Source organism: Vespula pensylvanica, chromosome 8 (assembly GCF_014466175.1).
Source record: "Vespula pensylvanica isolate Volc-1 chromosome 8, ASM1446617v1, whole genome shotgun sequence".
Lineage (NCBI taxonomy): Eukaryota > Metazoa > Arthropoda > Insecta > Hymenoptera > Vespidae > Vespula > Vespula pensylvanica.
Window position 1 is genome coordinate 4,156,928 of NC_057692.1, and position 70,083 is coordinate 4,227,010.

Genomic DNA, 70,083 nt, shown 5'->3' on the forward strand with positions numbered 1-70,083 from the left:
AATATTTATAACAAAACAAAAAAGTAATACTTATAATAATATTTTAATGATTATTATATATAGACAAAAACAATAGGAGATGGTGGTCATAATTCATGGTGCCCATCATCAGAAGATGAAATGAGTGATGTTGAAATTATATCTGTAAATGAATCTTCAAACACTACAATTAATAAAGCAGGTAAGTCAGAATTTTGTTTTTTTAATCTAACTAAATTATTCATTTTATAAGCTAAAAATAATGTTTCTTGTTAGATATTTTAGAATTAGATGATGATAGTGAAGAGGAAATTATTGAAATAGTTGATAAAAAAGATATAATATAATACACATAGTAAAAACATGAATTTTATATAAAAAATATATCTTACAATTATTCAAGATTATAAAATTTAATCTTATTATATATAATGATATTAATAATCGTAGATTATAGTAAGGAATAATGAATTGTATGTTACTCGAAATCTAAATATAAAATACAAAAAATATGGAAAATCAAAAGGTATATTCACATTAATAGAGATTTGATATTATATAAATCTTTTTTATTTGAAAATGAAAGAAAATAAAAAACTTCACAAAAAATTGTAAATATAATTTCTTAATTTTAGATTAAGATACTTAATTTAAACATTTGTAAAATTTAGAGAAGACAAAACTACATATTATTATATAATTTTATACGAAATTTTGTAATACTAATACTGTAAGGTACTGCATATTACTTTGGTGCGTGTCTTGATCGCTTTTAATTGCTTAATATATTATAAAGAATGTAATAAATTTAAAAAAATAAATATTTTTCGATCTCCATGAAATGAAAGCATGTTAATTATATAAATTTTATGTCGAATTATTATCAACTTATGAGTATATTACCATGTATATATTTTTATTTACAAAATATATAGTTTTATTAATACTTAAAAAACAGATATAAATACATTTACATAACTATTAAATATTTAAAAAAAAATTTAATTTATACAAAGATTGCAAATTTTATATTCAAAAAAAATTAAATATACAGGTCATGTAACAAAAATAAAAGAAAAACGAATATTTTTTCCAAAGATAATTTTATACACAGTGTACACAACTCTTATAAAATACTTATTAACAAGTGAGAACTCACACATGTATGCTTTCCTTCTTACTAATATTACAGCGATGAATGATCATGAATATTCATCCTTAGCTACGTTGTATCATTACTTAAACCATTCTTTTGATCCAATTTATTTGCATTGGTTTTAACTGTAAAAATGAAAATACTTAAGGCATCTTTTTCATTTACAGGAATAGTCTTAAAATGTTTCATTAGAGTCTGCAATATAAAAGACAAATTATTTTACAATACATATCAAACTTAAAAATGTTATATACAACAAATAATTAGATAATATTGAAACATGCTGATATAACAATATTTTGATTATAATATAATTAAATAGCTAATCACATAAGAAAATGATATGATTTATAATACTTAAATATTTACATCAGCCAGTTGGGCTTTGTTGAGGCCTGGTCTAGTAGAGACTTTATAGTGTCGTTTATAGCGCCTTAAAGTACCAACTTGTAATTGGAATAAATCCACTTCTGGAAGATCATTATCAGTTTCACCTGAATCTTCTTCAGAGTCTTTTCGTCTACGTTGTTGCTGTTGTTTAGATCTTGCACATTGTATCACTTGTTTGTGATAATCACAAATATAGGTGTGACGTGCCTACATATAAAATATAACATGATTATACATAAAGAACTTTTTGTAATTAGTATTATTTAATGGAGTATATAAAGTGTATACTACATTATATTTACTACTACTTTCATTAATTGGTATATGTACCATACTCATAAAAAATACTTTGTTCAGCTGTAATGTTATAAATAATATATATATATATATATATATAGACCAGAACTGAGATTATGATGTTTTCCAAAGACCGTGTACCTGACTATAATATATATAATTTAAAAATTATAGTGCTAAAGAAAGGTTTGTTCGCATCTCATGTATTTTCTGCTCTGTTGTGTTTTTATTAAAAGCACATAGACAAAAAGTGCAATGCATTTATTTATTTCCTTTGTTTGAGGGTGCAAAAAATACAAGTAAGAAAATAACTGAACTGAATACATCAAGCTGATTAACTATTGTTTTTAAAAATTTTATGATTCTGGCAGAGAGATATGTAAAGCATGAAGATCGATATTAGTAATAAGAGATTCTACATATAAAATGTGCCTATATTGTAATTTTTATGACATTTAAATATATTTTATTAATTCTATTTGTTTTATCTTAAGATCTTTATGCCGAGCATGAGATCCCTCTCTATACTTTAATTCAGAAAGTGCATGCGACTCGGACAAACCTTGTGATTTCTGAGCAAAAAGTACCATTTGATCCAAATTAAGTTTGAGACGTCGCTGTGTTACAGTCTTTTGTATACGTTTGCTGTAAGAAGCATTGCCAGCTGGGCGAGAGCATCGTTCGCCTTCATCGACGAGACAACAAATTTGATCTGTAGCTCCCCTAGAATCTTCTTCACCTGTGCTAAATCCGTTCATCTTTAATTCTTGATATGAATACGTAGTGCATAAGATCAATTTTATGATATTGTCCTTGTAGCGTTTCAATGTTCAAAAAAAACAGTAATCTTAATTAAACATAAACGATGAAGAACACGTAATTTTATTTTTTCTTTCATTTGTGAAAAACATTCTTTATTTTGCACGAATTATTTTTATTATTTATTCTGAATAAATCTGTAAAACTTTTACTGTTCAACCACACGTATGCAATCCGTAAATCAATAAATTACAATTTGGTCTCTGTATAGACATAGTTTTTTGCACCGAATTGTATCACTTAAGTTTCTAATTTATTTAAAACAACACTGCCTACACTTCTCACCTTTCATAAAATTAAAATGCACCGAACTTTGCACGAATGTAAAATAAAAACAATCAGTTGCAATTACAGACAACTGCTATGATCGTGTCTAAGGAAGTAGAATGTCCGCTTCTACGCGACAACAAATTTACTTTCTTCCTTGGCGTTGCGTCTGAATATAATCAAGCAGAAGATAGAGTGGAAGCTTTCTTGAAACTGTGTGGAAACCTTGTTCCAGACTAAGCACAAAACACTTTAAGATAATATATTTTATATAGACCGTCTAATGGCATTACATAATTTCTCCGGCCACCTAGTGGCTCAAAGGGTATACTATAAAATCTCCCCACTTATTAAAATAGCGCCAAACTTCAAATCTTATACCAATTGAAACTAGACGAACGACAATCAGTGATTAACTTAAAAGTGGTGTTCATCTAATTACTACTAAAAAAAATTACTTGATAGAATTAATTAAATTAAGTACAATTAAAACAGAATATCTTATTTTACAAATCAAAAATGTATCTTGTAGAATCTCAATTGTATATATAGAAGTATATATATAAATTTAATAATTTTTAATATTAATACTTACCATTTTTTATATATTATACTGTATGTACATATATATCATGAGTTTCTATATATTTATTTCAATAAAAAGCAAATTATTCAATGTTCTATATTTAATAATTCGAATATAAAATGATGATAATTTTATTATGAACTAATGTAATTTGTTAAAGTTGATAAGATAACCCACTATACGATCTATATATTGAGTCCTATATGATTAGCAGATAATTAATATATTCATATGCCAATATATCACATAATACCTCTTCATGCGTGAAGGAATTCACGCAAATGAGATATTTTATCATCTATAATATTTCTTTATTATAGATACAGAAATATGCCAATTTAACAATGTGCACATATTTATGAAACAACATTTAGTTTTGAACGTTTGTGTATAACACGCACCTATATAATAAAACCAAAAAATTAATAATTTCCTCATATCAAGCATAATTATAAATTATAATTTTTTTTAATAAAGTAATATATACTTTTTCAGCTTATAACTATTTATTTTATTTAATTTTTCAGATGAATAAATAAAGACTTAATTACTTAAAAATAATTATAACAATATGTAGCCTCTTATAACTTGCATATATACTATGTAAACATGAATGGAATTGTTGCAAGTACATAGAATACACCTATATATATAGATATCATTATGTATACATATATATAATATGTATATATATAGATATAATTATGTATTTGTTATATAATATATAAGTGTATGTTACAACACAGTCACATACATGGGATCGTGCCACGCCACTCGTGTGAGTAAAGCACAATATTAAATCATAAAAGTTTTTAATATATAATTTAATAGATTCGTCCTCAGAACTTAACATAAAATTTAATTACAATGCTACAAGTAAGTCAATAATTCATTGTAAGTTATAAATAAGAAACAAAACGCTTTAATTTGATCTATATCAATGTGTATAGATCGGATTATACTTTTTTTTTATTATTATTTACAAGAATGAAGAAAAATGAGCCTGTGTGTATGTGTGTATGTGTGTGTGTGAATATATATATTACTTTTTTTTTTATATTAAAATACATTTTATCCCTGTTGACCCGAATTCAAATTAAAATTCTAAAATATTTAAATAAAACTGGAAATAAATTTTATTAAATGATAATATTATAATCATAAGTTATAATGAACATTTAAAATAATACATTTATGATTTACGATATAATCTGTAATATTTTTAAAAGAGATTTTATATACAAGTAACTGTTGACATAGAAAAAAAGAAAATTATGGAAAAATTCAATATATGTAAAATTAAATTAGTGTGGAATGTGTAAATATATTTGAAATTTACTTCTTTTTACCAAAATAAAATGATTATAAAATTAATGGTGTTACAAAAGATTACCATTAATTAAAATTGTATCTAATGTACTCATATTTCCATATATACAAAGTTTTATATAAACATTTTAATCGCAAAATAGTGTCTTTGGATCACAAACAAATGAAATTGTTATAAAAAGTAATATTTGACTTTTTTGTTGTATTATAATTTAAATTACGAACTTCCAGAATTTACATTTCCTGCGACAAATAATTATATATAACATGCAAGAAACGTAATTTTTGGTAAACTTTGGTTAAAATTTTAATATATAGTGAATAGTTCTGTAGAAATTTAAATTGCAGTCAGTCATTTAATTTATGCAGTTACGCATAATAATTTTTTTTTGTAAAATAAATATAATATTTTTATACTATAATATAAATTAATTGTGTACATTATCGAAAATTACAGTGTTATATGAATATTTAATATTTTTTCATTTTTTCTAAATTTATACTGGAATGGTTCAAAACATAAATACCTGCTTTTACAGCTAAAAACTTTGCACGTATATACATTATGTAAGTTTATTTATGTAAGTATTAGGAAATTATGTCAAAAATGTAATAAAACATTATAAATTATATGTAATATATTAGATGTAACAATGATATTATTTAAAGAAATGTAACTAAGCAGTATATGCTTTGAAAATCCTCAAATAAGGAAACTGTTAAGTTATATTTAATAATAATAAATAGATAGATATTAAATTATGTTTTTCATATTTCATAATTAATATGTATGAAGAAAATTAAGTAGAATATTTTTATTCATTTTAATTCCCCACTTTGAAAAATTTTGATGAAATGTTGATAGATAACAATTATAAATTTAGTTTTAAAATTAATGTGTAATGATGCAAATATGATGATAAAATCATATAAGAATTACTTCATATATTCTACAGTTACTTTGTGTGGTGCAATTTATATGCAAATACTTGTATTTATGATAATCTTCAATATTTAATTTATATTTAGAAGGCACAAAATGTGAAAAGTACAAAAGACACATAAAAAATCATTGCCAATGATATATGGTTCTGTAAATGTTATATGTAAAATTACATTACAAGCACTTTGCTATATTTTCATTCTATTTTGAAGATATATATACTTTCATATTTTTTTTTTGTTTTCATAAGTAACCAAGCCTTCTATTTATAGTAATATTTTGATCCCATAGATAATTATACTTTTAGTAAGATTTCAAGGCTAAAATTAATTCTTTATTTGTAATATTTGATTGGATATATTGCACAATTCATTATAAAATAACTTTTAATAAGTGATACCATAACAAATAAAAATAGCATCAGAGACTACAAGAAATCTAACAAATAGAAATGTTATTACACTAATTTTAACATAAAGAACTGTTTGATCTATTCAATGTACAATACAACATCTTACAGCTCATTTTTTTATATATGTATAATTGAATATTGGAACATTTCATAGTTTATATATCTTCTTCAATTTAAAAGATATGACATAATATATACTAATAATAATTAAACATTATTAAATATATGTGTGTACATGTGTACATATTTTTAAAACTGGAACAATAAATATAGGTATGCATATAATACATACATTACATGCATATACATATATATGTATCTATATGTAGATATATTTTCTTTATATATAAATAAACATTCGTTTCTTTATATATATTTATATATATGTGTATTTGTGTGTGTCTATATATATATGCATATGTATGTGTATACATATACACATATAGATATATACATATACACATATATATGTCATATAATATTATGTATATATATATAATCATTCATAACCATGTGTATATAAACTAATGGCCACATAGTAGCCTTTAAAAATTGCAATGTAGTGAGCTCAAAAGTCTATTCTTTAAAATCATGCTTTAGTGAACACTCTTCTATAAACAGCATTACATATGTGTAAAAATCATGTGGTGATTATAAAGAATAAACAACAGCCATATTGTTTACAGCTGTTTGTGAAGCTCAAACAACAGCTTTATGCATTAGCATATAGCAGATTTTAGTGCAAAAAGTCTCAAACCTTTATATAATAGGAGTTTTAGTTGCACTATTACTCTAATAAAGTCTTTGGTTAAATAGTTAATTACTACATAAAGTAACTGTTTCAGGTAACATACGGTCAACGATGTAACAAACATTAGCTGACTTAGCTAATTCCAATTGGCTCCATTATGCTGATGTATTCAAAAATCACATTAGACTGTCATCTATTGTTTACTTGAAATCTGAAATCTTTGTCCATCTCCTTTGACATGATGTTACATAAATCAACAACTACTTTTGGTTATTTTTCGACATTATTTGGTATTAATAGATTTGTCTCTGTACCATCCAAGTATTTGGCTAAATCCTGCGAAAATAAAAAAAAAATAATAATAATAATATATACATAGATATGATCATAGGAAAAAAATCATTACTTATAAATTTATTATAAAAAATGATACCTGAACAGCAATTTGTAAAGGTGTTAATTCACCTATAGAACAATCATTTCGCATACTAGTAGCTTGCAATAGTTTTGAACAAGGTTTGCCAGTAAAAAGTATGAAAAGTGCATGGATCGTTCTTCGCTGTGTCAATTCTAAGTGACGATGCTGATATCCAGCTAAATGTCGTCGATGACGAGATGTCGTTGGAAACCATTTTTCACATAGATTACAATATCTTTTATGCCTTATTGTTGACTATATAAATATAAAAATATTACATCTCATTATTTTTAAATACATATTTATATAATTAATAATAATAATATTTTTTTATATTTGAAATTATGCAATGATAAAATATATATTACCTTTTTATGATAAGCTAATCGCGTTACAATATCAGTTACAGTCATATCATATTCTTCTGCTATATATTTTTTGTTATCATCTTTGTTATCATTTGATGTTAATACTTCTTCTCCTTGCAAGCATTTTAGTACCTCATTTTGAGTAGTCACAATTTCTTGATTTGTTATAACAGGTGGTGATCTTGAACTATCTCTATCTGAACTTGCATCGAAACTAAAGGCAATTTCTGGTTCTAATACTGGCATCTTATCTTCTCTTTTTCTGGATTGATTACAATTTTTATCATCTTCAATTTGTACATCTTCATTATCTGATGTTATTTCAATTTTAGAGTAAGTTGTGTTTTGTTCAATTTTAACATCTTGAACTTTATCTTCTACTTGCTGAACATGACTACCTTGACATATTGATTGTTCATTCCCATCTTCCAATGTTTTACAATGTCCCATATTAGCAGACATGTTTTTATTTGGCACAGATTGACTGTATCGTTTAAGACTTTTTAATGATATGATAGGAGAATTTTGTGCAGAAATTAATGTACTTTGCACATTAACACCAATATGTTTAATATCTTTTTTCTCTGTACATTTGGTAATTTGTATAACTTTGTTTACTACTTCATTACAATTCTTTTTTTCTATTTTTTCCATACTTAATTCATTCATTGGTTTTTGCTGATTCACTTTACCTGTTTCACATGTATGATGAGAAGTAATAGTCTTAAGAAAAGTTTTTGTATGACTGCTGGAAGTAAGACAAGAATCTTGATTTTTTTCTACAAGTGATCTCAATTTTGATTTGTTTTTTAGAATAGTAGCATCTTTAGACATAGATAAACATTTTTTCAGCATTTCTTTAGCAGCCAATACTTCCTTCATAAGTAAATCATTACAACAAAGATTTTCACGAGACGTAATTGTCGTTTCCGTTGAATGATTCTGTGAACCATCATGTGTAAGAGCTGATATTGATAATGAAACATTTTGTTTAGTAGATATTTTATTTTCTTCAGGAACTTCAGAGTTTCGTTGATCATTATCTGTAAGTAAAATGTGTTGTTGATTGGTATAATTTTGAGGATAATTTTTTATATCATTCAAGTCCTGCACTTTCTGGTTTAATTGCCAGGTTCCATTAAAATGTTCAGAATTTAGCTCATGCCTTAGAGGTGGTACTTCCACAGAATCAATATTGCTATCTGTAACTTCTAATTCTAATTCAAATTGAGTAGGAATAGCATCTTCTGAATACAACTGTTCTCCTCCTTCATTATTAAGTCTGTTATTATGTTCTTCTATTCCAATTTGATTTATGTCTGGGGAAGCTGGTAAAATCTCTATTGTTGATTGACTTTCATCTGAGGAATCTAATTTTATAACTGAACAATCATTATCTGCAGAATCATCTGTAGTGATATCAGATTTCAAAAATTTTGATTCAGATTCATTATTTTCTCTAGGAAATTTGTTTTCACTATCATTATAATGAATGAAGTCTTTTTGCATTTTACTTACATTATTTGTACAATTAGAATTAAAAGTTATAGTACTGAGATCGTTATCAGTATTACTTTTTAAGGTAGTGTTATTTTTAATATTTGTAGTATCTGATTTTATCATCAAGTGGTCCATATTATCTTTATCACTTGAATATTTATATAAAGATTCATCTACAAAATCATTGGAAATATAAGATTCTTCTATGTATTTTTCTTCTATATTCCATGGATTCTTTTCAAATTTGTACTTGCTAATTGATTTTATAGAAAATTCTGTAGCTTCTGTATCAGATAATTTGTTATTACTATAACTATAATCTAATGTTCTACTTTCCTCATATTTAGTTGGACATAAATCAGATACAGAACTTGATCTAAATAATTTATTCGATTTGCTATGTCGTTTATCTCGAAATCTGTAACTTTTTATTAATTTTCGTGCTCTATGTGAAGAAATAATATCTATATATTTTCGAGTTATATATGCTTTAGATATATGGCAGTATTTTAGGTCCTTTACCATATTATCTAAAAGTCGAGATCTTTGTAATTTAACTTCTGGTTGCCATTTTGCACTATTAATAATTGTATTACTACCACCTTCACTAAATTCACATTTAAATTCTGCACTTGCAGAGGCACGTTTGATTATAACCTTTGGAATTTTTTCGGAAATACAGGGTAATAATTTATTCTTAATTTCACGTTCAGATACAAACGAATTATCCTTTTGTTTCAATGTCGATTTAATTATATCCTCATTTTTTTGATTAGATTTTATTTCATTTTTATCACTTTTATATTTTTTGACTGTTAAATCAATGGTTCTTAAATTTGTTCTCTTTCGAATGGATTCTGTAGGTAAAGTGATTTCTTGATGTTTTTTCAGTTTTAATTTAGGGATCTTCTCTCGTTTTTTTTCTTCATTAATCATTGATAATTTATCAGAACTTATCTCACTTGGTATATCAGGAGTTTTAACTTTCATTACTATTAATGAAGATTCTGTTTGGTCATTCTGTACAGTTGCTGCTTCAGTTTTAATCTTCTTTATTTTTACTTTAGGAACAATTTTTTTTGCATCTTTCCTTTTAACAGAAATTTCCATATTGTTATATTCAATATTTCTTTTTAACGATTTATCATTGAATTTTATTTTCATTTTTGGTACTCTACTATTATTTAAATCATATTTTTGTAAAGAAATTTCAGAATCACTGTCACTTCTTTCTTTGCTATCTTTTTCATTCTCAATTATAAAAGTAGAATGTTTAACTTTATTATGTACAGAAGAAGAATATTCTGATGATGTCTCTGATATTTCCCCTGCAACAGATGTAGAACAGAATCCAGTATTTCTGATTATCATCTTAGGTATTTTAGGTTGAGGTAACAGTTCAGGTTTGGATTTTGTATTTGTTTCATTTTCTTCAATAATGGATCCAGAAATCATTTGTGTATTTACATTGCAATCTAATGTAGATGAATAGTTTGTGTTAATATATGCAATAGTAGTTATATCTGGAGGGGATAAAGAACATTCTTCTTCTGCTTTATTGTTTATATCATTTGTTGTAATTTCATTAATTACATTTGTGTTTTTCTGTAAATTTACTTCTGATATATTCTCCGCGTCTGACACATTCTCCAATTCTCCAATTCTGCAAGCCTCAATGTTGCAACTTTTCAAATCTTGTGAAGATAAATATGAATCACTAATTTTATTTTCAATATAATACAAATTATCATTAAATTGTTTTTTTTGTGATTCTTTTTCTTTTGAGCTAAATGCTTCTAAACTATCTTGTTGTGATGTATTTATTAAATCTGATACATTATAATTTTGATATCTTGGAACATTAATATCTTGTTGTTTCAATAATGATCCTTTGACATTATCTATTTCATTAAAATTATTTAATGAAAAATCTTCATTGTTAATTATATTTTTAATTTTTGAGTTATTTATAGAATTTAATGAAGGAATTGTGTTTTCTATGTTTTTCTTCTCTATATTCTTATCACTTTTTATTTCTTCAATGACATCAGTGTCTTTGTTACAAATGACAGACTCTAACAGAACTACTTCATCCTTATTTTGACCTATGTATGTAGGTTCAGATTTAATTTCTTCTTCTAGAAAAGGAGTATCATATTTATGATCTGTTGTTATGAAAGTATTATTCTGACAATCACTATTACTTATTTCATTAAAAGAAGAGTCATCAGTTTCTAAAATAGTTTTTGACATTTTCGGTTTTTTCATTTGTGGCATATGTGTAGACTCTCCATGAATTATATTCACTTCATTGTCAAAATTATTGTGACTAATTATATCACTTTCCATAATTTCTATTTCATCATTTTTGAAGCAATTTGAAGGTAAACGTCTCCATCCTTTTTCAGAAATAGTACTATTATTATCATTATAGAAAATATTGGCTTCTGTAATTTGTTGATTGAAATTTTCGTCCTCATTATTACTTTTAGATACTTCGTTTTGTAATGAAAAATTCGTATTTTCTATTTCACCATTGCTTTCATCCTGATATTCTATTTTTGATTTTTGTTTAGTACTATCCAATTGTTTCAAGGAATCTGAACATTCTACATCTAATGTTGTTGTGAGAAGAACATCTTTTTTAGAGATTAGAATATTCTCTGTATTTGCATATTTCAAAATATCTCTTGTATTTTCAAATTCTGTTTCAAAGTTTTCAGTATTTTCATCTGAATCCATTTCACATTTCACCGGGAAATGTTCATAATGTCTCTTATATTTGGATATCTCAGAAGTAATTTGTGATTCTGGTTTTTTTGTAATATCTACACAGATATTTTCTGTTCCAATATGAATGACATTTGGATCAATCTTCTTTTCAGTAAAATAGTCTGAATCTTCAGGAAATGAATTATGTTTCATTATACTATTAGTGTAATATCTTTTGCCTTTAAAACGATTTTCTTCCAAACACAGTTCTGAAGATTTGAGTCGATCTAAATTAGGCTTAAGCCCTTTCTTTTCTAATTTCGTAATAGAATTTGATTTTTCATTTGTTAAATTATTACTTTGGTTTACAGAACATTCACTAACTGTCTGATCACATATTTCATAAGGCACAATTGACTCCTTAATTATATCGCAGTATTTCGATTTAATATCACAGGTTTCAGTTGAACTCATTTTTTCTACAAAGGTATCAGTAGACGTATGTGAAGAAAATGTATCATTATGACTACTTTTTTGGGTATAGTTATTATTTTTTGTATTGTGATACATAGTATTTGCTTCAGTTGTTCCTAGCATTTCTGTTTTCTTTATATTTTTTTCTTCTGAATGAATATTATTATCAAAGATATTTTTTAAATTCTTTTCATGACTTTCAGGTTCATCTATAACCACCTCATTTTTAAAACTATCTTTATGACTACTACGATTTTTCTCATTATCATGTTCTTTTTCTTCTTCACATTTAAAAGTAGAAAGACTTTTATTGTACTCTCTATGTACTTGATTATCAGTTATACTATTATATTGTTTTTCTATTTTATGATAATGTTTTAAACTCAGTGATCTTTGATGTTTCATGGACTGAACATTTTTTTGACTGTTATCATTCTCGTTAGAAAATTCAGAAAAACCTTTTTGAGTTGACTCACTCCAAGCAATTTTCGTATTATTAGATTCCAATGGTACCCTTTCCTTATAATTACTTATATCTTTCTCCTTTTTAACAGAAGTATACATTTTCAAATGATTATTATATTTATATGGTGAATATTCTTCTTTAGTACAATGAGCTCTTTCTTTATTTTCCAAAAATAAAGCTTTGGGATTAGGGCTATAAGTTATTTTCCCATCTTTAGTTCTATATATAGGAACTTCGTTTCTGTTATTTGATTCTTCTATATTAGTAAAAATAGGATTTACATAACCACTAGTACTTCCATATAAGTCACACTCTTCTAATGTCTGATTTACTATAGGAGTTATAGGACGTCTCCATTTTCCTGGGTCATTATCATTGCTCTTATTACTTTCATTAGAAAATAGGTCAAAATTTGTAAAATCAAGTTCTGCAAATTTTTCGTTGTTCATGTTGTCAGTTTTAACATGTATTGTTACAATATTTGGCATATCATCATTTTTATCAGATGAATTGTCATCTTCTTCATCTTTCCTATCTTTATATCTGTGTGAGACAGAAGATAGATCTTTCATTTTATTTTTCTGTGCATTATTCAATTTTGTTATCCGCTCAGTATTTGCACTATTTTGCATGTAATTTACATTACCAGATGTAGTACAACTGTAAATTATATTAGAGGGTTCATTTTCCTGATTGATGTTATTGAATAGATCATTAGTTTTAACATAGCATGTACTTTCATCTTTTAAATCATCAGGTTTATCAACAGAACTCAATGATGTATGTTGTTTCTTTCTTCCATTAGAAGTATTAGTGAATTTAGTTTCTTGAACAACTTCTATATAATTATTATCTCCTGTACAATTTCTAGATCTATTTAATATATCCTTTGACAATGTTTCATTTCCTTTTGAAAATTCTTGAGGTAGTGATTCTTCTTTATTTGCTTGTAATGTTTTATTTCGAACTATTAAACTAAGAGGCTCTTCCTGTTCCTTCATTGTATTTTCCACGTTTTCATAAGAAATAATATCTGTACTTTGACTTTGATCATGGTCAATGATTTCATCAATTTTGTTATTTCCTTTTTCTGTATCCAATTTTTCATGAGGTAATGTGTTGTATTCTTTTAAATTTGCTAAGCAAGTACTTTTGCTACTGTATACAGAATTGTTTGATTGATCCATAATTTCATTGTCCACATTTATAGGCTCTTGTTGCAATAACTTTTCTTTAGCGTTACGTTCTGCACACAATAGATTTATTTCAATTTTAATTCCATCAGAGCAATTATTCAAACTTTCTTGTTTCTTATCCCTCAAAGTGACTACTTCCTTGCATATATCATTATCTGTAAATTTTAAATTAACATTTGTAACTTGGATTTCAAAATCAGAATTTACGTTTTTTGTTGCAAAACTCTTGGAAACAGTGTATAGCTGTTCCTGTTCTGATTTTTCTGAAGTAATAGAACAGATAGTAGTCATAGAAGATGGTGTATGACCTGAATCTATTTTATTTTTTAAATTTGTATTTTTCTCTAATGCTTGGATATCTTCTATTGCAGAATAATGCTGTTGAAATTGAGTACCTGTTAATTGTGATGTAGGTCTTTTATTAAAATAATTATTTCCCAAATGGCTATTATTATCAATGCATTTTTCAAGATGCAACAAGTCATTGCTTGCTGACATGTATTCTTTAAAATCTTGTTTTTGTGTATTATTGATTACATTAACTTTGTCAATATTAAAATCCTCTTGTAATAGTTCAGATTTATTTTTCTCTAAAATTTTATTTCTGTTATGATTTCCCTGAGAAACATTTGAATTTATTTTACATGGTTCATCACTTTTTTGTGACTGATCATGTATCTTTTTAGAAATAGATACAGATTTTCCTTGTTTTACAAAAATAAGTTCACTATCATCTTCTTTTCTATTTATTGTATCATTTTTCATGTCACTATTGTTTTTACTATTAGAGACTGAGCATGTTTTATGAATTGTTACATGATCTGGTAAAATTTCTAAGTTAGATAAACCAGAATTGTCCATAGAAGATGATTGTATGTCAGAAGTCTTTGTAAGTTCTTGATTCTTAAACTTATTTTGAACATCTTTGGAGAAACTTTCTTTATCCTTTTCTTTACTTATACAAACATTTTGAGGACTTTTAGAATGTAATTTATTATTTGTTAACACATCTAGACACTTTTTTGGTATTGATACAGTATTCATATGTTGCAATTTGTCAGCACTAGATGTGTATATGTTTATATTTGGAATAGATACAATATTTTTAATATTTGATGAAGTGTTCTTTTCCACATACCGTACTAGTGTGTGTCCTTCCTCCACATTTTCCCCTGAAATCAATGATATTGTATTTTTATCATTAGAAGTGCTCTGCTGTAATTTAGTTACAAAGAGACACTTAGACTGTTTCTTTGTTTCAATATTAATTTCAGGATGTTTATCATTATTTTGAATAGTATTTATCATATGTTGCTGTTTATTTTCATTTAATTTATTTTTTAATGTAGATTTGGAAGTTTCAATCGGTATTGATACTTTATAATTTATAGGTTTTGAAGAATGTGTAGCACTTTGAAATCTATCATTATTGATTTTTTCAATGCTTGCATTTTTGGAATTTTGTATAGAATTTTTTTGTAGATCCATTGGCGCACTTTCTGATTCATACTCAGTTACTACTGAAGATTCACATACATCAGGAGCTTTTGCATTGAATTCTTTATTCTCTACTTTTTTCATATTTACTATAGCTGAATTTTTATTAGAACTAGTTTGTGATTTATTATTTTTGCATACTTCAATAACATCACTTTTGGATGCATTAACAGATTTATTAAAATTGTTAGAAGTTATAGTATTTTCAAATGCATTAATACTGTTATTATTAGATGGATTTACTTCTTCTAAATTAAATTGTAGTAAAGTATTTTCTTTAGAAATAACAGTATCATCTAAATGTTCATAAGATCCAATTTTAATTGGTGAATGAGTAAAGCTGATTATTGGACTATTTTGTATAATTTCTATAGGATTGGAAGATATAGATGACACACGTCCTGATGGTTCTTCACTATCTGAATGAATAGGTGTGTTCAGAGTAGTAGATATTGGAGTACACTCAGTTGTAGGCAAATCAGGTAGACTGATATCATCTGTGTTGTGTGATTCCTCACTTGCAAAACTATTTTGTTTCTGTAAGTTTGTGGTTTGCCTATCCAAATTAGTTTTTGATGCTGTCTCCAAAGCATTTAACTCTTGATTATTATTATTCTGGATTGAAGACTTTCTATCTTTCTCAGACAAAGTATCATTGCTAGTATACGTATCTTTGCTCAAAATTTCTATATTTGCAGAATCATTCTTCTTTTCATCACATGTTCTTATTTCTTCTTCTAGATTTACATTTTCTTCATAAAATGGTATTGGACCTTGATGTTCCAAAGTTTCTATAATCTGATCATTAGATACTTCCAAAATATTATTTATTTGTACATTATCAACTATATGTATTGTTGGAATGTCATCAGTGCCATTTGTTATACAATGTATAATATTTCCAGACTTTGTAATATCTTTATTTCTACATTCACTTAAATTTTTTATGGCCTCAGTACTATGAGGAGAAGAATCTAAAGATTGTGAATATTCTTGTGTTATTTTATCATGTTTTCTTGAACAAGTAATATTTTCTTTATTCACATTTACATCATGAGGTATTTTTGAAGTGCTATCAACACTTTCGTATTCTACAACCACCAATGGTGTTGAATTGCTTAAGACAACATCTGGCAAATTGGAATTTGAATCATCTTCATCTTCTGATGCATCCCAATTTGCTAAAAATTGTCGAACATCAAGATCTGGCTTATCAGCAAAGTCTTTTGATGTTTTTTGTTGTTCAGTTATAGTGTCAACATTACTTGAATTTATAGCATTGTCTGTACTTTTTTGTATTTTAAACTCAGTTTGTTCATTACATTTATGTATTAAAAGCTGATCTTGATTTGGGAAACCACTTGGATATAGGGGTGATGAATGTTCTTTTTGAGAATGATTAACTGATTGTTTAGAATGCAAATTATCTTCATTAGATAAATCGGATGCACATAGGTCTTGTTCTTTTCCCTGTTTTTCTAAATGTTTTGAATCTGAATTCAATGTATGTTGAGTTTTTGGAAAACCATCGGAATTTATTAAAACTCCATTTTGATCAAATTGTAAATTTATAGATGGAATAGCATTAACGGATGTTGGTGGAATTCTTAAAGGATGTTGAACTGCTGTTGGATATCCATGTGATTGTTGCAATTTTAATATTTCCCTATATCTAAGAACAGATTCTTTGTATTTTGGATGTGATTGATACCCAGGTATCCTTGCAAGTTCTCTGAGATGATTTTCCATAGAAAATCTTTGCATTGCAATTTTTTGCTGATAAGAATGGTATCGCGAAGAAGTGCTATGCACAGCTGTAGATTGTATTGCAGCAACTTGTTGTGAATTATCAAAAGCTTTTTGACAAGTATGTGGAAATTCTGTTGATACATTTCTTATAAATTGTGTAGTATAATAAGAATTCTGCGTGGGAGATGTAATATCAACACTGACATTTGAGGTGGGCACAGTCTTGGATAACACATTACCTGTTGCATATTGACCTTGCTTAGCATTGTACTTTTGTTGTGCAATATAATTTTGTTCTGGATGTTTAAAAACAGTTGCATCTTGTAAACCCATATTATTTGTCTTTGGATACTCTTTCATAGGATAAGCATATTTCTGGCACTCTGTTGGATAATTATAATTTTGAATTGGATAATTTTGTATCATCCCTGATGGAGCTGGACAACCTCTAGACATTGTAGGATCTTTATTATATTTATATTCTGGAAAGTTTCTTCTATGATCTGTATTAGGAATAATAGAGTTTAACATTTCCTTATTATCAAAATTATCTTTTCGAAAATTATGATCAGCATATTGTCTATTTTCTGCCTGATATCCAGGTAAACGCATATTTTCCCTATATGGTGTATTAGATTGGTAAGTTCCAAATTTATCCCATTGCTGATAGCCTATATTTGTATTTGGATTGCAACACAAAGCTTTACAAGGAACGAAAGATGAAGGTCCTTGTCTTACAGACGATGTTGCACACATACTATTATTTCGTGATCCTATAGATGTGGCAGGTGTATTTATATTTATATTGGAACCATTTAAATGAGAATTTTGTCCAGGAAGCGCCATATGACTATTTCTGTACCTATAGTCATCACTGAATGTATTCATTGATCCATTTCTCATATCAACTGGAGCTTTTACGTTATCCATAACAGAATTTCTATTAACCACAGGACCATATTGTCCAATATAACCTTGCATTTGTACCATTGATGGTATTGCAAAGTTATCGGTATTATTTGAGCCATTTGAAATATTGTTCATATGTGGAAAATGTCTTGAACTAAAGCTAGAATCATTTTGATATTTTTTATACCCCTCAGTATTAAGAGCATTTAATGAAGATGGACTACCATTAGACATAAATGCTAAGTGATTTGTATTCACATTATGATCAGTAGGTGTTACTTCATTTATATTTGTCTGCACTGAGTTATATTGATGCCAATCTGAAATATTTCCACCGTAGTTCATTGTACATTTTCTTTTTGCTGATATGTTATAAGGTTTTCATTCTATTTATATAAGTAGTTGTTTACAATTTCATACAGGAGCAACATCTGTAAATATAAATTAAATTTATACGTAATCAGTAAAAAATAATTATTGTTAGTTTTATTTTTTTTTAACAATAATATATGTAATATATAAAATAATTATATATTATATATAATATATAATATAATAATATAATAATATGTGTGTGTGTATATATGTATATATTAATACTTCAATTAATATTTGTGGTTATGAAAACAATAATGAGTTCAAATTCTCAGTATACTCATTATTAACAATTTATGGAATATTTCTTTGGAAGTTTTTTTTATATACAATACTTCTAAATATATATATAATATATTTGCTTCATGTGGATGTGTGTGTGTGTGTGTTCGCGCACGCGTATTATGTATGTAAGCACATTAACACTTATTTGCATATAGATGAAACATATGCATGCATAATATATATATGTATATATGTTAGCTCTTTTAAACTAAACTTATTTTACAATATACTTTACCATTCTATCCTCTATTTTAATTATTGAAACGTATAATTTAATGATTTATACAATTAAAAGTAATCTGTTTTCCTATATATTGTAACTGAATTTAAAGTATAAAAAAATTAAAGTAACAATCTACTACTAAATATAATTTTCATAACATGTTATATATTAAACTTTTATTTTTATTAACAAAATCTAACTATAATTACTTCACGAAAAATTATCATAATTTCGTAAATAAAAATGTCGTATACGCCAGTTGTTTACGTATAACGCAACTGCCTATAGAAATTCAATTCCCTATACAGACCTTGAAACTGTAATACTTGCGTAGTTCACATATTTCTTATACCGATAAACAATTGTAGTCGTTATAAATTTATATAAATGCACTTTAACGAGTCCTCATAATTGCATGCACTTCGTATTTCCTAAATATATAATAACTGTAGCTATTTACATTAAATTTAACTTAAAATTACCTGCATTAACTATCACACTCAACATGTTCGCCATATTGAACACGACTACATAAAAATTATAATTGTGCGCCCTCTGATGTCAGAAATTTATGTAAGCCATAAAAAAAATAATATATAGTAAGCAGCAGAGATAAGGAAATAACAATGGTGTGCATATGTGTATATATATACATTCTACAATTCAACTAAAATTTTACGTAAATCTTTTTATAATAAAATTTTTACATTATTATACACACACATACATACAACATACATTTATGTATGTTCTGAATGTAATCTAATTTTATAATAATATAATCGAGAAATATATATATTTTTTTAGATATAATTTGATGTTTTTGTTATTTTTGTAAATTAATTTTTTAATCAAATTTAAATTTCAAAATGGCTAATCTGTAATAGCCAATTATATACAATATGTATTATTTCCATCAACCAATCATATTACAAAGATCTACGTGAACACTGCTGAGTATTACTAACAAGTTTTATAATTTGTATTATTGCAATAATACTTATTAATTCATTTTTTTTAATAATACAATAAAGGTATTTCAATTTTCATGTAATACAATAACAATGATTATAAATTTATTTGATTTAATAAATAATCAGTCACCAATGTCAAGGATGATTGATCGATCTAGTAACAATTTTACGAACGAGTCTAGCTCTTTTATACGGAACCTTCAATCGGAGAAGGAACCTAAACTTTCTCTTGAATAAAATCCGAGAACATCTGATTTTAAATTGATACGAAATCATAATTATTGGTAAAATTGTGTTTATTTCTAAGTTTTGACTAGAATTTACGTAAAATTTTTTTCTACTTTATAATTTTATATGATAAAAAATATTTATATATACATTATGAAGAATGCGTTGTGAATTGACAATATTAAAAATGTTTTATCTTTAAATTATAATATAACATCTGTGAATAAAATAGGAGGAAATATATTATTTTAAATTAAATTTTTTATCAAATTGATGTTACTATTTTGAAAATGTATAAAGAAATATATGTATTGTTTATTTAGGTTAAAGATGGCTAAATCTTCTGAAAAGAAAGGAAAGAGTGCAATCAATGAAGTGGTAACTCGTGAATATACTGTACATCTTCATAAACGTCTTCATGGAGTTGGTTTTAAAAAACGTGCACCTAGAGCAATTAAAGAAATTCGAAAATTTGCTGAAAAACAAATGGGTACACCTGATGTAAGGATTGACACACGTCTCAACAAACAGTTATGGTCTAAAGGAATAAGGTAAATTTTTCTCTTTATATATTTTTCTTAAAAACATTGTTAAAGTTCATTTGTTCAATTTTACTTAATAGGGTGAATAATATTTTTTTCAATAAATATAGATTAAGGAAAATGTTTTTCTTTTGCAGGAATGTTCCTTTCAGAGTCCGTGTTCGATTAAGTAGAAGAAGGAATGACGATGAGGATTCAGCAAATAAATTATATACGCTTGTAACATATATTCCTGTAGCCTCTTTTAAAGGTCTTCAAACAGAAAATGTGGATGCAAGTCAAGATTAATATCTTTGTATTCAATAAATAAATTGAAACATTTTTTGGTATTAGTTATTACCTTTATTTAACCAATTATAACTATTATAAATAATATCTATTCAAAAACTTATCTGAGCATTAAGTTTGTTGTCAAATTAATGTCATAAACATAATAATATATAAGTACAAATTTTGATTATTGTATTAATAATATTGTGATAAATAGAAGGAAGAAAAATAACAAAATATATTAGATCAAACTAATACTGATTTAAAAAAATTTTAATATATCATACCTAGAGGAATATATTTTTATTTGATTTTTTATGAAAGATTTAGTACTCCATAAAATTTACAGATTCATATGCGAACCATTTCTTTTGTACAAATGTTTTAATAGAACACGTCTATGCATACTCATTCCATAGTGACCTAAATTAAGCGCGTAGGTTTGAACGTAGAACATCTCCCGAACGTTGTTGGATTGAATAACGTTCACAGCAAGCGCTTATAGGATCAACAACGGTATTACGGTGCGAGTTTTCTAAAGAAATATGGAGTTCGTAAGTGGGGGTCTAACATTGGTTAAGACATTAAGATTTGCTGATGTGGATGCTGGAGAGTTGTTCTACCGCATATAAAATCGTGCTTTATTAAAAAAACTCATATATCGTGTAATAAATAAGATCGATCATACCAAAATCTTTCAATATTTTCTTTTCAATATTAAAAACAATGCGAGAACTTATAGTTTTTCAAATTTTATTCGTTCTAACTATTTCGGCCACTGCAATTCCAAAACCAGAAGATGAGCCCAAACAACGTATATTGAATAAGGTAAATAAAAATTTAAATTATTTCTTTTAATGTTTAATTAATAATAAGAAATGAAAGTTTAATATAAATGTTCAAATAGCAACTGATTTATATCATAATTCTTAATAAAAATAATAAATTTGAAGTATGTAACCTCAGTTTATTTTTCTTTAAAAGATTTATTTCTAGATATTTATTTCATATCAAATATATAAAATAATATAAGAAATATTGGATTAAATTGTGAACTGAAAATTTCTATAAATATATATAGTTTGAATCTATAGATAAATATACACGATATTTGTTTTATTATAATATTATAGAAGAATGATATCTAATAAATATTTATATAAATCTATTATATATATATATATGTATGTGTGTAATATAATTATAGGATTTAAGTGATCAAGAGCATTACATTAACTCTCAGCATAATCCAAGTTATGATCATGAGGCTTTTCTCGGAGAAGATGCCAAAACATTTGATCAATTAAGTCCAGAGGAAAGTACAAGAAGACTAGGGATAATTGTTGATAAAATAGATAAAGACAAAGATGGATTTGTTACAAAGGAAGAACTTAAAGATTGGATATTATATACTCAGCGGCGATATATTCAAGATGATATTAATCGTCAATGGACATCTTATAATTTAGAAGAAAAAGATAATCTTCCATGGACAGATTATAAAATCAAACTTTATGGACATATTAATGAGCATGAAAGTAATGATCATGATAAATTAGAAGAAGAAACATTTCCTTATGAAGCAATGCTTAAAAGAGATCGCAGACGTTGGCAAGCAGCTGATCTTGATAATGACAATGCACTTACTAAAGAAGAATTTGCTGCATTCCTACATGCAGAAGAAGCAAATCATATGAAAGATATTGTAGTGTTAGAAACTATGGAGGATATTGATAAAGATGGAGATGGAAAAATATCAATAGCTGAATATATTGGTAACCGAAATAACTGTAAATTATGATATTAACAATTCATATATTGAAATGCATTATTAATTTCTTAGGAGACATGTATAGAGGTACAGAGGAGGAAGAAGAGCCTGAATGGGTCAAAAATGAGAAAGAACAATTTTCATCTTACAGAGATAAAGATCATAATGGTTATATGGATTTTGAAGAGGTTAGTAAACTATATAAAAATTTTATTGATTTGTTTCAATAAAAGTATGCTAATTCTGTTTGTCATGCTTTTAATAGGTAAGAAATTGGATTATTCCTGCTGATTTTGATCATGCAGAAGCAGAAGCCCGACATTTAATTTATGAAGCTGATACAGATGCCGATCAAAAACTTACAAAAGATGAAATATTAGAAAAATATGATATTTTTGTTGGTTCTCAAGCAACTGATTTTGGAGAAGCATTAACTAGACATGATGAATTTTAATGAGATTTTTGTAATAAAATTTTTACCAAAAATTATATATTATACGCTTTCATGACAAAGTATATAATTTATAATATATTTACCTGTAATATCATAATGTTTTTATACAAGTTTGCTTGTTGTTATTTTTTAATATTATTAGCAAATATTATGAAATATAATAGTCATTGGATGACTATTCAAATAAATCATGAGTATTTTAATCCTATATCTTTTCTATATATACATACATATCTATAATACCTACTAATCTGCTAATTTTTTAACAAATATGTTTTTTTCATACAATTTTCTAAAAAATATATGACTTGTGATAATTTCTAATATAAAACTATATGAGACATCAAATTATCTGATTATTGATCTTATCAGAAAAAGCTTGTTATCTCTAGTTCTATAGCAGTATTAAGTATCTGTCCAATGTGAACCTGTCAATATGAATACTTTGAAGTTAATCATATTTTTAATATGCTGTGTGTGGTTTGCTTTAGGTAATTATTACTTATTCATTGATTAATAAAAAATATGATAATTAAAGTATGTTGTTTATATGTTGTAGATTTATCATTTGTTTAATACATTATGATGCTTAATGGTTTTTTACAGGACTTGATAAATCAAGACCATATTGTTTTCGATTTACTTGGCCAGGACCAATACCTTATAAAGATTCTTTAAATACTACTTGTACAAAAGGTAGATATAATGGAGTGCCATGTGTAGATCCACTAATCTATGATGCATGTGAGTATAAAGTTAAGATTAATAATATTGATAGTTATTTTACACTATTAGATGACATATATACATTTATATTATGTAATGCAATTATTGAATAATAAACATCTATATTTTTTTTCAGCGGGTCCACCAAATATAACTAAAATATGGAATCATGATATTAATATTGATGATAAAGACATTGTTTCAAATACAAGTGTATGTGTTTTACAAAAAGGCTTTGCATGTATTAAATATTCTAATATTTACAACAATGCAGGTAAATTCAATTTTGTTTCTATTATATATAAATATAAGTATCATCAAAATTCTTTTATTCACAGTTATATACATGTCCCATTATTGTGGGAGAATAATTGAAGACAAAACAATAGCTGTTACATCAGGATGTTTTAATTACCAAGTATGTATATATATTTTTTATTAATAGACAAATCTATATATACACATATATATATATATGTTTTAATCTAATGATATTTATTTATATAGGTTGATGCTCATATAATCGAAGTTTGTGCTTGTCAATCTGCACCAGGACAGAAACCATGTAATACAGCAACAAAACAGATTGCATCTATTTTAATATTACTTCCCAGTATAATAATAATATTTTTTTATCATTTTCATAATAACTATTAGATAGCACAATAACATTTAAAACATATAAAACATCTACATATATGTTATAATTTTAATTATCAATAAATTAAAAAGATAAAATATATAATAATAATCATCAAAACTAGATATAAGTTCATAAAAAATAAGATAATATTATAATTTTTATAATGCAATTTTACGAAAGAAAAATATAAGAAACAAATATATAAATATAAATATTGTTATTATTAATTTCTCTATATATATAATTAAAGTTATTAAACAACAAAATTAAATTTTTAATTGTCAAGTTTACATCGTAATATTATTGAAAATAAAATGCGAAATATGTAAAATATATTAAAAAAATATATTAATTATAAATACTTAAAATAATATCTTAAAAAACATTCAAACATTTACCATGCTTAGTTCTCAATATCATAAGCTTTAGTCATCTCTGCTACTTACGTTAGTCTTTTATAAGATGTTCGTAAATGCATCAAAAATAAATCAAGTTCAGTTATAGTTAGTTTTAACTAAAATAGATCATTTTTGATTTTAATTTTTTAGAAAATTATTAAATATATGAGAATTACTTAAACTTATTATTCTTATTTCCTTCTTAATTATTAGAAGATTTTCAATTCGTTGTACAAGAGTGAGAAAGTGAAATATTACTTAGTTAAATTATTATTGTGCAGACATGGTTAATTTTGAGCAGTTTTGAGAATAGAATCATCAATTTCTAATCGGGGTTTGAGAAAGTTCAAAAATAGTCGAACACACGGTGATAACTCGGCGCATGTTTTAACCTTGAATTTAGCTGTCTAATGAAGTAGAACATTAATTGATACGTAGTAAGACGTATGTTTTGTGTTTTTAGACGTGGAATATAGAAAATGGCTTCGAAGGTTACTTTGTGCCAAGCATTAGGTACAGATGGAAGTGATTTTAATCATAGGCAAAAAGTTGCAGGGCAGTATCAAGTCAGGTGAGCAAAATATAAATCTCATCCATGCTTTTGTCAATTAAATTAAGCATATGCTTATTAAATACAGGAAAATGTGATTGTTATATTATTAAATAATTACATCGATTGTAGTATTCTTTTATCCATACAATTGTAATTCGAGTAAATAACAGTTATATCGTATACAAAAAAATAATTAATAGAATCAATGAAAATAATCCCTCAAAAACTTATTTAAGATTTTATTGTTTTTATTCATAATCTTAAGTTTATAATTGTGTTATTATTTTTATTATATTATTACGTTAATTTTACATTATATATTTTTATCTATGATATATTATATTGCATGTAAAATAAGTAAATTATATGTATTAAAATGCCTATGTCATAAAAATATGACAAAAATTAATAAATTAACAAGTAGTGATGTGTAGTTAAATATATATATATATATATATATATATATATATGATGTATATATATATAGACACACATACACACAGAGCATCAAACATTTTTAAGATAGAAACATTTAATTAAATTTTTATCATAGTGTTGTTTTAATAAAATAATTAAGCTATCAATTAATATTTTCATCTTGTAAGTGTACCAAGAATTTACAAATTACCAATTTATGTAGATTGCAAGTATTGTGCTCAGTATGCCCTTGTTTCCATGAGTATACCTATTAATAGCAGGAGGTTTTGCCCTTGGAGTCTAATGTTTTCTGATTTAATTTTGTTTTGGTGTTCTGTTTATATATAAAAGTTAAAAAGCCTATAATCAATTGTCACATTATTTTTATGTAAAAGAAATAAAAACTATTCATTAATGTAAAAGAATGTAATTTATAACTATAATATTTATTGTTTTATATTTTTAATTTTAAGAACATTTTTGTACTTATTATTTTAGATAATAGAAAAAGCGTTAAGAACTTTTATGTTAAGTATTAATATTTTAATAGAATGAAGCAATAAAAATTTTTATAGATGTCATATAATGTTTATATATATATATATATATATATATATTCTCTTTTCAGCGTGACGAACAAATCTCGATTAAAGTATTGCATATTTTTTCACTATCTTCTTTTCTTTGTTATGCTTGCCAAATTGTCAGCAGACATTTTAGATAGGCTTGATATTTTTATTCTGGAAATAGAAGAATTATTGATACCACAGGTAAGCTTGTATATAAATGTTTTTCTTACATGATGTATGATGATAGTTTAGTACATATTTTTTCTATCATCTATTCAATTTCATTGTACAAATATAGACTTTTTTTTATGTCAGCCATTGTGGTGGGAATATATATGGTGCACAAGCTTATTACTTTCTTTCCTTGCATTATCAGCTATTAAAAAGAATAAAATAAAGACACTTCAACGTTATATGATTGGTCTTATTGTATTGGGTTATGGACCAATTCTATATGCTATGATATACTATTTTAAAGATGTTTGGAAATATTTAACTGTTGGTAAAACAGAAGATATTCAACTGTGGCAGGTAAATTATTTATTTAATCAATGAACTGGTCATATGAATTATTAAAGTTAGCACTTGTAATATAAAGAAAGTAATTGTATTCATTTTAATGTATAATCATTAGATCAGAATCATTTTTCAATATAATAGAAGATATCAATATATTCGTATTTTAATATTATATAAATATATATATATATATATATATATATATAAAACCATGCTTTACATTATATGAAAATTATTTCAGGGTCTACCATATGGAATGTTATGGTATGCGTTTATTCTTTTAGCTTCTCAAGTTCATAGTTTTTCTTTATATTTTTCATGGAATCTTATAGTAGCTTGGAAAACACGTGGTGGTAAAAAAGTACAATAAATAAAAGAATTAAATCAACAATTTTATCTTTATTTATGTACCCTAAAAAAGAGTCTATGAAAGATTTAATACTTTGCAATTTATAATATCAATCGTATTAGTTCATAGAAATTTAAATTGCTGCATACAATACATACACACACACACACACACACACATTAGTTATGCAAATATGTAATTACATAATTCGAAAATGTATTCACAAATGATGATAGTTGCGTTATATTTCCGAATTTCTTTTTATGATCTAATACTTGTACGAAAATACGTACTATACGTTTCTATATGCTCCTACCAATCAGAAGCTATCTTAAGACTTTTCAGAAAATATTTAGTATCCGATTATGAGAAATATTTGATTGCATGAGATAAAATATTAAATTGCATATAACATAAAAATTAAAACAACATTACAATATATTCATTATCTTTTAAATATACAATAAATTTTATGATCATCTTTATCGAAGTAGTTTAATTCTGATTTTTTGTCCAAATTTTATTGGACAATATATTTGTACATTAGAATACATTAGAGTAGCTTAATATACATCATACATATATTTCGTTTAACGACTAGTAATATATACATGTATACATTTAGTTAAAATTTACTAGGATATTATTAAGTTGGTGTAAATTCGTTATACGAGATTTGGCGCCAAACAAAAAAATCTGCTATTGTATCAAATTAGGTATTTTGAACTGTTAATATCGGTGAATTCAAACAAATGTGAATTCTTTTTTTATTTGTGCATATTTAACGACTGTTTAAAAAAGTTAAGTAAAAATGAAATTAAATTGTAATGTTGAAGTTAATAATCGAATGCACAATTTGACAAATTTATCGATAAGAAAAAAATCACAACGTGGATATTTGGTTATTGGAAGACAATCTATAAAAAATGATGAATTATATATTTTATTACAAACAGAGCAGAACAAATGTGGAACTAAATATAAGGTAATATTTTTTATGTATATATATATGTATATGATGTATATTTTTTTCTTAATGTCTATCTTATAATTTTTAGGTGAATGATAATATAGAGATGATATTTGTGAAATTTATTGAAAATGGGAAAGCAACAATTAGAATAAAAGAACCTCCTCATGATTTAATTATACAGAGCGATGCAATACCATTAAAGAGTTTTATTCATGTTTTAAAGCTTGCATCGTCCAAAAAAGTACATTTATCAACTCTTGCAATATCTAATTTAAATGGCAAAAAAATTAGTAATACGCAGAAAACAAAAATAACTGTAAAAAAGAATTCTGAATATCCTACTTTACAAGGTTTTCCAAGATTTACAGAAGAATTACACATCATAGGATTAGATAGGAAATCATTTGATCTTCAAATTCTAAAACTGAATCGTCTAAAAGTTTTAGATCTATCAAACAATCAAATAACGTCCTTACCTAAAGATTTAGGTTCTTTACCTCATTTACAACAACTTATTTTGTCTCAAAATCAACTGGGCAAAGCTGCTATTTCTAAATGGACATGGCTAGACCAAAACAACATTAGAAATACTTTATGCTTATTAGATTTAAGTTGTAACTTTGTAAGTTGAATTTTAATAATTTATATAATTTAATATTATAAAAGCATATATAAATATTATAAAAGAATTTTGAGTTAATTTTTACTCATTAATTACAGTTAACTGAAATACCAGAGAAGATTGGAAAACTCAATGCTCTTGTCAATTTAAAATTAAGCTGTAATTCATTAATATATTTACCACAAAGTATGGGAAATTTAATTTCGCTCAAATATTTGGATTTATCACAGAACAGTTTACAGTTTTTACCAGGAAGTATGAGGAAATTACGATTACTGGAAATAGATGTATCTGGAAATTCATTCTCAACAACTAAGCCTTATTATGAAAGTATAATGCAATTACCAAGTCTTGTTGAGTGTGCAGCAAGAATATTTTTGAAAACAAGGTTTGCTATATATATTTTATTATAATTATATTATTTTTGTTGGACTAATAATAAATGATAACAGTAAATAAAATCATATTATTTTTACAGGACAAACTACAATGCAAGTTTGATACCTAATACATTGGTAAAATATTTAGATTCTGCAAAATATTGTGTGTGTGGAACAGCTTGTTTTCAATATTTTTTAAGAAAGCCATTATGTTTTAATTTAAATTCAACTATATGTAGTGTAAAGTTTTCAAATGATAGTACTGTACCATATGATTGTTTCTTTTGTACTTTACACTGTTTTAGATTTTATTCTAAAGTAATGTCTTGAAGTAATAACATCTTATTATTTAAATGTACTTTTAAATTATAGTTTTCTGTATATATATAAATTACTTTTATGTGTAAGTAAAGAATTTAAAAAGTCCATTTTAATCTGTTGTAATATATTTCATTTTGCATGTTCAATTTGTTTTTATACTTTTATAGAAAATTTAAATACTACGAGTGTATACAATATCTGTGATTCAAATGGTAATGGATATTTTTTTACTTGTAAATACTTAATCGTAAAAGTAATTTTTTTGTAACTTTATAATGATAAATTTTATATTAAAATCGTAAAATAAAATTTATATGTATGTATAAAAAATAATTTTTTACAAATACAAATGTATATTTCTATCAAAAATTATACAAGAAAAATTGATGCAAAAAGATGTATATTACTTCATGTAGAAAATAATTAATTATACTATACAAAACTATTTACAATATTATATTAATTTTTGCTAACCTTTTTAAAGATGTGAACAAACTTACTTTAAGATTTGTATAGTTTAAGATTTAAGATTTGAAAATTTGATGCTTTTTACTAGATAGTTCTTTTACATTTTATAATCATATAAGATTAATAAAAAAAAAAAAAATAGATTTATTGTTTCATTATTTACACTGTATTATTTTAATATCAATTTGTATAGATTAAAAATATTTTATCACAATCATCAAGTCTTATATAATTTGACAAAATATTTAGCTTACAAGTATTTGTTTAAAAAAATAACTTTTTTGATGTTCTTTATATTACTAATTTTGATATAAGAACTCATGTATCAATTTCTAATATCTTTCAATATCACTCATTTTATGCATACTTTCTAAGCTATATTATACCTTCTAAACTATATAAAAAATCATATTTAATACTAAATTTATAAATATATCTTGATTATGGTATATTTATAATAATTACTTATTTTCTACATTTTTTTTTATAAACTCAAATGACATATTATCAGTCTCATTAATATAATATTGTTTTGGAGTAACTACTTCCTTCATTCCGACATATTCTAGCATTATATTAGCATGCTTTTTTGATTTTTCCATTAGTTGCAATGGATGGATATATATGTCTGGATCATCTGGATGCTGTATTAGATGATTTCCAACAGCAATATCTTCAGTCTAATAAAAATTAAATAATTTGGTGAAGCAAATTTTGGTTTAACTTCAACTTAAAATATTCACTTTTTTTTCTTTTATTATGAAAGAATTTCATATCAATAAAAAATGAGATCGCATATATAAATGATTAATTGAATAACTGTTTATAATTTAGATTAAACTATCAATGATAATTGTAAATAGCTAATTTCAAATAAAACACTTTCACTTATTTAATAGAAGAACTATTAATATAAAGAGTAAAGAATACTTAACACATGTTTTACACTTACTTGAAGATCAGAGTGATTGTGGAATGTTTCATGTTTTAAATTTGATTTGCTTGGTATTTGCAAATCTTCTATAGTTATTTGTTTACTATTTAAAAGTCCTAAGATTAAAGCATTCTTTTCAAGTTTACACTGTTTTAGAACTTCTTGAATAGAATGAGAATCTTCATTATTTTCTATTTTTTTTGATTTGTCTGTATTAATAATTTGTACATTTGATGATTTAACATCATTGTTACAATTAGAGTAAGTTTTACTGTTTGATATATTAGTGTTAACGTTCTCTGTATCTAAATTGTTTCTCATTTGTTTTAATTTCCATTGATATTCTAGAAATTTATTAGAATAACTAATTCCACCATTTACCTATATTTATAAAAACATAAATAAATCTTCATTAAATATATACATAATTACTATACTATATATAAATAAAGACTTATTTACATGCAATATTAATTATAAGAAAAGAAAATATTTACATATTACATTTAATAAATATCTGAAGTATTACACTTACAGCTTTTATAGAAGACAATATTTCATTTTCATTTAAACAATATTTTGAGTCCATATTATTTGATGTATCTAAAGTATCTGTTTCTATTAACTGATAATAAAAAATATATTTGTAATTATTCTTTCTAAATTCAGTATTAAATATTATAAGAAAAAATATTATTCTAGATATTACATCAAAGATGATCTACTTATAACTAACAATCATAACATTTTAACTAACCAACATTTAATTATATTTTTTGAATTTTTAATATTATAATATATGGCTTTAAATGTGATGGAGTATATATTGTTATTATACAGTAGTATATTAATATACATGTTTTGATAAATACATGATATAATATAACTAAATATAAATAAGTAAAATAGATGATCTTAGCTAACCTGTATATTTCTTGGTACTTTAATATTCTTTAAATTCATGTTATGATCAATCCAAGATTGGTCCGGTTTGTCAAGTCGAACAAAATATATCTCTTCGTCTGTTCTTGGTATTTGAGAAGCCTTTACAATAGCATCACGTATGTTTATGTTATTCATATTACTTTTATTAATTTTTTACAGAATTTTGTAAAAAATATAATAGATTCTATAAAAATAATCGTACAAAGTTACATAAATATTGATATCTAATATTTTATTCATTATATATGTTTTATCATTGATATATACATATAGTATTGTAGTAATTAATTATTTTAATTTTATAGAAAAAAAGCACTGTATAATTAAAAAATGAGGCATATTTGTTATATATTGTATATATTCCAGTACATAGTAATTTTTATTATATTTAATTAAATATGAAGAAAAGAAATATTTCACGACAAAATTATGAATTTGAGTTAAAAAAAAGCTTATTAAACAATTAAAACAAAAACAATTCAATTGTTCAATAAGATTCAGCTTTTTATTTTAGTTCTGAAGTACGAAAGAAAATATTATATGTCACTAGTATTATTTTTCATACTTTCCTTTCTTATATATGAAACTTACATTTTTTAACACTTATATATTTTCAGTAAACATAATTTCTCACATGTTTAATCTGTAGCAAATATTTTCTGATAATCGGACTTCATACACGAACTAAAAAAGATTTAACATTTCAAATGTAAACATTAGTATTTTTGACCAATCAAAAGTGTGTAATCTACAATTCGCTACCTACAATTTTGCCTTTATTCTTAAAAAGTTTTATATCTGTATCTCTTTGGCGCCGTTACATACAGTGAAGGATTTAACCTTCGAAGGCCCTGAGGCATTACAAATTTTTAGGGCCCTATTAAAATAAATTAATTATGCACAATACGAATTATTTTATTTTAATTATTCATGCGAACGATAAGAAATACATTGCTCAAATTCGATTAAAGTCATAAATATAGAAATAAAAATTGCACATCAGCTACCAGATATTAAATTAAATTTATTATGTAATATGAATTTATATTGTTGATTGGGACGATCATCTTCACGACCTGCGTATGAATACATCATTAGTCATTGGTGCATGCATAATCTGTCTTTCGACCTTGAATTAAACTCAAATTATAAATCAAATTTTAATTACACATACATATATTTTTCTTATTAAAATAGTAACATATATTGTTTTATATTACATATTAAAATTTAAATCTCCGAAATGATTATTACTAATAATGCGATATTGAACTAGTAACTTCACTAAATACCTGTATATTTTTATGTGTAAATTTTAGTGAATTATCTTATTATTGTGTAAACAATGCTATTTTTATGGGTTTTTATCATTGAATAATTATACAATAATAATTTTAATAATCGAATATGCAAAAATGCAACAACAAGGAAAAAGCGAAAAAAAATATAATTTATCGATGGTTGTAAAGTAAATAATTTGACTATTTCTATTCGAAGACATAATTTTTGAAACTTTCCGCTAGATGACACTGTTGTACTTCTTATTCATACTAACGTTTTATTTACTTATAAATATATGACTGTGTCTAACAACCTACAAGCAAGATTTTTTACATAATTTTTAACTAAATTACAATTATATATGTATGTTTCATTTTGTCTGTTTTATGGGAAAAAAATAATGAGTGATCAAACTTTTGTGAAAGTTTATGAGTGAAAGATTTAGTGTTTATGTAGTGACATCGGATATTTGAACGAAAAATGTGTAATATTTTGCATAATTTTTGTTGCTGAACAGATATATTAAAAAACGTAAGTTTGTTCAAGAAAAACAATACAATTTTATATGTATTAATCTAAAATATATTTATGATTTAATGATAGAGGCGGAGTGTTATAACATGTATTGTGTGTGTGTGTGTGTGTGAGAGAGAGAGAGAGAGAGAGAGAGTGTGTATATATATATTAACACATAATTTGCATATTCTTAACATATACATATATATAACATATATAACATATACTTTTATTAAATATATTAATAAGAAAAAATTTGTGAATAAGTATAAGTAAATGAAGTAATATAGCATTTTTTAATATATATACAAAAAATATAATTATGTATATATAAACAAAATTTCTGAACAAATATAAATGAATGAAGCATATTACTTTCTAAAGTACTTACGTTTTATTCTCATTTTTTTTCATGATTATTTATGCTGTGTTCAAGTAAAATAACTAATGTAATAACATATTAATTTTGAAAAATTATAAACTTGAATTTTTTCCTTCTCAATAATTATGAGAATACAGCTGGATATTTCTTTTACTAGCTAGCGAAATATTCGATCTAATTATAGAATAACATTAGTAGTCTAAGTGTTATTCTTAGTTAACCCTGGAAGCTGCAATTTTATATGCCCTTGACAAATCGAAGTACAATACATTGGCGTAGCATATTGTCGATGAAATAAATCGTAAAAACTTAATATAAACGATTATAAGAAAAATATATATGATTCTTTTCTTCAATGTTATACAAATCTTATTCATTCGAAAGTGCAATATTAATTAAGAAAATAATTATCTACAGAGACATCGTAATATGTACTTTCTCATCTGTATGTATGTGTATAGGTGCAACAACTAAATTCTTAAAAGAGAATAGCCTATTACTTCCTATATGTTTTATCGCATTTATAATCAAGAAATTTTTCTAATCTTGAAATCATTATTGTCGATGAAATGTTCTTGATAAAATAACAAATAAAATAATCGAATTACACGATACATTAATAATAAGGATTAAAAATCAAAATAATTTACTGATGAATGATGACGATGATTATGAAAAGAAAAAGAAATAATAGAAGTTTGAGATTTACTTACAATTATTTGTCGTTATTAGAGTTTTCTTGGAAGGCTCGAAATCGTCTGGTTCGATGTTGCTAATCACAAACGTTGAAGACGAATGATACTAGAAATACAATTTTCGTTTTAAAAAGATTTTCTAATTTCCCTACTTAAAGGCTCTTTCCTGGAAAAGAAGGAATAACAAATTCTGTGATTGGTCAAAAGTATATATAAAATATATTTATATATCCTTCTTCGTATCTCTTCGTTTCTGAAGGTCGTCTCTGTTAGCGGATATTTATATATGTATACTCGTTACATAGTTGGGAAGAAAAAGCATCATAAATATTTTCAAAATATTTCTCCAAGTCCGAGAGGTCATCAATATTTATTTTTTATTTTACGATAGTATCTAATAAGATTAAGTTTGACAGTTTTATCACAAGTAGAAATAATTTAAGCGGCCTATGTTTTTATGCTTACGTATTTTAAAAGTGTTGGCATCTAAATACGTAAGGGTCTGAGCAGTCAAGTACGTGCTTAAAAGGGCACATTCAAGCTTATGAATGTAAGATTTGGACGAAACCAGCTTGAAATGAAAGAGGACGTCGTGAACGTAGTATACATGTAAAATATTAAACGTTTTTGGCCACAGAAGATTCTTTTTTATTTTTCCAAAAATCGATTTGATGTTTGACATTTTGATGTCCCCTAATTATGTCTGGTTTTTAAAACAGACTGATAGAATTCGACGAGATAAAAATAAAAAGTTCTTTGACATTTTTCTCGCGCATGAACAGTTTCACTTAAAAATGAATATTTTCTTTTTAAATTCATATACAAACCGTAGAATTAATACTTTTGAAATGTTATATATAAAGTATTATATATTTTCTATTGATTTTCTAACGAAAAATGTACAAGGTGGGCCTGAAGTTTCTAGATGGGATAAAAGTTCCTATGTGATTTTAAAAATCAATTATCTACTCTTTTTTAAAACATTTTAGACTAATCTTTTCTACTTTTTTTTTTTTTTTCAGTAAAATCCGTCCTTAATATGTAGAAGAACAATTCAAGGAGAAGGCTTCAGCTTCGGGCGTGTGACGTTGTATAAGAATAAGAGGGTTGAAGTGGTACGTAACATTTTTTTTGTAGTCGTATATAAATTAAAAATGATGTTAGGATAATATAATATTGTTGTCTCGAAAAGTCGATTTTTTCAAAATCTATACTTTTGGACTGTACTATTCTCGCGCTATATGATTTCTCGTGCAATGAACGACATGTTGATTCCATGTTAGTTTTAAAAGATATGATTCCATATTTATCTGATAATAAGATTACGTATGTCCAGATAAATCGAATACACATATCACTTATCTTTTAGTATTATTCTCCACTGGAGATTAGTTTCATTTTTAATAATCGTATAATGATACTTTGAAAAATTTCCTGACAAAATTTCTAGTTCAAATTATATTGTGTTTTTCGAAAATCAAATTACGATTTCGTCAATTTCATTCGAATTTTGATATATGAAATTAGATAAAACCGATGAAAAAAATTATTAATGATAATTGTTTATCATTTTCTGAATATAAACGTGATAAGAACAAGACAATATTTGATAAGTTTATTGCAGAGATACATTATCCAATCTTACGAATACTTAATTATATAAGATAAATATATGTAGATATATGAGTACAATATTTGTGTTCGCCTGATTATAATTAAAAATGTCTGTCTTGGAAAAAATGGAAAATGTTTTATAATCTATTTTGATAAAGAAGATATGTTTGAGTTATGCTTTAAAAATTATATAAGCAGATATTACATATTTTTCAGACTTATATATCGAGTCTATTACAATGAAATATAACAATGAATAATCATGAAACGTATTAATTGTATATGAATGTATATGTGCATTACATGCGAACGTATGTGTATTAAATTTTTTCAGATCGTGAAACTATAAGCTAGACTGAATATAATCTGAAAAAAAGATAGTCTAAAAATTCTCGAAAAAAAGTAATTGGTTTTTGTAATTACCTACGAACTTTTGGTCCATTCTGGATATGTATATATGTATTAAAACCGGTTCTAGTAAAGGTCAGCGAAATATTGATAATCCTGTGAAAAATATATATTCCAGTTTTACGAAAATGTCGAATGAAAGGGCTGCGCATGGGAAAAAAGTAGTTTTAAAATTTACGAATATTTTTCGTTAATATATAATAATTTCTTCTAAAACTTTATTGGTTAGATAAGTGGACAGGACGAAGAAAAAAAAGAAAAATAAATTATATAAACGACCGCAGCGACGTAATCACAGTAGTTGACAGAGACTGTTAATTCAAAAATGTTACAAATCATAGATAGTTAGTCCGTACCTGCGGTTAGAACATATATATATATATATATATATATATATATATATACACACATACACATATGTATGTGTACATATATACAGTTATTGCAAAGTTGCATACATATGTGCATTCAATGCTGCTGTCGGTTACAGAAATGAGGATCAGTGGAAAAGACGTTCGATTCGCGTTCTATGTAATATGTGAAACTTGATATCGCTTGGATCTGTTAAAGCGTTGCTATATTGAATCATAAACCATATTTTTCAACTTGCACAGATATTATTTTCTACTCATGTAACATATGTTAACATATACATATGCGTGTGTGTATATATATATATGCAATAATGTTATAAAAACATGTTATAAGAAATATGAATATACAAGGAATATAACAAATTCTAAAAACGTGTTACTTACAATTAAAAATTGAAAGAATAGTATATGAAATTAGATAGGTAAAGTAATGAACGTTTCTCATAGCTATCATGTATGACATACATATGTAACAGATGTTTGTAACTATCATATATGACATATGTAACAGATGTATGTAGCTATCATATGTGATATATGTAACAAATTTGTAAAAAATGTAAGACAAAGTTTATTCGAATAAAAATGATTTGTTGAGAGAGAGAAAAAAAAATATATATATTTATACGCGCGCGCGCGCGCGCGCGTGTGTGTGTGTACACACATATATATATACATATATATACACATATTCTTACCGAATTGATAAACTAAATTGAAAGAGATATCATCGACTGTCAACGTTTCAAGCGAGTTTTGCGGCGTTAGCCTCGCGATACTGCAGTATTTTTACCCTTGAGAAGTTAATAGGTAATCGCAATGCGAGCTAACAACTATGCTGCGGCTCATATGAAATCGTTACCTGCAACTTTGAAGCTCGCCTGAGCGGATTTATATTCGTGACTGATCTTGACAATATTACTATCTTTTTTTTCCGTATTACTTATCTATTTCGAAAATTTCGAATGTTTCTTCTTCTCTCTGTTGTACAACGAATGAAATTTGTTCAATACGTAATTCAAGTAACTTATCGATTTGCAGACTATAAATTTAATCAAATTTGTATAGAAGTAACGCAGTAGCTCCAATGGAAATTTTTAGAAAATTTGAAAAATCTGTTTCCGTATCAGGCGAGAAAGCGAGGTTGCATCTCAAATTCGTGAACTTCAAGGTCATGATAAAAGTAAATGTATACAGATGGTCACAGAAGTATATATATTCTTTGAGGATATCTTTGTATGTAAAAAAGAAAAAAGAGGGGAAAAAACGTATAGAAATGTTTATTTTTTGACCAAGTTGTTTTCTCGAGTCATGATATGTAATTAATATGAATTTACGATCGATATAAATTATATTATGTACTTGAAATTTCCGTGACATGCATTTTGAACGTTGTATATGGAATAATAATACGCTTGTAACGTTTGTTTCTAAAATATCGAACAGACGTGATATTGTTTGTTGTTTCGAATACGTAATTCAGTATGCATTCCTAGCTACATTGAAAATCATTGTTTCTCGAGCTAATATCATATGTTTACATATATTTATAACATTTACAACGGAATCGAAGGTGTATCCTCTTCTATGTAATTTTAAATGTCTCGATATAGTTGTGCATTATTTTATTTAATAATATATTACATAGATATATACATATGTACTTTCATATAAAAACTAGTTGTTTTTAAAAATAGAATGAGTTAGATAAAGATCAAATTCGATAAAGTAATTTGATAAATTATTATAAAAAAGCGACTTTAAAATATACACCAGCAATTAATAAAAGAAAAAAGTTGAAAAATAAAGGATCATTTTCAGTGTGAAATACAATGAGTAACTTTAACGATTTACGCTTGAATCGTTATCGAGGTAAGAGAAACGGATGAAAAAAAAAAAAGGAAAAAAATATATAATAACGAAGTTATTAACGAACTGCAAAAACATGAATGTAAACTATCAAATATTCATGGTTTATATTCGGTTCGAGATGGCATCGGTAATGAGAATCGCATGTATGTAATTACGGTTAAATTGTGTCCTAGTGTACATGACTGATTGTTATTTTCTCATAAATGTAACGGATACTTTGTTTGCGTAGATAGTAATGAAACGAATGACTCATCGGTATGGATGATTCATTGGACAATTTTTTATCAGTTACTTATTGACGTTAAAAAAAGTGAAACCCTTGAGATTTCTCATCGAAGAAGATCAACGTGTTTACGTCAAGTAACAGTAATCATTCGTGGTGACACGTGAAAGAGGAAAATCCGGAACTCTTACGAAGAAACTGTCGATGAAAATCGAGTTAAAGTCTAAGAACCATTAAAAATTCTGACGTCGACTTTAAGAAATTATTACGTATACTATACACACATATAAGTTAACGCTCACTAACTAAATAAACTAGTTAATATATACTGACCGTGATACTTTTTTTCAATGACATGTGTATATGTTGAATCGAATTAAAAAATGCAAGATAAAGTAAGATAATCGTAAAGTAAAGAGTAGATCGCACTCGTGTAATCTGTATAAATCGTGTAAATGTTACGAGCACGATAAGAAGCGAGATCGGTATAAAATTGCTTCAAGGATTGGAATCTTTTTCTTTTCTTTCTCTCTCTTTTTCTTTATTTTTCTTTAAAATAATATATAGAAACGATTAAGCTGAGTATTAAGAGAAAGCATTAAGATGAGCAGAGTATTGGCGTGCGAACTATTTATATATGAGAACGACGTTTATGAATTTAAGCATAATAAGATATTATTACGATTAAATTATATATTAACTGAATAATGAAACATTTTATGCTCGAATAAAATTTCTCTCTCTCTCTCTAAGAGAGAGGATTACACAAATATAAATAATTAAAGAAGACCGTTAATATATGATATATGTATATGTATGTACGTGTGTAATCTGTAAAGATATCCAGACGTGTTGTCGGAGAAATATAAATATCGTTTGTTCGAAGTACTATTCTGCTGAGGGTCGTGGTAGGTTATGAGAAGCGGAGAGAAACTCTTACTTATATCTTTTCCCCCTCCTTTCTCGTGAGCTCTGCCTTTAATTTCAAATCTCACAATACAAATGATCTTACTAAGCACGCAAGATATATACATATATGTATTTACTAACATATGATGGACAATGGCCAATAGGACATCGATTTCTACGTCGTACATAGATATGAAATTTCATTCGATTTGTAACTTTTTTTTTCTCTATTTTTCCATAGTTCAAGGTTGAGAGTCACGATATAATATTATATTTGATAGTCAAATAATTATTCCTATAGTTATTTATTAATAAAGTTATTCCTATAAATAATATTATTTTTATATGACATACTAATGTGCGTATGTAGTATAGAACATATCCATTTCATTTTTATTTTTTTTCCTTTTATTCATTTTCAATATGGAATTATACATCTCTTTCTCTCTCTCTCTCTCTCTCTCTCTCGATTTAAAAAGTATAAAAACATCGAGTAAAATAAGTTCGATATCGACAAAAGAATACGGTGCGAGCTCTTTTCTAACGATTTAATGACATTTTTTACGAGGATATATATTTACAGTATGTTGTGTGCACGATTATCGGTGATAAAAATCTACTAAACTAGGTAGACGCTGCTTTATCACGAAGAATTAAGTACACGGAAAGGCCAAAGGGAATAAGAAAGAAATGGAGAGAGAGAGAGAGAGAGGAAGGGAGGGAGGGAGGGAGAGAGTGAGACAGAGAGGGAGAGAGACAGAGAGGGAGAGAAACAGAGAAGGAGAGAAACAGAGAGGGAGAGAGAGAAGGAAAGAACAATAATGAGAATATAAAAACGAAAGAGAACAAGTATCATTTTTCAATAGATATCTAACACGCGTAAACATAGATAATATGTACATATAAATTCATGATTGAGTTTTGTTTCGATTTTTTTTCACAACGCGAGGCACGATCTCTTCTCTCTTCCCCTCGCTCTACTTTTATCGATTTTACGCGCAACATATGTTTCGAGCCGATTATTCGCACGGTACATTCGCCACTAGTATAGAACAAATGGCTATGTGAGAAGGGAGTAATACGTTTTGTTATAAAATGAAGCTTTGCATCGTTCCTTTAATTTAAGCGGATAAAGTAAATAAAGCTGCATACCGTTTTGCTAATACTCTATCCGATTATAGTTGTTTTCTCTGTTTTCTTCTTTTACTTCTTTCTTTTATCTGCATTAGAGATATGTTTTAATCGATCTCAAATAAAAGTTCAAATAAAAAAAGATCGATACTTCAATATTTTTTTTTAATACCATGTTTGGAATGTACATATTAATGTATATACATGTGTATATATATATATATATATAATCATGTATAAGAATGTATCATAGCTTGATATTCGATCGTCGCAATGCGTCAAATCGCAGCTTCATTACGGTCCAACTGGCAGACAAATAGTAAATAAATATTCATGAGAAATGAACCGCTAACGTTTTCTGTTTGATCGCAACGCGGATGACAATCTTGTTGAATTTTACATCGATAAGAGAGGAAGAGAGAGACAGAGAGAGATTACTAATTAATGATATTTAATATTTGAAAGATGTGCGATTTTTTATGTGATCCTTTGTTTCTATAAAATTATATTGAAAGATTTGTAAAAATTAAAAAAAAACAAAAAAGAAAAAGGACGCAAGAGAGAAAGAGTCAACTTTTTCTTATCGTCTATAAATAGTTAATGAGTAAACAATGAAAAAAATATGTTAAATTCCGGTGTATTTTCAATGATAAAAAATTCGATAAAATTTTAATATGATGTAAACGTTGATCCTTTAAATTATTCTCTATAAATATCGCTTATTATTCAGATTAAGAGTATCATTTTTCTACTCGTTTTATAAAACAAATTAATGAGAGATGATTACGAAATTATATTAAGTTCCATGATATACTCTGGTTATTTTTTATTTTGAACTTTTCTGAAATTATTTTATCTACTATATATCATATGTTTTTTATATTTATTTTCTATATATTCTAGTGATTCTATTTTATTCCTTTTTTACTTAATAGCGAACAAAATAATTGTAATGTATCTCTCTGTAATCTTGTTTTATATTGGTATTGATTTTTAATTAGTTTATTTTATTCTGACAAATTTGTGATACGAAAATATTTCTTGCGTGTTTCCCTTACCTTGAACTTTCTTTTGTTCTTCTTTTTTATATTATAACATGGAAATCCACGAAGCAAAGTTGTTTGCGAGCTCAATTCGCTAAAGATAATCAAAATGGACTTCGTCCGCAACACATTCACAATCAAAAATAATTACTCTTTCAGTCATTCGGTGAGCTATGACAATGGAATGTTTATTGTGCATGTATGTAACAAAGTTTTTAATAAGATTTTAATACTTTAAAATGCGATGATAGTTTAATAATTTATATTACAAATCATAAATATCATACATATATATTATTATGGTGTTTTTTTCATATAATTTATAAATAATAGATTATCTTCAATGAGAATTAATTATAGTAATCTCAAATTATATTTTTATTCCATAAAAATATTGTCTTCCATATAGAACGTTCTGCATGCATGAATCAATGATAATTGGACAAAAGATTAGTAATAAAATGTATTCTACATTAGATCATGGATTTTTTTGTTAAGTCTATTGCATTCCAAAGAGATGATTCATGTTCTTAGAATTCAAAAAATTCTAAGATTTTTAATCTAAGAAATTGAGTAATAGTTGACACTAGAACGTTGATATCTGTAATTGGGAAACCAAAATATTCGTGATAATTCAATTCGCAATAAATCAATTTTCCGCGAAAATGATTACGAAGGTACAAGGAAATATTGCAACATAATGCAAGTGGAAAAAGACTGATCGATTATATTATAAAAACTTATAAAGATAAACTAATGTGTATACGTCGAACGATGTTTTAGTTTCTTTTTTTTTTTTTTTCTGAAAATGACCATTTCGCGTTTAAATTTATGATTCCATTCTCCTAGAATTATCTCACGTTGAAATCTTGTTAGTGTCATACCATCGGTTGTGTTAGTTTTTATAACGAGTGCATCTCCATAGAGACATTTTTTATTGATGATTTCTACGTAGAAGAAAAATGACATGACTAGCGAAGGAAAAAAAAAAGGATAATAATGAGATAAAAAATATGAGTTTAAGAAAACTATGGGAGAAGAAAGGGGGCAAGAGGAGAAAAAGAAAGTAACTTACCTTTTTCTTCCTGCTCGTAAGATGGATAACAAAGTTCGTTGAAAATAATGGCACGATAAATTGATAACTCCGAGTACGCTTGCAAATACGCGTGATAAACGTGCAAAAGATATATGTATATTATCACGCCTTCCTTCTATCGATTTGACCTATATATCGATCTTGGATCTCTTTGTTCATTTTGCATTTATACAAAATCTTGATGATGTTACCGAACGGATGTATAATTTATTTATTTGTAAATTCAAACTCGTACTTAATAGTCTACGTATGTATCCACGTATGTGTATACATATGTATAAATACAGTCAAATATCACGTAATGAGAATTTAATTAAGATGAAAACGTTTTTCCTTACCCGTGACACATCGATTTCTTTTGATATTACATGATTTCCTCCTTCCATTATTATTGTTATAGTATGAATTCCTTTCGATTCTACGTGGAAAATATACTTATCAAATATGATAATAAAGTTTCAAAGAACATACATATTTATAAAAACGGGTCTTACAATCTATTTGTAAGTACGTCATAGACGTTTTTTTTTTTTGTTAGAATTTATATATGTATATGTATTTAAAAGAAACAACGTACGAGGAAATTTTTTTGTCATATATAGATTATCGTCTAACTTGGAATGTTTTGTTTATTCTGCTTTTTATTAATAATCTTTTTTTTTTAGCGAAATTCGACGAGGCAATATTTCACACTGACGAATACTCTTGTCCGGATGAACACGCTGTAGTTCATGCAGATCGATTGTTTACATATGAATGTCGACATAAGAATGTCAACGACTAAAAATAATAGGCGACATTGAGAGGAGAGTTTTCGTAGTATATTAAATAAATATTAGAAACGTACTTATTTCATTTGTTATTTTCTTCTTTTTTCTTTTTCTTCTTTTTTTTCGTGTCTTTTAACGATCACAGCTTCTTCCTTAAGATAGCGAGACGCGTAATAACTTAACTTACAATTAGAATTAGAGAAGAATTAAGGAACATGTGAATATGTATATGTATAATATGACATATATATATGTGTGTGTATGTATGTGTAATGTATATATATAATATATATATAATATAATATATATATATAATATATATATATATATGTATTATATAAACAATATTTATTAATCCTCATACATCATCATCCAAGACCTTGTTGACCCAACTACATACTGACAACTTTGGAACTAACATGCTATTTCATTCGCTTATCAACGTCAGACGCGCGTAGTTAACGCGTGACCAACAATTTGTGGTCCTTCTTTATATTTTTAAAATTGCTATTTACGTAAAGCTTTCATTATAGCTAATTTATGTTGTCTTTCTGAGATAATACTTTCGTGTACGACTGATTATCAAAATATGCGAGAAAGAAAACGCAGAGATCGAAGCGCCAATGCCGTACAATTATATCATTATGCTTCATACAATACAACACAATACAATACAATATAATATACAATGCAATACAATACAATACAATACAATACAATGCAACACAACACAATACAACACAACACAACACATCACATCATTGTCAACATTCCATTTCATTTTTCGTAGACATTAATCGTTTCGCATGAGACAAACAACTAGTCTCCTCGATAAATTCTCTAGTAATTGCGAAATTTTACGAGCTGATAAAGCACAAATAGAAAATTTACAGAAATCACGCGTTCTCAATATTGCATTATATAAAAATAGATCGCCAACAATCCTGCTGTTCTCTTCCTCATATTTTAATCATCATATTTTTTTATCTTGTTTCTTCTCTCTTCTCTCTTACGCCCATTCGCGATATTATATATGTGGTCGATCGCATTATTTTGTAGCGCGTAATTAATAGATAGATATGTTACGTTACGTGCGGACATAAAATACACGTTACATACATACACGCATACGATGAATCACGAGATTGGAATGATTCGCACGTTTCTAAATTTTTCCTTCAATTTCAATCTCTCTCTCTCTCTCTCTCTCTCTCTCTCTCTCTCTGTCTCTCTCGTCTTACATACAAATCTATATGTATAATACGTCACAAATAAAATTAATATTAAAAGGAACGATGCGACTAGCATGATCATTCGGTATATATTTTATGTACAATTTGCGTTACTCAAGGTCGAGTTGATTAGATAATGTATATATTTACAGATAAGCTATGAAAATTTGTTGTGTCTCTAAAGATGCCAAAGAATCATTTTGCTTTATCTTTGATATGCCTATAACGCAGTATCGATATGACTTTTCTTTATGTTTTATTTCTTTCTCTCCATCTTATCTCATTCTCAGAATTTTTCATTCATCCACTCTACCTCTCTCTCACTTTCTTTCTTCCTCTTTTTATGACACCCTACCGCATACGTTGCGTTTATTGCCTACATTTCAATAAAAGTCTTATTCATTCAAAACGAAATAATAATATTATTACTTGTGTTAAATAAGACGTAAAATAGTTGATTAAATGATTTCATGATAACGCGAAACATGCATTTACAAATATTTATTTCGGTCTTCTCGTTTCACATTGAACGACATTAATAATGGATCCTAATACGAGCGCATGACTACTTGTAAATGTAAGTGCCTGTGTAGGAGTAAAGAGATCGTTTCGTCGATAAATCGAAGGATCGTACCTGTATATATTTGTTTTCTTTTTTTTTTTCAATTTCTTTTTATCTTATGTACTTTTTTTTTTTTTTTTTACATTGATCATCTTCCAATACAACAGTGGCACATATGTATATCGGTTCGATCGTTCGACGTAACAAATAGATATTATAAAATATAAATTAAAAAGGGAAGAAGAAAGAAGACGGACACACGATCATAGTTATATTAATAAGTTAGATGAAGTATAGAAAATTATATTTAAGATTCGAAGTATGCGATTGATGTAGAGAAAAGTGAAAATAGAGCGTTGACAAAATTAAACGAAGATTTTTCTTCGGGGTATTTTAAGAAGAAAAATATATTCGAAATGTCGAAATAAAAGAAAAAAAGAATGGAATGATAAAAAAGACACGTTTGAATCGGTTCGCTTTTTTCTTTTTATCATTATATGTTTTTTTATTCTTAGAAAACGATTCCCGTTAAAGAAATTTTTATTTTCCGTTTATTCGTTCGTCGCTTTATCTATCGTCTTTGACCAAGCCAGTCTTTTGTAACATCACATGTATATGTGTGTGTGTGTATATATATATATATATATATATATATATATATATAAAACACATATTGTATAAGAAGAAATCACTTTGTTCGAAAGATTATCTCGACTCGAGTTGATATTGTCTTTGTCGAATAGACAAACTTTTTTATCTTTATCACTTTTATCATTGCGATAGGATTTCACAAATTTACATTGAAAAGGAAATCTTATATTTTTCTGTGTAAGACATATATAGTTGATACAGCCATATTTGTTCTTGGATGGCGAGATAACGATAGATCTTTTCTCGCAATATATTTCGGTTTAACAGATACACGTATCATAACTGTTTGAAGGAGAAAAAAAAATACATGAATAAAAAAACAAACAAACAAAACTACAATAACTTTTTTCCTTTCAGTCATTTGTTATGAAAAAAACAAATCTCATTTTGATAAGGGTCATTTACGTTCTCCAATCGTAATTATAACTAAGTTTTAATTTCACTTTCAATCAAATGCATGTATTTGAATTTTTTGTATATATAGATAGAGAAAGATTTTGTTCGTCATTACAGAGAATTTTCTCTCTCGTTACATTTTCCATTTAGATTTCTAAAAGAATCGATCAAATCTAGAAATTTTTTGCAATTTTCCATTCGTAGTCTGACCTCACTCTTTATTTATATATCTTTCTATTTCTTTACGTTTTACACCTGTTGTTGCCACGAGATTGTCTTTAGACTCTTTGTCTATAAATAATTCTTATTAATTATACTCGATACGAATTTTCTTTCCCAATTTTTTCATCAATCGCAAAGAAATTAATTAATAACATATACGAATGTTACACAAAACTTTGATTTAAAAAAGAAAATTCAAAATATAGAGATATTATTTTTTACGATGAAAGATAGCGTACGTAGATTTTTGAATTAACTTCGAGTATCGGTCCTACCACATAAAATTATCAAGAATTTTAGTATATTTATAATAAATAGTATAGCAACAAGATATGCAATATAGTCATTAATGAGTGTTTCAAAATACTATAGTAGGGTTGCAACAAAGAATTATAATCAAACTACAGGATCAATTTTAACTTGGATCACATCTTTCCCACACTCAAGTTACATCAACAGTTCGATGCAGGTATTCTCAGAAGGATCATTGTCATTTATTAAGATATATAACTTTGGAAAGGTCAAGTTATACAAATTAATAATGTTTGAGGAGTTTCCCATAACTGCTGACTTATTGATATGCTAAGAACTTACTCCATTTTAAATTTAATGCGCAAATCTTAATAAATGTGACCGCAAAATTAAATTTATTATTTAAAATCACTCCCAAAAGATTTCATTGATAAATCTTTCTATAGGCCATATATTGCTTCCTTGACAAGATTAATTGATACTTTAAATCATTATTTATCCAATTCTGTAACACAAAATGAGATTTCATATCTATGGTGTAGATCGATTAATTGACGATATGGCTAAATTATCAGGCAATCTAAGTAAACTTATTCTGGATCTCTGGTTGATAGCAATAACAGAAATTAAAAAAAAATCTTGATGTTTGGTTAGCATTCTCTTGGAATGAAAATTCTCTTACTAATAAAAAGATTTACGTATATAAAATAAAGTATTTACTTGATAATATTTAAATTATTATATATATATATATCAATTGTAATTATTATAAATTGGACATATTACCATAAAAAAAAATAAATAAAAAGAATAAAAAACACGCCTTTAAATTTTTTCCTTATCGAGGAAAAATATGTACATACACACATATAATAATTTTATTCACAAGTTTATATTTTGCAACGTAAACTGGGATACGTCGCCCGTAATTGAACTTATTACTGAAATTACAACCGAGATCACAGATGTCTTCGTTATTAAGATAAAATAGATGCATTGAAACGATGATGTAAATATAAATGTCAAAGAGATAATAAATATAATACGTTTAAGATTAATTTTATGAATGAATGAATATATATATAGATAGATAGTAGATAAGTAAATACATATATATGCGATAGTATATACCAAGAAAGCACTTACATAAACGTACACACGTAGGTACGTACACATACAAAAAATGGCACTCGTGTTACATCTGCATATATATGTTCAAAATAAGATATGACACATTTATATATATATATATATATATATACATATATATATATATAAATGTATCTCGGGATAAAAATACTTGGATTTCCTCTTCGGTAATTGACTATACCTATATCCTGCGTGCGTAAGTCTCTCTCGTGCGCGTAACGAGTATCTTCTTTTATATAGAGATGGATAAATGTAGGACAGATAAAAGAGGCAAAAGAGAGATATATCTATGTATACAAAGTGTGACCCACACAGATAAATACATTCGGGAGTGCCGCTTCTGACGATCGATAACTAGAACTTAGAAATGCTTTTAGGAAGTAACGTGCACGCGATATTCTCTTTCCATTGCTAAAGTAATATTGTCTTTTCTAGTTTGTCCTAAGGCAATAATCGAATACGTGTACTTATGTCGTTTTAAGAAATGATAATTAAAAAATAATTTATGAATTTACGAAGAGTTTTACGTGTGCGTGCATACGTGTGTATGTAAAGGAACGATTTAACGATATGATTTGAGAACTATTATTGCTTCATTCTACGACTAATTATATCCTAATAATTTCAATGAATCTCGTTCCATGACATTGATATATGTCAATAGTCTGATATCAAAAGTACCAACTTTTGTTCTTTATGAATCATTCCGATTGTAACTACGATTGTTAAAGTTATATCGAATCACATTAATTATTTCAGCGATAAATTAGTCGTTCTCATTCTTATCTCCGATTACATATAAACGTCTATATATTTATCAATGATTGATACTACGATCGTCAATGGTAGAAAATAATAGTTATGACATTGTCGATGTTCCTATATACAATCATACATACATACATATGTGTGTGTGTATATATATATATATATATAGACACACATCGCACATACGCACACAGATCATAGCGATATCTTGTATTTCTGATTAATTACCAATTAATTTATAATTTTACACATTTTATATTTTATAAATTAACAACAAATGATCGAGGAAAAGCGAAACGATCATATTTTAGAAAAGCGATCTTATGATGATATAATAAATTTGTAATCGAATCTATATATAAAGAATTGTGTATTACTACTATTCGAATGAAACTCGTGCAAGGCCATAGAAATCTCTACGAACTTAACGCCTACGGATATGGATTCAACTATGATTGACTACGATCAATTTAAAAGTATTCATCGAAGCCTATAACTCGTTTCCTACGCTTATAATACTGAAAATCTCTTCTTCCGTCGTTTTTACGATTGAAAATTCTCAATCTTATAAAATTGTTCGATCGGATCGATTTTATATATATTATCGAATTAATTTATAATTATTAAATAATAGCAAATAACTATATATATATATATATATATATATATATTGCATCAGTTGGCACGTAAGAAATAATCAATTTGATATTCCCTTATATTTCATCTGACTTATTTCCCTCTTTCACAATAAATACATACCTACATCTTACGTTGTTACGAAAAATTTTTTATACCGAGTAATAACTATAAAATGTGCACGTAGAAATATATCGTAGCTTAAGGGTAGAGAAAAATAAAGAAGAAATTGCGGTAGTCTTTCGTAGTTCTGTAGTTCGGTGCTTGACATTAAGCACTATGCTTTCTGTATGTGGTGTTACACAGTAGCCCGACTAACAATGAGTTCATCAGGAACTAGAAACAATAGCCGTATTCTTCTCATAAAGTGAGGTGAATTCGTCTTGAATATTTTTAGACCAACGTATGCTGACCCTGGCATATACATCGTGTGACTGTTATTCACCGAATACCGACGATTCAACATCCCTTTTAATAACTTTTATATATTTATTTTTACCTAGAAATTTTTTATTTTACGTTGGGAATCAATGCGATCGAATTGATATTAATTTTAATTTGGATTTTTAAAGAAATTCAATTAATTCAAAGTTCTCGTATTTCAATAATGAGATATCTTTAAATCGTTGGCTTTGGATAAAGTAGAATAATGTCCGGAAATATCCACTCTGCATTTTCGAGGGATACACCGATTCAATCTTCGCCACTTAACGCGATAAATATATGAATAAACTCTATAGAACAGGGGTCCCCAGTCCTATGTTTGTAAGCACCATGAAGCTAATCGATACGTTTGCTTCTAAACACCATCTTATTTTTTTTTTCTATCACGATTAATATGTTTGTTACATTAACATTTTTTTAAATAAGATTTTTCTAAGTTCGCTCTTACAGATTCAAACTTAAAATATTGTTTTATGTCAACGATTTGGAAACTTTGGAATTTATTTCATTTTCTTTCATTCAGTTTCATCCGATGAAAAATATTCTCACGTAAAACTTCTTCACGTGAAACTTCTCAAGTAAAACTTCGTTAGTATGAATATTTTATGGAATTTGTTAACTTCATCTCTTTTTTTTTTATAATAAGACAAATAATAAATTAGATTGATTGTTAATTATAAGAAAATATATGTACTTTTTTTTTTTTTTTTTCTTTTTAATAAGTGACAATAATTTCCATTATTCTACTAAGGTTGGGGACCTCTGCTTTATAGGCTGACCTGTTAGAATTATCGCGATTACCACGATCACTTGTTTCGTAAGAACAATTTGGGCCTACGTTTCAGATGACGACACCAAGTACAAAGTAATAAAAAGCTATGTCTATGTCTTTTTCACGGGACAAGTGCAATCATTACTATTACCTACAATCTACATACATTTAAATCTACTACTACATGCGCAATGTCATTGAATGATCTCTGGTCATGTTATTTCTCGTGGATTTAAAGTAATTCTCGTTGATATATATTATAGCTATTATTAAGAATGTTCAATTGAATAAACTATTGAACAAACAACATAATTTTTATATGACGAATAATATATATATATGTATATACATAAATAAATAAATCACCGAACATTTCAGTATATTTGATTTAATAACAATTATAAGTCTCTATTCATCATTAATTCCTAATAATTTACATCGTTACATTTTCATAATACATGTATATATATATATATATTTCTTTTCTAATCAATATAATCTTTTTGCAATTCGATAAGCGATTGTTGCTTCGAATGTTATAATTAAAATCATTAGACCAAATAAAGACCCAATAAAATTTCTTAATAAAATCTACGAAATACCTTTGAATAAATTCGTGACCAATATATATCTTACGTAAGAGAGACTCGTACGCCATCACGTTTCATGAAGAACTGAGAATGTCCTGGTGACTTATAGACCGTAATATATGTATGTACATACATTAGAGATATATACGTCTGACGACACAAGGACAACTAGAAGTCACGTATCCTGTCCTTATTCCCATTCGGTATATGTACGTCCCGATAAAGTTTCCGTTGAATGTACAAGTAAATAAATAGAGGAGAACGCTCTAAGAAGAAAGAACGATAAATGTTACGCGAGGTCGGTGAATCGTTCGTCAGAAGTTCCCCTATTACTACCCTTCCCCTTATCAGCTGTTTGTTCGAAGAAGAACCAAACTTGATTCGATAACCTCTTCTTGTTTAAACGTATATGAGTCAAGCTTTGAACGACCAATTAAGGACGCCGCCTGTCCATAGGCAGGTCGTTTTTAAACAATTGCTCGCACGCGCAAGTAGATACATAACGATGTAATACGCACAACAGTTTCGTTTAACAAGACTCAACGAGAGAGAAAGAGAAAGAAAGAAAGAAAGAAAGAGAGAGAGAGAGAGAGAGAGAGAGAGAGAGAGAGAGAGAGAGACGACGGTGACCTTCGTTGAGATACCATTTTAGATGGGATCATTGTGGTTGAGCAGCAAATATTATTATTACATTGTACACTATTGATCACAGATCGTACAATTACACGCGTATGGCTGAACCTAATCCAAATACGAGAGTTTTAAAAAAATGTTAAAAGCAAAATATTATTGTGTTGTATAGTATTAATCACAGATCGTACAATCACATGTACGTACGTGCGTATATATGTATGTATGTAATGTACCTAACTCAATACGTGCGTGCTTTTTGAAAACGTTAAATACCGAAAATATTATTGCGTCGTACACCACTATAATCACAGATCGTATAATCACACGTGTGTACTTATGACCGAACGTAATCCAAATACAAACTTTCGAAGGTACGTTCTTACTTATTATACGATTCGCATGATTTCTTTTTCTTTCGTTTTCTTTCTGTTATTGATCTTTCATATAATGTCTACGCGAACGAAAAGAATAAACGGGAGATATATTTGTGAAATCTTTTAGAAGAAAATTTTAAGAGAAAAAGATTTATTTCCTAAGAGCAAATTTCTTGATAAAAGAAAAACTGTATAGAGAGAATAATAGGTTTCAGAGTTTTATTGAAAGTTTCGTGAAAAGCCAGTGAAAGAGAGAACGAGAAAGAAAAAGAGAGAGGGGGGGTGGAGGAGGGAAAGAAAGAGAGAGAATTTTTAAACGAGTCTTGAAAGTAGAGAAGTAGCAACGGGATTATTAAAAACTATGAGAAACATAGTCGTCCGTATAAAGAAGTGAATTTTTTTTTTTTTTTTTTTTTTATATATAAACAAAGAAGACATCCTGTTCTTGGTAACTCATTAACTGTAACTTGAATAATTAAGTGCGCTACGCTAGGTAGAAATACGACACTAAATGGTTTATGTTTTACCTTAACCTTTGGACTTATATACTTTAATCGAAACGTCAATAAGGCTTTACGACAAATTTTTTTGCATGATAGGTGATGTCTAAGGATGAAGGTCACGTGTCATGCTTCTTCGCGAACAAAGAAGCGTAACGCTAACGTAAAAGTGCATAAGACAATATATTATAAGATAAATGCGCAAATAAACCTTTTAAGGTTCGATTAAATCGATTGAACAAAGATGGTTCTTAGGATTCGTCGAGTATGAAGAGCAAAGAGGTGCGATCGGCATATTAAGTAAATAAACGATAGACAACGATGTATTAATCATTATTATTCAACACTCTATAGATTTATTCAGAGATGGCGAATGATTTTTCCATGAATTTTATTTTACACGATGGATTCATGAGGTAAATATATACAAAACATACGTTAGAGGTCATATCATTGCTCTTAACGTTCTCACTTCCATTGTTCTCAAGAGTATACGAATATTGGCGTACGGAATCGATGTAAATTTGTAAAAATGAATGCAATCGTGAAATTATATAGAATTTATATAGAACTCTATATCACATATGTGTATATGTGTATGTGTGCATGTGTGTATATAAATAGCTACACTTGTTCGTGACTTCGAAGACGTTCCATTCGATTTAAATTTACTGTTTTTTTTTTTATTAATACTGTAATTACTCAAAAGCGATGGTACCGAGAGTCACAAACTCTGTAATAATTAGTGATAGCAAATGTGAATAAGAATGTACAAGAAATGGTTGATAAATTTTCGAGGATTGACGTATTAAAGAGAAAGTAGGTATAATTTCGAAGCTACGGTTGAGAATTACGAAGTAAACGATGCATCGAATCGGTATATTAATTAACAAAAAAAAAAAAAAGAAAGAAAGAAAGAAAGAAAAAATGTAAGACTCTTTGAACTACTTTCAACCGGAAGACTAATTAAAGAAAATAAGAGAATCCGATAAAAAAAAAATTTCTCTTAAGGGGAAACAAAATAGTTTCTATTGAAGGATACTCGTTAATTACCAAGTGCGAATTTAAATATAATATGATAGCGTGAAAAATACATTTAATTTTACACGATGCATTTGGCCATTATGGAACGTAATCGAAGGATCCTTTTTTTACGAGTATTTTTAAATTTATCGCGAGTCGGTGTATTTTTTAGCTTCTTTTTTTTTCGTTTCTTTTCTTTTTCTTTATTTATAAACAACGATGCAAGTGTTTAAAAATGCGCTTGTCATCGATATAAATAAAATAGTAGATGCATTCGGCCAAAGAAGTTAGAGAACAGTGAAACCCCGACTATCTGTATGAACTTCAACTAATCGATCGTGTGGACAGTGTCAGCCGGCAGTGGAAAAAATTCTTTTGCGAAAGAGATTTATATGTCTTTATGCTTTATTTTTTTTCTCTCATCTTTCTTTCTTTCTTTCTCTTTGCTCGCCTTTCAAAAATTTTTTCTCGTATGCACGTATATGTGCATTTATAACGCACGTTAGAAAACAAAAGGAAAACATAACGTAAGGTTTATAAAAATAACATAAAATAATTAAAATTGTACGGTTTGTATGACCGTAAAATAACAATAGTTCGTAAATGCATGATTCTCACAGTACATGACATCGCAAGAAAATAATTACAACGATTCTTACTTTTCTTTGTATTTGTATTCGTTCATCCGTTTGTTGTTGTTTATTATTTTTTTCATTTTTTTTCGATGAAGTATTTTTTTACACAAAAAAGAAAAGAAATAGAAAACACAAAAGTGTTCGTTAAACGAATGCAAAAATTAAAAATTCAATGATTCTGCGTATTCTTTGCTCGTATCGAGTTAAAAGTCAGTTCGAATGCGAGAAAGTAGAGTGCAATATTACCCAATTAGTTCGCATAATCGAGGCTTCACCATATAGCGTTTGCTTAGTCACAGATTGCTTAGGCACGTTCCTTTTCAACGAACGAATCCAAAAGCGACAGTCACAGCAAAACGTATAAATTGGCGTTAAATATATGTATTTACAAAGAGGTCGTGGCAAGAGAGAGAAAAAGAAAAAAAAATTTATAATAATAATGATAAAAAAAGACAAGAAAAATCACTATCCTTTTGTCTTCGCTCTACTTTCGCATAATTAATTAATTAATTGATTAATTGATTAACTAATTAATTTGTCCTAGATATGTAATGTAAGATCGATCGTAAACGCGGCACGATGTTTACTGCATTTTAACATCATAAGCACGTCGACTGTGTGTATGTGTGTGCGCGCGCGCGTGTGTATAATCTATGAACTAATTCGCATTAGAACTAATTACACTGTATTCCCTTGCGGATTTAGGGAACCAGTGTTTAAGAAGAACCGTTGTCTATCTAATCTGTCTATCTATCTATCTATCTATCTACGTATCTATCCATCCATCTATTTATGGATTAAAAAACAACCATGATGTTCGAGAAATAACGTTTCGAACCATTTGATTCTTCATGATTAGAATCGAGTTTCGATTTCGTCGTTCAGTACATAAGAGATCAGCTGATCTTGAATATCTTTAACACACATTGCAGTTCGACTTTCTTATATCATACTTAGATCTTTCGAAATCCTCTTCGCACGATCATATCGCAAAGATTCATTATTAATTTCTATTCTTCTTTTCTATACTATTACAAATTTTGATTAATTTTTCTTTCTCTCATCGAAATCGCATCGATCTGTATGAAAACACAATAGAATGTCTCATTTTTAAATGGAACCAGATAACAAATGAAATTTTGTCTACGCAGGGCTATAGGGAAGGAGGAAGGAAAGTTGTAATGACATTTTAAGTTAGGTAATGTCGGATCGATAATAACGAAGCATATCTCAAACAAGAAAGCCTTTTATCGTTTAAAATTATCGTGATAACGTGAAATTCGATTGAAATATTTAACGAGACGATAACGTGAATAACTTTTTTTAATGTCTTTTCTCTTTCTTTGTTTTTTTCTACTTTTTTTTTTTATATATATATATAGGGGAGCAAAAAATAACGCGAAATTCGAAATGAATTCTTTAGTATTCTTGGTAGGCAACGCGGTTCCATATTAAGACGAGGCAGTCTGTTTTAGTAGGGAAAGAAAAAAAGGAAAAAAGATGAAAAAAAGATTTTGGAGTCTTGCTCTCAATTCGTCGAAACGACGCATTCGTCGACGAATGGATTCGAAAGCACGACGAAACCTTTCTCTCTTCGTAAGAACGCAAGCACAAGACGGAAGCCCATAAGCGTAAGTCTGAACGTATATATATATATATTGTATGTCTCCGTATTAGGTGTGTATATATATATATATTTATTTATATATATTTATATACGAGGAAGCGCGCGCAAGCAAATTCATCTTTGCACATACGCGTGCTTTGAATAAATCTTTTATAAATAGAGTTAAAACGGGAGTAGCGTTCAGAAATGGATATTTTTACGATCCTTCGTAACAATGAATATTCAATTAGAATCGAAATCATGGCACCTTTATTGCAATCGAAAATTTGTCTACTTAACAATATCCGAGGTGGGTGCATGTGTGTGTGTGTGTGTAATATATACACATATACACACACACATACATACCATATATATACAGTAGAATCTTATTATTATTCCGACATATAATAGAAAAAAACTTTTTTTTACCTCGAAATAAAGAAAATTTGTAATACATTATTCTCATTGATATCTTCTTTTTCTTTCTCTCTCTCCCTCTCTCTCTCTCTCTCTTTCTCTCTCTCTCAAGATTGATTTCGCTTGTCGAATCTCGAATAAATATATATACTAATATCGATTTATCGATCCAACTCATTTCTCTCGATTCATCCTAATAATCGAGATTCTACCGTATTGAAAGCGAACCGTATAACGCTTGACCGCTTTTATAATACATGTGTATATTTTTCTTTTCTTTTTACAATTTTAACAATTTACAAAGAAAAAATATCATATTTATAAGGAAAATTTTTCCGAATTTATCAACAACTAAAGTTTACAATAAATTACGTTAAACGATTCGCTCCTGTACATATACATACATATATGTATGTATCTTTGAATTTACACTAGAAACGTATATACTATTATCCAATGTACAAATCGGAGATATTTTATTATTTTTTAAAATACTATTCGATATATTACTTTCAACGTTGCAACTTGCCGCATGGATCGGTCGATCCACTTGTTTTACGCTTGCGTTCTCACTGTTGAAATGTTACGTCAAACTCTCTTCTCTCTCTCTCTCTCTCTCTCTTTCTAAGTGCGCTCGAGGTTCTCGAAAAACGAACGTATCGTCGATTCGTTCATGCAATAAAAAACGTTCGATATTCATGATTCTTTCTCTCTTTTTCTCTAGTAATATTTGTCTTATCTAAAATGGTCCTTGTTAATCATCGCGTTTCAAGGAGCACGATACAAAATGCACTGCTCGTTGTTTTCTACTTGCCGACTACATGTATTTCCTATTCTCATTGTACCCTCTCTTTTCTCAAAAACGCGCAAGTCGTTATGCGCACGCGTAAAAGCACGTGCACATATGTAAATATGTATAATATGTATGTATGTATGTACGTATGTATGTATGTATGTACTATACTACATTTCAGTCACACCTTCGCTCGACTCTGTATGTGTTAAGAGTTGTACGATACACTTTGTAGCTCACGACAAAAAAGTGATATATGTATGTATATATTTTTTTTCTTTCTTTTTGTTCTGTTTTCTTTCCCTTATCGACGAAATGAAATATATTATGTAATTCATACTCCTATTTGAAAAATCTTCTTGACGTTCAAATGGTATGATACATTCGAGAATTATCTCGATGTATTGCTTTTCTATATTTTTCTAAAATTATTAATTTATATCATGCTTCTCTCTCTCCCTGTGTGTGTGTGTGTGTGTGTGTGTGTGTGTGTGTGTGTGTGTGTGTGTGTGTGTGCGTGCGCATACGTACGTATATCGATAAGCAAGAATAGCACGCGTGGGATATTCTTTGCATTTTATTATCATTTACTTTTCGTATATTTTACGTATCGATTTTCCTTCGTTATTTACGTATGTATATACGTATTTAGATATTTGCAGCAAATGATATGTATGTTATAATCTGTGAATGTCGATCTATATTAATATTTTTAATATTGACCAACGAATATTCTATTATATCGCTAACTTAAATATAATATTATGTCATCGATTCAAAATATGCGATCAAAGAAATTGAAGAAAACAAAAAAAGAGAAAGAAGAAAACAAAATCTATGTCATACGTTTTTTCATTTCTTACATAGGAGAATAGCATTTAAGCGAGAATTTTTAATTTACGAGCTAAGACGTGTATCGCACGACACTTGACTCATTACGCATGCTTTTCTTCCTTCTTAATAATTTATTTTGCTTATTATTAAAATTTTTTCTCATCCGGGAAGTCAACACTGAATATGAGCACATTTCAGTTGATAAGTCTTATCAAAGTTATCTATGAATTGTGTTATCGGATTATTTAAAAAAATAAAGAAATCTTTTAATCTTTTTTTATAAATAAATTTGTCCTTTCAAGAATAACGAACGTAATCAATTTTTTAAATCACCATAATCTATTTCGAATTTTTATTTGTAAAACTATCCAATTAATATTCTTTCTCAACATTATTCCTTTATATATTTGTTTTATTTTAACATTTTAACAGGTTCCCACTGTAACGTGAGATATACCCGATACAATTGGATTTAAACGTTTTTTCGAGTGAAACGCTTTTTCTTTTATTCTTTTTATTATCATTATTATTATTTCTTTTTTTTTATAAAATTGTACAAAACTACTTTTTGAGATCACTTCGTTCAGATAACACTAAAGAAGGAGCTTATGCATATGAAAAATAAAGAGTCGAATTTACAAAGTCTCTCAGCCTAATAAATACATAATTTATGTATCTGTGAAATATATTTCCTCATTACTAAGCATATATATTTAAATGAAATTATGACGATCGTGAACTTATGTTCTTGTACAATATCGATACGATAAAAAAAAGCCGAACAATAATATCATGATCGAACTTAAAAACATTCTAACAATAATATTGAAAGAATTGATCATTAAAGTATATAAAGTCGGACTTCATAATCAGTTAATGACTAACGGCCCAGACGGTAATTGATTAAATAGCGATAAAAGTGACGATGAAGTCTCAGCCTCGATAAATTTATAATGAAACAAAATATTTACAATATTGCTGAATGTCAAAAACGTGAACATATGATTCTAAAACATCGGGTTTGTGTGTATGGTGAATAATAGAATTTCATTCTTTACACTGCTGGTAATATGATACGTGAATCGTGCTAACTTTTAAGCAAGACTTTGCCCCAGGGACCCAGTTATATTAGAGTCGTCGATGCGATCAGAGTCGTCAGTGTCGTTGGAATCGTAAATTGTTAAACAGAGTCGCGAGAAGGACAGTGCGTTTTATTGTGCCTCGAATTAAATTAAATATACAATTATTATTATTATTATTATTATTATTATTAATATCACGATATCGCTTCGCGATCAATAACTTATCACCCAGCTCTCTCTCCTTTCCTATAATATGTACGCTGACGAACGAGTTCTCCACAGATTTTACTCCGTTCGATTATCGATCAAACGTTTTCAGTCGGCAGTAAAACTTCTTATTGATCGTATTCAGAAGGAAATTCGCGTAATCTCGCGGCGACCCGATTCGTGCCATTTTGCGAGCAAATAAAAGTATATAGAAAAAAGAAAAAAGAGAGAAATAGAAAAAAAAGAAGAAGGAACGATACTCGAAGAGAGAAAAAAACTCATCGTACGTAGAGAGATATTTCATGCATACTGCAATATCGTAGATATGTAGCGCGAAATGTATAGAATGGTGCGCGATATGCTATCGAGTATCACTACCCTCCGATTTTACGCGATGAGGAAGAGAAATTATTAAAAAAAAAGAAATAGGAAACAAAAAGTGAAAATTTAAAGGAGAAAGAGAGAGAGAGAGAGAGAGAGAGAGAGAAAGAGAGAGAGAGACAGAGACAGAGATAAAGAGAACGAGAGCAAGAGCGAATGAGAGAAAGAGAGAGGGAGGAAGGGAGGGAGGGAGAGATAAAGAAAAGGGAAGGGGAACAAGAATAAAATAGGAAGAAAAGAAAAAAATCGAAGGGAAGAGAGAACGATTTGCTATCCTAATATTTTACTTTCGTCTTGACCTCCTCCGCGACGCCGCCCCATCTGAGCTTGTAAACGCGCGAACGCCACTGTATCAGAGGATCCAGGACGGCCTGTACGAAGAGATATGGTCTCGTGATCTCACTGAGAAGCCATCCACAGACGAACATGAGTTTGTTGAAGGGCAACGGCCCGTTCTGTACTACACACAAAAGCGTCCAGTCGAACATGAACCACAATAGTATGTGTACAAGATAAAAAACTAAAGAGTCCCAGTCGAATAGAACACTGGCCGCCCATGAGGCACAGGCGCCGAGTACGAGGCACTCGCTGAGAGGTTCGAAGACGATCGTGGTGGGTAACATGGCGACACGAAGCTTGGCCCACCTCCTGAGCCTCGCCTGGAAGGAGTGCAACTCGCAGTGCCCGCTGTTTTGCAAGGCCGGCTGAGAGCAGACGGTTATTCGCCAGCCGCGGTCGGTCAATGACTTCGCGTAAAAGAAGTCCTCAGCGAGATAGACACCGAAGGTCTTGAGGCCGCCGACCTCGTCCAAGGTCGCTTTACGAAGTAACGCCGACATACCGGTATGACAGTTTATTCTCAAAAGATCGGCTGCCAGGTACATCCTCGATTGTACAGTACCGAAGAATATCTTTTCGTACGCCGCGGCGAAACCGTCACGGTCGTACGTGAACGGCATCTGGTGTACCAAGGCGACCTTATCGGTCATGTAGTTGACCATGTCCAACAGAGTGTCCTCCTTCATCCTTATACCGCTGTCGCTTATAAGTACCAACTCGTATTTGGCCGTCTCGTAAGCCGGCTGCATGTTGTTGATTTTCGGGTTGACCCCGACGTTGCGACCGCCGACGAATACTCGTGTCTCTATCTGCGGATATTTTTCGATGAGTTTCCCGACTAGCATCAATGCAGGATCGGAATCGTCCTCGACGCAGAAGAGCAATTCGTATCTAGGATATTCGATCGTGAAGAAAGTCTCGAGATTACTGAAAAGATTCGGATCTACTCCCATTAACGGCTTTATGATCGAAACACCAGGCAGGGGAGTTTCGTAGCTCGGCATTTGGGCGATCTTTCGATGAAGCTTCCAGCGGCCGGCTATCAAAGCCAACACATGAACTATCCACATGCCCGACCAGAATATCATGAAAAATATCGCGAACCCGTAGAGGGTATACAGCATGGAGTTCATCTTCGAGTAAAGGGTCGTAGGAGGGTGAGGTGGAGGTCGAGGAGGAGGGAGTAATTCACGGATATGACTCAGAGAACTGACAACCGGCGGCGGCAGCGGCGGCGTGCACGGTCCCGCGTGCTTGACTCCAGACCTTCCTCTCCTTCTTCTTCTTCTTCTTCTATGCTATTTGATCGTCCGAGCGGCTTCTTCTTCCTCGAGGTTGTCGTCGTAATACCTAAGATCGAGGTTCCATCGCGAGGCGAGCCGTAATCTGAGATTAAGAGACAACGACGACGACGACGACGACGACGACGACGACGACATCTTCGAGGTTCGCTACGAGGGGAAGGAACTGGGATCACGCGACAAGACTTTCCTCCTTTTCTGCCGTCTCTGTTATCTCTCTCCTCTTCTTCGTCACCGTCGCCCTTTCTTTCATCGTCGTTTTCCTCTAGATCGTCGTCGTCGTCGTAGCGAGTCTTGCGGCCCTTGGGAGTCACCGCGCACCACCGCATTCAAGATCCTTTAACGGAGGATCTTGCTGTTCTTTCCCTTCCTCTCTCTCTCTCTCTCTTTCTCTCTATCTCTCTCTTATCTTCGTCTCTTTCTTTGATTTTCGAGGACGACGGCGACGGTCGGCGACGGTGACGGTCGCGCCGGCGATGCTCGCGTCTACCGTCGTCGTCGTTTTACGCTCCCTTCTCCCGCACGTTCTCGATTTTTCTACTCCAGCACTTTTCCTTTTCTCCTCTTCCTTCTCGTTCTTGCTTCTTTTTATTCCTGTTAACGGTCCTCAAAGTTTTTCGTGGGCGATCAACGCGTATGCCGGCACGACCGTCAACACGACCGTCACCGTCACTGTCACCGTCGCCACCGTCACTACCACTACCTTCTCTGGGGCCACCACTACTACTTCTATTAGCACTGCCACCACCAGCACCAACCTCGCCACCTCTACCACCACAACTACCGCCGCCACTATCGTCGTCGCTATCGTAACCACCTGGTCGACACGCGTCGTCACTTCCAAACTTCGAAACACCGTAAATGACGATATCGGAAAGTAAAGAGGAAACTTTTGCCGGGAAACGAAGTACGTCGAGTAGCGGCGTACCGGGTCTCGTTCGCCCTCTCGAGCCGTACTCCACGTTCTTCCTTCTCCGTATTTCCCGACAAATATTTTTGTCGCCGCAGTTCCTGTCGTACCTCGCCCGTCTCGCGACGCCGTGCACGGCGCGTCCCATCGACGCACCGTGGCGCTACTCTTTCTTCTCTCCTATTTTCGACGATTCTTCTCGAGAAACTCTCGTCGTACGCTCGTAACGCTCTTTGCTCTTCCTCTTCTCCGTTCACTCGTTTATTCTCCCTTTCGCTCTACCTATCTGTACCCTCTTTCTCTCCTTTTCTCTCACTCTCTCACTCACTCACTCACTCTCTCTCTCTCTCTCCCTCCCCCTCCCTCCCTCCCTCTCTCTCTCTGTCTCTCCCCACCTTCTCCTTCTTCTCTAAAAGGTGACTATCTTACGTTTCCTTACTGAACACGTAACGGTGTTACGTGTATCACTTGTTGGCGCGGTGAAACCTTCCTCCGCCTTTTCCTTCTCCTTTTTCGTTTCCTCATCGGCTAAGATCGCCGACTCTTTCGCATTTTCGAATATTTCTTATTTCTATGCTCTCACGTGTTTTTCTTAGTTCTTCTTTCAGATCGTACATTCGAGAAAATAAAACTCGCGCTCGACTCTTATTTCTCTTCATGTCGATATGACGCGCTCTCTCGGTTACGTGCTCATACCTGTGCAGACCACGCCGACGTTTGACGTTAATCACCGACGTACGGACGAAACTTTACGATGCTTCACGATGCGGCATCTAACGATAAATTTGACACTACTGCCCCTGACGCCGTCGCCATCATCACACTGTCACCGCCACCACCGCCGTCGCCGTCACAGCTGCTATTACCGTTGTTATACCGCTACTGCTACTGCTACTACTGCTACTACTACTACTGCTGCTACTGCTGCTGCTGCTGCTGCTGCTGCTGTTGTTCGTACTTGCTCGTAACGTTTCTCGATTTGTAGGGATAGAACGACATATGCGCCACGATCGACCAATCCACCTTCAACGGCCGGCTTCGTCAAAATACTATGACGCTTCGATCTTGTTGCTTCTTTTTCCTTTTTTTAAAACTCCCAATTCGTTCACTGATTTTTGAATCGATAATTTCACGAATTTTGTTCATCTCATATTTATCGTCGTCTCTTAACATAAATTATCAGCATTTATAATTCGCTCGTTAATATCTCTCGGTTTTGGGAATGTTTGGAGAATGATAAGGTTATTATGTTCGGACTAATGAATTTTAATATCGTTTATTAAAAACAGCTATATGTATAAAGATAAATGGTCACAGAATTTTTTTCTTTACGAGTAGTCGTCGCCTTTATAAAGTAATTTCTGTTTCGATTTTATATTTCCCATATATTGGTTTAACTTGTGATAAATTTCTCTTTTTTTTTTTTTTTTTTTTTTTTGCTGATAATTTATTTTTGCCAATTAAAAAACTATTCTCAAAGATGCGAATTTGTAAAAGGACGAAGAATTTGTTAAGTCGAGATTACCTGTACTCGTTCATCACGTAAAAGCAATGTTGTAACATGAATCGCTTGTTTTTATGTGTTTATAAAGATTATACAAGGTAATTGTAAATAATACGAGTAACAAACATGAGGAATCGGCGATGCAATTCATAACTTTTCGTACAATTCGCGTCGTTCAAGGTATTTCATTATCAACATACGTCGTTTGCCTTTCTAATTAATTTTCATAAATTTTTCGATCAAAATTAATAAATGTAATATCTTAAAAAGCAGACAAGTCTGCATTAAATTTATATACATATATTTGCTAATCTGTTCAAGTTCATTTTTGCACTGTAATTATAAGATCCAAATCAAAATAAGTTTTTATCAAGATGCAGATATTAAGAATTCCACGTTTTATTATTTAATCTAATCTAAGAAATAAAGTTTAATTTGTGCGTATAAATGATTGTATCGATAATAGATAAACGTTTGACATTTTTGGTGCAATATATACATGCGTTCCTCCTGTTTATTTCAAATTTGTAGAATGCACCTTTTGTACTACATCGTATAGATATCGTAAAATATATTTTTCTATCAAATTTTATGTACTATATGCACACATTATTTATTTAACAAATGCAATTATTTCGATTGTGCGTTCAGTTTTTTTTATATTGCCAATACTTTTGTCATGTAAATGTGCAAAAGCACATAAAAAATTTATCTCTAAATATAAATTTAATTCTTTTCAGCAATACTCTAAAATTATCACATTGACATTTTAATTGTCGTATTATTAAAGTTTTTAACATGTATTAAATTAATTGCATCGTTTCGTGTCTTAATAATGCGCCTCTTCTATATATCCTTTCATGCTTTTTGGCAAGGGCAATTTGTGAATATTGTCCAATCTTGTATTTTGTCGTATAACGAAACGACAAAGATACTGTAAACTTTTTACTTGAGTGAACCTACTAACTGGCTTTGTTAGTCTTACAGGAAACGATGGACATCCAGGATATTTGGGTCTTGAATAACAAATAACTGCAGTTTCACTGAAGTTCATAGAATAATCGATTAAAGCAGCTATGGAAGTAAAGGATTTACTCTCTCCACGGTTGCATAATGAAAAAATACCTCTGCTGTGCTCTATTCGTGCGTGAAGTAATTTTCCCGATGATTTAAAACTTAATGTTAATAAATACCTGTTAACAAATATCAGATTAAGTATGTTTCTTACATGTAAGATACATAAAATTAAAAAATATATAAAATGATAGTGTACCTATCATCGGATGAATCTCTAACTAAAAATGCACCATCTGGTTCTGACATAAGTTTAAGGTCAGCCTCGTTTCCAGATATGGGACCCCAATACCAACCATATTTGCTCAATTTCAACAATTCTTCTGTGAGACATGCCTTCAACTTACTTTCATCGTTTATTGTCATATCATTTTCTGCATCCGTATTACTTGTATATTGTACTGTTTGTTTTTCATCTGTAGTACGCAATGCTGGAGATTCTAGTAATGAATCGATATGCATTTTATCTCTTGTATCATATTCTCCGTCAAGTACTTCTAGATCTTTTGTTTCTTCTTTTGAATAAATATCTGTTTCACAATCTAAAGGTGAAGAAAATTGAGTATCGCAATTAACATTGTTTTCATTTATAGTACTTTGTATGACATTAGCTTGTGAATTATCTGTAATTATAGAAGGAAGACAATGTTCAATCAGCGGCGTGTCAATGTAAAAAGAAGATTTTGCTGGCTTGTCGTTTTCAACCTTGAACATTATTTGTTGGGTCTCATAAAGATGATCGGCTGTGATAGCTTTGCTTACCTGAAAAAATTATATTATAAGATTGAATGTATTTGAATATATATATATATACTTACTTTTTGCTTAGCTTTGCAGATTGCAAAATGTTTCTTAATATTTCCAAAAAAACCGTGTGATATTTTGTTGGTACTATTATTTTGTGGTTTGCAAGGTGCAATGTTGATAGTGTTAGGATCTTCTCCCTTCCATTTGTTTTCATCTGCTTTTATGACATTTTCACGATAATGACGTTTCCATAAGAAACCCAAAGGCTTCTTATTCAATTTCCAAGATATTAATCCGTATTTTGAAGATTTTGTGTTATCCATTTGATTGACCATATCCAAAACAGAAGACCAGAGTTTCGTTCTCGTTCAAGTGTGAACAAAACACGGAATTTGATTAATTATCATTTGTAATATTTATGATATTAAACACATTTGTTATAAAATAGTTTAATGATTATTTTCTTTTACACTCGTATACGTACACGTATATTGTACACATTCAAACTCACTCTAACCTGACATGTGTATCTCTCCATTAAAAATTGACACTATTTTTACACTCTTTTGATCAAGCATACATATAATTCTCTCTTGATTACGAATCAAAAACATTGATCGGCGATCAAGCTGTCGCCAATGAACAGTGTTTATTTAAATTATGAATAGTGTTAAGTTAAAATAAACTGTTAATTTAACCCACGTTAGAATGCTATTGAAAATTTCGATTCGTCATAAATTATCGATACTATAATCTGTGATTGTAAAAATTAATTTATATTTTTGTTATTTTTTTATCTTTTCTGAGAATAGCCAATTATTAGGATTCATTTCTATGAGATACCAACCAATAATTTTTACTTAAGACAGTAATCTGGGACGGTATTCATGAAACAGTTGCATAATGGCGAATTGTGATGGCGATCGTAATGGAAAATCCCTAGGACAGTAACTTGACAATCGTAAATGCAATATGTATACTATTTTTCGTATACGATGTTTGACGATATACTATCGTGTTATTTGACTCATAATGTGAAATTATTTGAGGAGTCCAAACGAAGCCAAAATGAAGTTAAGAATTGTATCAGTTCAAGTGTATTTAGATGAGAACAAAATAATATTCTTATCAATGTTAGAAGAAGATACTAGTTGATATAACCTAGACTATGTTTTTGATTATATTCAACTCCTTTTCTCACGTACAAAAAGAAATAATACTGATGTGTCTCTGCTCTACCTGATTTTATAGCTATAGGATCAAATTCGTAGACGACACATGCATCGACGTAAGAAATAAATAGTAAATAGTAATAATTTTATTTTTTTCACCGTTACGACTTGCATCTTGCATTGTTACGATCTTGCGTTGAGCAGGATAGTCGACTCTGATTGGTAGATTTATTAACGTAGAAGCCGGAGAGGTTAGTTTTAATCGCTACATAAGATCAAAATTCGTGTAATAAAACTAGATAAAGTTTAAAGTATATTTTATATAATATTACTTTATTGTTACAATTGATATTTGTTATTATGTTTATTAAGGAATAAGTTTATTGGTTAACGTGATGTCATTATTTCGAAGTAAAGCGTTTCGCTATGGTCTTCCATTCTTAATTTTAGTCGTTGGTGGATCGTTCGGACTCAAAGAGTTTACACAAATAAGGTATATAAGAATTCGTGTATATATATTCTTATTTTGTAAAATAAAAATTATGGAATTATAAAATAATACGACTTAATATGACGCTTATAATTACATAATTTATTACAAGTAATTTGTTATAATTGGTCTCTATGTTTTCTTCTTTTGTTAGTATGAAATTTTTTTTTTAGATATATATACAGACAGCGAAATGCTTATTACAATGAAGCAAAAGAAGTAGGTGTTAAAGTAAAAAAACCAGGAGAAGTTACTTTAGAATCTGAATTTGAAACAATTAAACAGGTATGCTACAAGTTATAAATAAGTATTCCAATATATGTAATATAAGTACTTTAGAATATATAATAAGATAGGTCTTATAAAAATAGTTTTAATTTAGTAATGAAACGTTTCATATTTCTTATATATTGTGATGTTTTTTTTTTACATTTCTATCTTTTAAAAAAAGCAGTCAATTTTATTTTCAATAGATATGTCTATAAATAAATGTCATCCTTGTTATAATTTTAGCTGGATATCAATAACTGGAAAAATGTAAGAATACCAAGACCTTGGGAGGAATAGATATAAAATAAATTACTTCTTGTAAAATATAAAAAATAGATGTATTTATATCATTGCTATTAATATAGAATTTAAATAATGCCTATAACAGTAATGCAATTTTTTTTCAGAGATACATAACAATATTTTTATAAACACTCATTCAATATATACATACAATTCAGATTTAGTTTATTTCATTCTAACTTTAGTGTCTCAACTTTGTTCTGTAAAATATAATATAGAACTTTTTATAAATATATAATATGTAAATAATTATAATGAAAAAACTTACTCTTTTCAAATCCAAACATATTTAATAAACTTAATTGGCCATGCTCAGAAAATAATTGTTTACTTCGACGGTCTCGTTTGATTTTACTTTTTTTGTCGGTTTTCTAAAAAATATTAAAAATTAAAGAAATTTGCACACGTATTTTTTGTATATAAATATAGTTAAACTTTTCATAATACGAATACTATAAATATTTTAATGATATTTTTATTGTAGATAAAAATACAAACCATTTGGAAGTTTGTTAATTGCCTTTTGATCGTTTTACTAGAATTAATGTCTTTTGATGTATTTAATTTAATATTTGAAAATTTTAATAAAGTATTTGTATTATCTTCCACACTATTTTGGCTAACTGAATAATCAGATTCTGAAGAAGGACTGTTTGATTGTAACATATTACAATTATAGTTATTCATATCCTCATTTACACTTAAATTAGAATGTTCCACTTCGTTCGTTGAAATAAATGAACTTCTTGATTCGTATGTATGATTTGAAGAACACGTATCTTGCGTTGTAAGTATTTCTTCAGCAGTCATGCTTCTGTTAGCAATCATACTCTCATTTTCATTTACTAATGTATTCTGATCTGATTGATCTGTATCTATGGAATATGCATTATCTGGATTATTAAATTCTGTTGAATATTTTAAATCACATTTTGTGTCATCTACTTCTATTTTCATTTTTTTCGGAGTATGACCTACACATAGTTCGTCAGGTTCAAAATTAATATCATTATCATTATTTCTTGTATTACTTTGATCTACATGTTCATTTGTACTTGTAAAAAATTTACTTTCTGTAATTACATTCTCATCAATAATTGTTTTTCTAAAGTGTATTATACGCCCAGGTCTTATCTTACTTTTCCGTTTAAATAACAGACTAGGAGATATTTCATTACTAGATACTTCTTTAACAAATGGATTCGTTCTTCTAGTTGATACTGGAGATTTTTGTTCATTCACATCAGATACATTATCTTCTGCAAAATACACTGCATTTTTAGATTCAATATTTTCTTCAGATTTATATGCGTCTAAAATATCTTTTTCGTTTAACTCCT

At 28.4% G+C, this 70,083-nt stretch overlaps 13 protein-coding genes across 19 annotated transcripts in view; 7 read left to right on the forward strand and 6 right to left on the reverse strand.

Annotated features, from left to right (window-relative positions):
* The window catches only part of LOC122631042 (exosome complex component RRP45), a 2,961-nt gene extending 2,486 nt beyond the window's left edge, over positions 1 to 475 (forward strand). Inside the window, exons 8-9 of one of the 3 annotated variants that reach the window (XM_043816228.1) lie at positions 64 to 181; positions 256 to 473. In XM_043816228.1, coding sequence (XP_043672163.1) covers positions 64 to 181; positions 256 to 326 — 189 coding nt within the window. In that variant the 3' untranslated portion in view covers positions 327 to 473. Of the gene's footprint in view, positions 1 to 63; positions 182 to 255 lie in introns of all 3 variants that reach the window. The other 2 variants (XM_043816229.1, XM_043816230.1) reach the window with 2 other exon arrangements.
* A 56-nt stretch (positions 476 to 531) lies between these two features.
* On the reverse strand, positions 532 to 3,215 carry LOC122631043 (histone deacetylase complex subunit SAP30 homolog). Of its 2 annotated transcripts, none has more exons than XM_043816232.1 (3): positions 2,410 to 3,215; positions 1,505 to 1,732; positions 532 to 1,260 (listed from the first exon to the last, which is right to left on the reverse strand). In XM_043816232.1, exons 1-3 carry the CDS (start codon positions 2,578 to 2,580, stop codon positions 1,219 to 1,221), a joined length of 441 nt encoding a protein of 146 aa, XP_043672167.1. In that variant the 5' UTR covers positions 2,581 to 3,215; the 3' UTR covers positions 532 to 1,218. The 2 variants fall into 2 exon arrangements, with proteins under 2 accessions (XP_043672167.1, XP_043672166.1); XM_043816231.1 differs by having other exon boundaries at positions 532 to 1,330; positions 2,410 to 3,206.
* Positions 3,216 to 6,575: 3,360 nt separating this feature from the next.
* On the reverse strand, positions 6,576 to 19,625 carry LOC122630846 (putative uncharacterized protein DDB_G0282133). Of its 2 annotated transcripts, none has more exons than XM_043815817.1 (4): positions 19,584 to 19,625; positions 7,716 to 18,649; positions 7,363 to 7,602; positions 6,576 to 7,265 (listed from the first exon to the last, which is right to left on the reverse strand). In XM_043815817.1, exons 2-4 carry the CDS (start codon positions 18,561 to 18,563, stop codon positions 7,200 to 7,202), a joined length of 11,154 nt encoding a protein of 3,717 aa, XP_043671752.1. In that variant the 5' UTR covers positions 18,564 to 18,649; positions 19,584 to 19,625; the 3' UTR covers positions 6,576 to 7,199. The 2 variants fall into 2 exon arrangements, with proteins under 2 accessions (XP_043671752.1, XP_043671751.1); XM_043815816.1 differs by lacking the exon at positions 19,584 to 19,625 and adding an exon at positions 19,412 to 19,577.
* A 597-nt stretch (positions 19,626 to 20,222) lies between these two features.
* LOC122631024 (60S ribosomal protein L31) lies at positions 20,223 to 21,166 on the forward strand. The gene is made up of 3 exons (XM_043816199.1): positions 20,223 to 20,359; positions 20,627 to 20,854; positions 20,983 to 21,166. Exons 2-3 carry the CDS (start codon positions 20,634 to 20,636, stop codon positions 21,131 to 21,133), a joined length of 372 nt encoding a protein of 123 aa, XP_043672134.1. The 5' UTR covers positions 20,223 to 20,359; positions 20,627 to 20,633; the 3' UTR covers positions 21,134 to 21,166.
* A 353-nt stretch (positions 21,167 to 21,519) lies between these two features.
* On the forward strand, positions 21,520 to 23,392 carry LOC122631022 (calumenin). Its single transcript, XM_043816197.1, has 4 exons — positions 21,520 to 21,943; positions 22,323 to 22,890; positions 22,959 to 23,074; positions 23,152 to 23,392. Exons 1-4 carry the CDS (start codon positions 21,842 to 21,844, stop codon positions 23,338 to 23,340), a joined length of 975 nt encoding a protein of 324 aa, XP_043672132.1. The 5' UTR covers positions 21,520 to 21,841; the 3' UTR covers positions 23,341 to 23,392.
* Positions 23,393 to 23,640: 248 nt separating this feature from the next.
* On the forward strand, positions 23,641 to 24,826 carry LOC122631023. The gene is made up of 5 exons (XM_043816198.1): positions 23,641 to 23,831; positions 23,947 to 24,084; positions 24,203 to 24,340; positions 24,405 to 24,484; positions 24,574 to 24,826. Exons 1-5 carry the CDS (start codon positions 23,777 to 23,779, stop codon positions 24,721 to 24,723), a joined length of 561 nt encoding a protein of 186 aa, XP_043672133.1. The 5' UTR covers positions 23,641 to 23,776; the 3' UTR covers positions 24,724 to 24,826.
* A 498-nt stretch (positions 24,827 to 25,324) lies between these two features.
* LOC122631019 (protein jagunal) lies at positions 25,325 to 27,556 on the forward strand. Its single transcript, XM_043816191.1, has 4 exons — positions 25,325 to 25,678; positions 26,706 to 26,847; positions 26,962 to 27,177; positions 27,407 to 27,556. Exons 1-4 carry the CDS (start codon positions 25,587 to 25,589, stop codon positions 27,533 to 27,535), a joined length of 579 nt encoding a protein of 192 aa, XP_043672126.1. The 5' UTR covers positions 25,325 to 25,586; the 3' UTR covers positions 27,536 to 27,556.
* A 12-nt stretch (positions 27,557 to 27,568) lies between these two features.
* On the forward strand, positions 27,569 to 37,439 carry LOC122631017 (leucine-rich repeat protein 1). 3 transcript variants are annotated; one of them, XR_006327603.1, is made up of 6 exons: positions 27,569 to 28,499; positions 28,573 to 29,109; positions 29,208 to 29,497; positions 29,588 to 29,654; positions 36,054 to 36,146; positions 36,980 to 37,439. XR_006327603.1 is itself a non-coding variant. In XM_043816189.1 (5 exons), exons 1-5 carry the CDS (start codon positions 28,326 to 28,328, stop codon positions 36,054 to 36,056), a joined length of 1,071 nt encoding a protein of 356 aa, XP_043672124.1. In that variant the 5' UTR covers positions 27,569 to 28,325; the 3' UTR covers positions 36,057 to 37,439. The 3 variants fall into 3 exon arrangements, 2 of the variants coding, with proteins under 2 accessions (XP_043672124.1, XP_043672123.1); XM_043816189.1 differs by having other exon boundaries at positions 36,054 to 37,439; XM_043816188.1 differs by lacking the exons at positions 36,054 to 36,146; positions 36,980 to 37,439 and having other exon boundaries at positions 29,588 to 29,876.
* LOC122631018 lies at positions 30,497 to 33,304 on the reverse strand. The gene is made up of 5 exons (XM_043816190.1): positions 32,749 to 33,304; positions 32,137 to 32,341; positions 31,748 to 31,837; positions 31,231 to 31,593; positions 30,497 to 30,958 (listed from the first exon to the last, which is right to left on the reverse strand). Exons 2-5 carry the CDS (start codon positions 32,290 to 32,292, stop codon positions 30,740 to 30,742), a joined length of 828 nt encoding a protein of 275 aa, XP_043672125.1. The 5' UTR covers positions 32,293 to 32,341; positions 32,749 to 33,304; the 3' UTR covers positions 30,497 to 30,739.
* Positions 37,440 to 60,886: 23,447 nt separating the features above from the next.
* On the reverse strand, positions 60,887 to 62,653 carry LOC122630934 (ceramide glucosyltransferase). Its single transcript, XM_043816001.1, has one exon. It carries the CDS (start codon positions 62,103 to 62,105, stop codon positions 60,909 to 60,911), a length of 1,197 nt encoding a protein of 398 aa, XP_043671936.1. The 5' UTR covers positions 62,106 to 62,653; the 3' UTR covers positions 60,887 to 60,908.
* A 1,790-nt stretch (positions 62,654 to 64,443) lies between these two features.
* LOC122630935 (cytokine-inducible SH2-containing protein-like) lies at positions 64,444 to 67,317 on the reverse strand. The gene is made up of 3 exons (XM_043816002.1): positions 66,580 to 67,317; positions 65,961 to 66,523; positions 64,444 to 65,880 (listed from the first exon to the last, which is right to left on the reverse strand). The coding sequence occupies exons 1-3, from the start codon at positions 66,841 to 66,843 to the stop codon at positions 65,517 to 65,519; spliced, it is 1,191 nt and encodes a 396-aa protein (XP_043671937.1). The 5' UTR covers positions 66,844 to 67,317; the 3' UTR covers positions 64,444 to 65,516.
* Positions 67,318 to 67,464: 147 nt separating this feature from the next.
* LOC122630936 (cytochrome c oxidase assembly protein COX16 homolog, mitochondrial) lies at positions 67,465 to 68,831 on the forward strand. Its single transcript, XM_043816003.1, has 4 exons — positions 67,465 to 67,931; positions 68,053 to 68,173; positions 68,344 to 68,455; positions 68,684 to 68,831. Exons 2-4 carry the CDS (start codon positions 68,076 to 68,078, stop codon positions 68,735 to 68,737), a joined length of 264 nt encoding a protein of 87 aa, XP_043671938.1. The 5' UTR covers positions 67,465 to 67,931; positions 68,053 to 68,075; the 3' UTR covers positions 68,738 to 68,831.
* A 22-nt stretch (positions 68,832 to 68,853) lies between these two features.
* The window catches only part of LOC122630933 (exonuclease 1), a 3,127-nt gene continuing 1,897 nt past the window's right edge, over positions 68,854 to 70,083 (reverse strand). Inside the window, exons 7-9 of the mRNA XM_043815999.1 lie at positions 69,242 to 70,083; positions 69,012 to 69,114; positions 68,854 to 68,943 (exon numbers count right to left, since the gene is read on the reverse strand). The exon at positions 69,242 to 70,083 is cut by the window's right edge and continues 21 nt beyond it. Of these exons, the coding sequence (XP_043671934.1) occupies positions 68,933 to 68,943; positions 69,012 to 69,114; positions 69,242 to 70,083 (956 nt within the window). The 3' untranslated portion in view covers positions 68,854 to 68,932. The remainder of the gene's footprint in view (positions 68,944 to 69,011; positions 69,115 to 69,241) is intronic.

Excerpts from the sequence above, each read along its gene's own strand:
- LOC122631023 (XM_043816198.1), top strand. The coding sequence starts at position 23,777 with ATGAATACTTTGAAGTTAATCATATTTTTAATATGCTGTGTGTGGTTT. Across the intron at positions 24,085-24,202 it reads TCCACTAATCTATGATGCAT|CGGGTCCACCAAATATAACT; the intron begins GTGAGTATAAAG and ends ATTTTTTTTCAG. Across the intron at positions 24,485-24,573 it reads CAGGATGTTTTAATTACCAA|GTTGATGCTCATATAATCGA; the intron begins GTATGTATATAT and ends TTATTTATATAG.
- LOC122631022 (XM_043816197.1), top strand. The coding sequence starts at position 21,842 with ATGCGAGAACTTATAGTTTTTCAAATTTTATTCGTTCTAACTATTTCG. Across the intron at positions 22,891-22,958 it reads ATCAATAGCTGAATATATTG|GAGACATGTATAGAGGTACA; the intron begins GTAACCGAAATA and ends TTAATTTCTTAG. Across the intron at positions 23,075-23,151 it reads GTTATATGGATTTTGAAGAG|GTAAGAAATTGGATTATTCC; the intron begins GTTAGTAAACTA and ends TGCTTTTAATAG.
- LOC122630934 (XM_043816001.1), bottom strand. The coding sequence starts at position 62,105 with ATGAACTCCATGCTGTATACCCTCTACGGGTTCGCGATATTTTTCATG.
- LOC122631024 (XM_043816199.1), top strand. The coding sequence starts at position 20,634 with ATGGCTAAATCTTCTGAAAAGAAAGGAAAGAGTGCAATCAATGAAGTG. Across the intron at positions 20,855-20,982 it reads TTATGGTCTAAAGGAATAAG|GAATGTTCCTTTCAGAGTCC; the intron begins GTAAATTTTTCT and ends TTTCTTTTGCAG.
- LOC122630936 (XM_043816003.1), top strand. The coding sequence starts at position 68,076 with ATGTCATTATTTCGAAGTAAAGCGTTTCGCTATGGTCTTCCATTCTTA. Across the intron at positions 68,174-68,343 it reads AAAGAGTTTACACAAATAAG|ATATATATACAGACAGCGAA; the intron begins GTATATAAGAAT and ends TTTTTTTTTTAG. Across the intron at positions 68,456-68,683 it reads AATTTGAAACAATTAAACAG|CTGGATATCAATAACTGGAA; the intron begins GTATGCTACAAG and ends TTATAATTTTAG.
- LOC122631019 (XM_043816191.1), top strand. The coding sequence starts at position 25,587 with ATGGCTTCGAAGGTTACTTTGTGCCAAGCATTAGGTACAGATGGAAGT. Across the intron at positions 25,679-26,705 it reads GCAGGGCAGTATCAAGTCAG|CGTGACGAACAAATCTCGAT; the intron begins GTGAGCAAAATA and ends TTCTCTTTTCAG. Across the intron at positions 27,178-27,406 it reads AAGATATTCAACTGTGGCAG|GGTCTACCATATGGAATGTT; the intron begins GTAAATTATTTA and ends AAATTATTTCAG.
- LOC122631018 (XM_043816190.1), bottom strand. The coding sequence starts at position 32,292 with ATGAATAACATAAACATACGTGATGCTATTGTAAAGGCTTCTCAAATA. Across the intron at positions 31,838-32,136 it reads AAGTACCAAGAAATATACAG|TTAATAGAAACAGATACTTT; the intron begins GTTAGCTAAGAT and ends TTTTATTATCAG. Across the intron at positions 31,594-31,747 it reads TATTGTCTTCTATAAAAGCT|GTAAATGGTGGAATTAGTTA; the intron begins GTAAGTGTAATA and ends TTATAAATATAG.
- LOC122631017 (XM_043816188.1), top strand. The coding sequence starts at position 28,326 with ATGAAATTAAATTGTAATGTTGAAGTTAATAATCGAATGCACAATTTG. Across the intron at positions 28,500-28,572 it reads AATGTGGAACTAAATATAAG|GTGAATGATAATATAGAGAT; the intron begins GTAATATTTTTT and ends TATAATTTTTAG. Across the intron at positions 29,498-29,587 it reads AGAATATTTTTGAAAACAAG|GACAAACTACAATGCAAGTT; the intron begins GTTTGCTATATA and ends TTATTTTTACAG.
- LOC122631043 (XM_043816231.1), bottom strand. The coding sequence starts at position 2,580 with ATGAACGGATTTAGCACAGGTGAAGAAGATTCTAGGGGAGCTACAGAT. Across the intron at positions 1,733-2,409 it reads AACTTAATTTGGATCAAATG|GCACGTCACACCTATATTTG; the intron begins GTACTTTTTGCT and ends TTTTATATGTAG. Across the intron at positions 1,331-1,504 it reads ACAAAGCCCAACTGGCTGAT|ACTCTAATGAAACATTTTAA; the intron begins GTAAATATTTAA and ends TTTATATTGCAG.
- LOC122630846 (XM_043815817.1), bottom strand. The coding sequence starts at position 18,563 with ATGAACTACGGTGGAAATATTTCAGATTGGCATCAATATAACTCAGTG. Across the intron at positions 7,603-7,715 it reads GATTAGCTTATCATAAAAAG|TCAACAATAAGGCATAAAAG; the intron begins GTAATATATATT and ends ATATTTATATAG. Across the intron at positions 7,266-7,362 it reads CTTTACAAATTGCTGTTCAG|GATTTAGCCAAATACTTGGA; the intron begins GTATCATTTTTT and ends TTATTTTCGCAG.
- LOC122630935 (XM_043816002.1), bottom strand. The coding sequence starts at position 66,843 with ATGGTCAATCAAATGGATAACACAAAATCTTCAAAATACGGATTAATA. Across the intron at positions 66,524-66,579 it reads TCTGCAAAGCTAAGCAAAAA|GTAAGCAAAGCTATCACAGC; the intron begins GTAAGTATATAT and ends TAATTTTTTCAG. Across the intron at positions 65,881-65,960 it reads AGAGATTCATCCGATGATAG|GTATTTATTAACATTAAGTT; the intron begins GTACACTATCAT and ends ATTTGTTAACAG.